General features: G+C 39.9%; 6 protein-coding genes and 1 long non-coding RNA gene across 7 annotated transcripts; all 7 read left to right on the plus strand.

Annotated features, from left to right (window-relative positions):
- Positions 1-9,052: 9,052 nt before the first annotated feature.
- On the plus strand, positions 9,053-14,809 carry LOC131318739 (uncharacterized). The gene is made up of 4 exons (XR_009197803.1): positions 9,053-9,207; positions 9,748-12,542; positions 12,631-12,690; positions 14,763-14,809. It is a non-coding gene; the product is annotated as an uncharacterized LOC131318739 (long non-coding RNA).
- Positions 14,810-16,704: 1,895 nt separating this feature from the next.
- On the plus strand, positions 16,705-23,441 carry LOC131318740 (uncharacterized). The gene is made up of 11 exons (XM_058348690.1): positions 16,705-16,791; positions 16,876-16,967; positions 17,048-17,116; positions 17,227-17,263; positions 18,890-18,940; positions 19,036-19,103; positions 19,263-19,321; positions 19,464-21,979; positions 22,110-22,610; positions 22,723-23,026; positions 23,106-23,441. Exons 8-9 carry the CDS (start codon positions 21,139-21,141, stop codon positions 22,289-22,291), a joined length of 1,023 nt encoding a protein of 340 aa, XP_058204673.1. The 5' UTR covers positions 16,705-16,791; positions 16,876-16,967; positions 17,048-17,116; positions 17,227-17,263; positions 18,890-18,940; positions 19,036-19,103; positions 19,263-19,321; positions 19,464-21,138; the 3' UTR covers positions 22,292-22,610; positions 22,723-23,026; positions 23,106-23,441.
- A 3,138-nt stretch (positions 23,442-26,579) lies between these two features.
- LOC131318741 (uncharacterized) lies at positions 26,580-29,693 on the plus strand. The gene is made up of 3 exons (XM_058348691.1): positions 26,580-26,630; positions 26,737-26,848; positions 27,010-29,693. Exon 3 carries the CDS (start codon positions 28,801-28,803, stop codon positions 29,524-29,526), a length of 726 nt encoding a protein of 241 aa, XP_058204674.1. The 5' UTR covers positions 26,580-26,630; positions 26,737-26,848; positions 27,010-28,800; the 3' UTR covers positions 29,527-29,693.
- A 74-nt stretch (positions 29,694-29,767) lies between these two features.
- On the plus strand, positions 29,768-31,549 carry LOC131318742 (uncharacterized). The gene is made up of 3 exons (XM_058348692.1): positions 29,768-30,286; positions 30,371-30,674; positions 30,764-31,549. Exons 1-2 carry the CDS (start codon positions 29,968-29,970, stop codon positions 30,592-30,594), a joined length of 543 nt encoding a protein of 180 aa, XP_058204675.1. The 5' UTR covers positions 29,768-29,967; the 3' UTR covers positions 30,595-30,674; positions 30,764-31,549.
- A 5,511-nt stretch (positions 31,550-37,060) lies between these two features.
- Positions 37,061-44,168, plus strand: LOC131318743 (DNA glycosylase/AP lyase ROS1). Its single transcript, XM_058348693.1, has 8 exons — positions 37,061-38,708; positions 38,816-38,938; positions 39,229-39,289; positions 39,530-39,662; positions 39,749-39,814; positions 40,033-40,147; positions 40,244-40,282; positions 43,873-44,168. Exons 4-8 carry the CDS (start codon positions 39,600-39,602, stop codon positions 44,034-44,036), a joined length of 447 nt encoding a protein of 148 aa, XP_058204676.1. The 5' UTR covers positions 37,061-38,708; positions 38,816-38,938; positions 39,229-39,289; positions 39,530-39,599; the 3' UTR covers positions 44,037-44,168.
- A 4,520-nt stretch (positions 44,169-48,688) lies between these two features.
- On the plus strand, positions 48,689-49,303 carry LOC131321155 (uncharacterized). Its single transcript, XM_058352163.1, has 2 exons — positions 48,689-48,939; positions 49,157-49,303. Exons 1-2 carry the CDS (start codon positions 48,754-48,756, stop codon positions 49,301-49,303), a joined length of 333 nt encoding a protein of 110 aa, XP_058208146.1. The 5' UTR covers positions 48,689-48,753.
- A 434-nt stretch (positions 49,304-49,737) lies between these two features.
- LOC131321157 (uncharacterized) lies at positions 49,738-50,382 on the plus strand. Its single transcript, XM_058352164.1, has one exon. The coding sequence runs from the start codon at positions 49,738-49,740 to the stop codon at positions 50,380-50,382; it is 645 nt and encodes a 214-aa protein (XP_058208147.1).
- Positions 50,383-70,944: the final 20,562 nt, after the last annotated feature.

Raw genomic sequence — 70,944 nt, forward strand, 5'->3', positions numbered from 1 at the left:
GATGGCGGCATATGTACAGGTGACCAGAGATCTGCTCGATACCTTCGAAAGAGTGTATATTGAACAGATAAGTTCTGGAAAGAATGCTCATGCAGATTCATTGGCATGGTTAGCTGCAGCTGTGCCATCTGAGTTTAGAAGAAAAATAGCCGTAGAATATTTGGCTGAGCCGAGCATTGGCAGAAGTGTAGAGATGGTCTTGGACGTGAGCCAAGGACCAAGTTGGATGGACCCAATAGTGGAGTTTTTACGAGATGAAGTACTTCCTTTGGACAAAAAGGAGGCACATAAAATCAGGACCAAATCTGCTCGGTTCTGGTTATCCCCAGAGGGAAAACTATATAGGAAGTCTTTTACAGGACCCTACTTGCTTTGTGTGCATCCTGAGATGGTGCAAAAGTTCCTCCACGAAATTCACGAGGGGACTTGTGGAAGCCATGCTGGTGGTCGGTCCATAGCCCACCGAGCAATCACCCAAGGGTATTGGTGGCCGTACATGCAAGAAGATGCTAAGGTGTACGTAAAAATTTGTGAGAAGTGTCAGAAATTTTCACCAATGATTCGAACACCAGCCGAGGACCTGGTGCCACTGACAAGTCCTTGGCCGTTTGCTCAATGGGGAATGGACATAGTGGGTCCACTACACAAAGCAACTGGGAATCGAAAATTCCTATTAGTTGCAACAGATTACTTCACTAAATGGATTGAGGCTGAGCCGTTGGCCAAGATTACTGAACCTATGATAGAAAGGTTTGTGTGGAAAAGCATCATAACTCGCTTTGGGGTACCCTATTCGTTGATTACAGACAATGGATCGCAATTTCAGAGGAAATTCAAAACTTTCTGTGCCCAGTATGGGATAAGAAATTATTATTCAACTCCAGCTTACCCTCAGAGCAACGGACAAGCAGAGGCTTCGAACAAAACAATCCTTGATGGGATTAAGAAACGTTTGGATAAAGCAAAGGGGAAATGGCCCGATGAATTGCCATTGGTCCTATGGGCATACCGAACAACGCCTAGGCGGTCTACGGGAGAGACCCCCTATTCATTAGCATATGGAACAGAGGCTGTTATTCCATTAGAAATAGGTCTGCCGACCAACAGGACCACTTTGGTTGAAAGTGGAGGAAATGACAAAGCCTTGGAGATTGAGCTAGACTTTGCCGAGGAACGACGAGAACGGGCCTTGGTGCACTTGGCCTCATACCAAGAGCAGCTCATCAAAGGTTATAACAAGAATGTACACCCACGAGAGTTTGGTGTTGGAGACCTTGTGCTACGAAAAGTGCTCGGCAATACTAAAGTGGCTAATGAGGGAAAGCTGGGGGCAAATTGGGAAGGCCCATATCGAGTTACAGAAATCGCAGGCATTGGGGCTTATCGATTGGCAGACTTGGATGGGAACCCAGTGCCAAGACCTTGGAATGTCCATAATCTAAGAAAGTTTTTTATATAATTTTTCTTTATGCACATCGTGATTGTGTGGGAGTTACGAATAAAACTCTCTTGTGTTCTAGTTTTGTTATTTTTACAAGGGATACGAGTAACGCCCTCTTGGGTTTTACAGTTTATAAATGAAGTTACGTTTTTTTTGTCTAGACTGCTGTTTTCTTGGTATTTGTTTTGAATACGAAATCACGACATTGGTTTCCCTCATTCGTATTGGGGAGCAGGGTATAGGATATCCTTTTAAGTACGTGATACTTGAACACAAGTTCGAAACACTTGTGTGAACTTCAAACAAGTACGAAATACTTGAGAGATTGTTCTAAGTACGTGATACTTTAAAGTACGTGACACTTGAAAGAACGCAAGTACGAACAAGTACGAAATACTTGAGAGATTGTTCTAAGTACGTGACACTTAAAAGTTGCAACACAAGTTCGAAATACTTGTGTAAATTTCAAACATATAAGTACGTGAAACTTAAACGTTTAAAGTACGTGAAACTTAAACTCTACGAGAAGTACGTAAAACTTGGAAGCATACGCATATATGCATAAAAGTACGTGAAAATTTTAAATACGTGAAACGAATTAAGTTCGAAATACTTAAAACATCTTAAAACATCCATATCAGCAACATGTGGACAAGGTATCTTGACAGGAATAATTCAAAAACAGATGTGAAGAAAGGCAGAGCTCATTCATCTTCTGTGAGATCTTGGACAGCTGCAGGAGTAATTATAGGAGCTACTGGAGCAGCCAGCTCTTCTATGGGATTTTCATCTCCAAGTTGACCATCACTGACTTCCTTTTGGCCAGGATTGGTCATATTAACTTGAGGCTCCACTTCAGACACAGGTTGCTCAGCAGACACGGTCACCTCCTGCTCATCATTTGTCTCCTCAGCAACATCCTCCTCTTGACTAGCAGCACTGGGTAGTTCAATGTTGGTCCATAGAGGAGATGATTCAGGAATCTCAGCCTTGGCAAGGCAAGCTGTCCAAGAGGCCACCCAGACTTGGTCTTGTATCCCAGGCATTTGGCTAGTATAGCTCTCCGTGGCAATCTTGATTCCTTCATTATATCCTTTCTCAAAAGCAGCTTTGGCTTCAGTCTGGGTCGTCTCAAGCTCCTTCAAAGTTTGAGCAAGACTGTCCTCCGCCCCCTTCAGTTGTCCCTTTAACCCATCTGCCACTGCCAAGGCTTGGTTCCTTTCTTTCTCGAGCCTAATGATGGTACGTTGAAGCTTGGTATTCTCACTTGCAAGCTTGACACGTTGAGGCTCAGACTGGCTAAGCTTTTGAGCCATAGCCACCATTTTTTGCATCACCTGGAACGATCAAAATAGTTAAACATGGAAACCAAATGCTATGGTATGCTATGATTTACAAAAGCGAACTTTTTACCTTGGCATTGTGAGACATGAATGAGCTTAGAAGGTTGTCAGGCGAGCTTGCCACCTCCTTCTGCATATCTCCTGGCAGCAGAAAAGCTTGAGACAAGGCAAGGGCAGTGCCTTCTGACTCAACACTGTCCCGAACAGTGATAGCTCGGCTCCCGTGTGAGAATGGAGGAGCCCAGAGGGGAGCAGGAGATGAGGAGGATGTAGGGGGTCTTTCTTGAGTTTCCTCCACTCGTTGACGTTTTTCACGGTGAAGGGTTTCAATCTCTTCAAGGGAAAATCCAGGGGGAGCATCTGTTTGAGTTTGGAGGCGACGACCACGACCTTGAACATTTTGGCCCCGACCACGACCTCTACCAGGAATGGTGAGGAGGCTGCCCAAGTCAATTGGCCGGTTCATCTCTGAAGTTGAGAAGGTACGGCCGCTGGAAGACGAGTTGGATGTGGAACTGGAAGCTTCCTCAGCAAGAGGGATAGGCTCGTCAGAGATTGGAGGAGTCTGGGAACGCCTCTCTTCTTGTTCGGGAACTGGTCTTGAAGGACCAGCTACTGCAGGATTATCAGCTGCTCGGGTTCGCCGATCAATAAACCCACCATATGAAGCTTTGTAGCTGAGAAGTACTTGGGCTGCTCTTGCTCGGCCTGCAAGGTATGTCCCTTCGCCGTTGAATGCAAGTGCTCGTCTGATATCAGCTACGTGAACTTGAGGGGTTATAATGTTATAACCACGGTTGATATTTGATGCTGAAAAAAAAAGGCACAAAGAAATTAGAAGCACGAAAAAGCTCTTCTTATGAAAAAGGACAACACATATGAAATTAGGGAAAAGCACTAACGTGGGCTCCCGAATATGTGAGGGGCATGAAAACCAATCACTTGGCCGTCCTCATCTCTGGGTTCGAAGTTGCCCGTGACAATCAGGAAGTCGTCGTCATCCCCTCGAGCAGAGTCAGGGAGTTCAAGGACTAGCTTTTTTCTAGAATCCCTACTTTTTAGATAATAAGTAAGGGCATCCCCAGTTCTGGAAATACTGTATAGATGGTGAATATCATACAGGCCTAGCGAAGTCCCTAACATTTGGTTTAAGGTATTTATGCCCATAACTACCCTGAAGAAATTAGCAGAAACCTGCATTGGCGAAAGCCTGTAATACGCTAAGACTTGGCGGAGCAGAGGGGCTAGGGGAAACCTAACTCCGCCTTCAACGACGGCTACTACTGGAATATGAAGGGTGTCAAAATCGAAGCTTTCACGAATGGCATCCTCAGGAGCCAAAACAGTAGCTACGTTGTCAGGAATCCCATATCGAGATCTGAAACTAGCCATGGCTTGAGGAGTACTACAGTGCCTACGAAATCTACCCATTACCAGATAGGATTTTGGAATTCTACGAAGTGTAAAACAATGGGGACAATGAAACCCTAAACTGCGGTTGAAAACAATCCACTAGAGAAATGGAGTTGTAAGAAGAAGAAATGATGACTTACGAGAATAGTCGATGGAATCCTTAGAAGGAGAGGTCTTGAGACGATGAACAGAGCTTCAATGGCGGGCGAACGCTTGAACAGTTTTTTCTTCTGCAGAGGGAGTCTAAGGGGAAGATTGGGGTGTTTTGAAAAATGGGACGAAAACCCAAAAATACCCCAAAAGTGGGTGGCGTACGTGAAACGTCATACCAGACGCCGTTTGAGCGTTCCGTTTTCCCATAAACACGTCAGCTCGTATTTAATGGAACGCAATACGATGATCGACGCGTGTAAAGGTTAGGGCTAAAAGCCTGTGACGGCCACAAGAAAAGATGATTTTTTCTTAAGCAAAGTGGTGAAATATTGCACCAATATGTGAAATAAGGTGCAGAAACAAAGTGAATTTGTTCGCTTAAAAGCTTTACTCGTCATCTGAGTAAAATATAAACGAGCAAAGCTGGGGAGCAATTGTAGGGAGGTATTCCCGAACAGGTGCAAAATGAGCCCGAGCATGGTCAACTGAGGGTCAACGCACTGTGGACCACTGATATGAGAAGTCAATAGTCCAGAGAGGTTGTACGATTCTCGGTACAATAACATGAGATGTTATTAGGACCAAATACAAGAAAAGTGACATGAGATGCCACTGTTCATAGAAACTTGTTCGGCAAGAGAGAGCCGAACAGGAGGAAAGCTCCTTACAAAGGATATGGTTCAAATTATTTCCTCAGGACCAGTAACACGTGAGGTAATTGGTCCAGGCCATCTGTTCGGCCATGAGATGGCCGAACAGAGAGAGAAGTACTATTTGAGGGAACATTCTGGAAGGTTCCAGAGTAGTCATATCCCATAAAGGGATAAAGATCCCAAGAATATAGGATCTGAGAAAGATACCCAACGAATATGGGATGTTCGGCTCTTAAAGGAAAAGATTCCTAAAAGGACTCTTTTCCATAAACTGATAAAGGAAACGAGACTCCTTGATATCCTGGGTTTCCTATACGAGTTAGGAATCCTATGGCAACATGGATGCTTGGACAGCAAGCATCCATAAATCTATAAATATGAGGTAAACCTAGAGGTGAAAGGTACGCAATACACTGCATTCTTATTGCTTTCCTACTGATAATTAGGGTTTGATCATTAGTACGAAATACTAACAAAGGCATCGGAGGGCCTTTGCCACGAGAGGCAAAGGTGCGCTCACTCCTTGTCTGTTTTGCAGGATAAGGGTTTCTCTGACGAATTAGGGTTACGTTCAAGAGGCACGTGGAGCCGCTGCATTCCAGTGCTGTTCAAAGCACTACTTGAATTTATCCACCTACAAGTGATAAGTTTGAGCTGTTAGATTTATGTACACAAGATTTAAATACTGAGCTATTTTTTATTATATAAATTTCAACACATACAAGGCATATTATGAATTGTCATATTCTCTATACAAGAAAAAAGCTGGAACACGATGTATAAATTGCCAAATATCAAACATAAATTCATTTCTTGTTCCAAAAAAAAATTGCATTTAACATGTTTGTATGTATTTCTTTTTTTATACTCGTCTGTATGAAATACATATATTCGTTTTTATGTATCACCATAAAAGAGACTTTTGAATATGAAGATGGAGGAAAGTATTTCTATATAGAGAGTGTAGTGGTCCGAATATTCTGGTTCGGCCACAGTCGCTACGTTTGATGGAAGGCCACGATACTACCCTCCACGATCCATCTCGGCTCGGCCCAGAGCTAGGCAACTAGGCTCGGCCATGTCTCCCACAATGCTCCCTTGAAGCTCAGGCTCGGCTCGGAGCTAGGCAACTGGGCTCGGCCATATCTCCCACGATGCTCCTTCGAAACTCAGGCTCGGCCCGGAGCTAGGCAACTGGGCTCGGCCATGTCTCCCACGATGCTCCCTCGAAGCTCGGCTCGACCCGGAGCTAGGCAACTGGGCTCGGCCATGTCTCCCACAATGCTCCCTCGAAGCTCAGGCTCGGCTCGGAGCTAGGCAACTGGGCTCGGCCATGTCTCCAATGATGGCTCACACTAACCGCCTTATCCACTACGTCACGGGTGACGTCAACCAATGCATGTCAGACACATAGACGAACTTGGAGAGCAAGCCAAGAATCCTCTATAAATACCGAGGGATAGTCGCCCTAAAAGGTACAAGGGCTTCTACCCTCGAAACCCTAGTCCTTTGCTTTCCTCTCTCTGCACTATTCTCATCCTCGCGCCGGAGGGCCATTCCGGGGCTCCTCCGGTGTGGTCTTTAGTCGTGCTTCGTGGTGCAGGTTAGGTTCAAGGGAACGAGGTTAGATCCAGACAAACAACAGTTCCAAAGGAAGCGAGCCACGTTCATCGGAGCCCCACAGAGAGTACCGTGGAGAAAGAACCACAGGATATTGGGAAACTGCAACGCTTGCGCCCTGGTTAATGCTGCAGATTTGTATTTTATAGATAATTCGTATTTGTGGGCTTTTTAATATAAGACAAAGTTCAAGCCAAATAGAGATCTTTTTTAGTATTATTATATATATACACACACATAACTCTATATATTCCTATCTAAAATACAAACTTAATCACGATCATACGATTAAGGTTGATGCAAATCGATTATAAAAATTAAATGACATACAGCAATTTATGTAACTTTGAAAGGAACCGAAAATAGATTGGATGGAACACAAGTCCAATGAAAAATTATACTCCAGTATCTTATTGGTTAAAACAGTATCATCCATTATTATATTGTGGATGCTCTACGTATTTAGGAAATGTTCACTCACTTAGCTAAGCAGCCAAAAAAAAAGAAGGAAAAAGAGATCACTCACTTTGTTAGCAAAATAAAAAATAAATCATTCCTCATAAAACCCAAATTACATTATGCCATAAGGTACGAGCTCCCCATTAGGATCAATAAACAAATCAACTAGGTCCGAGTTTGATCTCATGTTTAAACGAGCTATCAAATTGTTGCATAAAAAAGCAAAATTTAAACATTTTTTAGGCTCTTTAAACTTTCCAAACTAAGATTAAACGAACCATTAATCAGCTCGTCCACTTATGGTGATTGAATAATTCAAACTACTCAAAATCAAATTGTTAGTAACTCAATGCAATCTCATTTAAAATCGACTCATCTTCATAAACGAACTATACTTGAACATATTTTGAGAATTTGTTAAATTTTCAGACTAAACTTATACATTTAATTGCTCAGCTCATTCATCAATCTTACTACCCATATGTAGTGGTGACAAATAGTTAAGAGTTCAAACTAATCTTTCTCGAGGTTTTGCCGTGGGAATTTCACAAGAGTTTTTTCCGCCTTGAACTTATCGTTTCAAAAATCTCACAAAAATTCCACTTTAAACTTACATTAAAATTTTTGTCACATAATTTTACATTAAAAATTGGTCTCGTTGAATAAATTATTACTCCCTCCGTCCCACTTTGTTCCGCCTATTTCCTTTTTGGAACGTCCCAAAAAATTGTATATATTTCGTTGGATATCTCTCGTCAGTATGATTTTTGGTATGGTCGAAGTACTCGTCGAACTCTATTATATGAACAATTCCGATCATCAAGCGAGGCCCGAAAAGGGCACTGAAAATGCAGAACTGCACGCTGTGCAGTTTGCTCCAAAACTACAGTAAAGCCATCTCCCTAAAGAAGACCCCTTTGTCGTTTCTAATGAAACGCTTGCTATATTTCGGTTTTTGCAACTACTCTTGAGAGCATTTCCTACCCATACTTTATATCTCTATTTGAGAGTATTAAAGCATTCCAATCCAGCCTCTCAATCCTCCTCCATTTGAGAGTATTGAATTTTGATCCTTTATATTTGGAAGGTAAAAGAAAATATAAAGGATCATCTCCATAACACTATTCACCTTTTTAAAAGACATGTTTGTCCTTGTAAGCTTTTCTTACTAAATTTTTATACCAACCATATTCTTATGAGAGTATAAAAAAAGTTTTTTTTTTTTTCGTAAAGTGATTTTAGAGGGAAAAATAGAGGGTTTGTGGTTGGAGTAAATAGAAATAGTAATTTTCTCTAAAATTACTTTATGAATAAAATGAGTATTTTGATACCCTCAAATAGAGTATTGGATTGAAGATGCTATAACAGAATTTGAGGCACAGTTCGGCCTGCTAAAGCCAAATTAAAATTCCAATTTCCAAACGGAAGCTTGGGCTTTCACTTTTTGAATCCAACGTCTCTCTCTCTATCTCTAAAGTCTCGATTACGCTCCCCTCTCTCTCAATAAACCGATTACGCTCCTCTCTGATTACCGATAACGTCTCTCTCTCTCTCTCTAAAGTCTCGATTACGCTCCCCTCTCTCTCAATAAACCGATTACGCTCCTCTCTGATTACCGATAACGTCTCTCTCTCGTGCTCCTCTCACAACCCGATTCTCAATCCCTTGCATAAACCCCTCTCTCTCTCTACGTTCAAAAAAACCTCTCTCTCTCTCTAAAAAATCGCGACATTACAGATTCTTCTCGTGTAGAATCATCTGTGCTTTTTTAGGGTTTTCACTGGAACACCTGCTCACAAATCCTAGGGTTTTTGGTGCCCTAATTTTCGGAAACATTCGTTACGAAATCTGTTGCTCACTTTTTTTTTTTCCCTCTCCGCTTTGTTCTGATGAACTCGATGCTGAAGAGGACGAGAGAGAACCGTCGACGGTGACGCCATCAACGTCGACGGTGACGCCATCAACGTCGACGAAGATGAGTGATTTTAATGGTTCGTATTTATTTATTTTTAAATTTTTTGAGTGATTTCAATGTGTTGCTGTTTATTGGTCTTTGTACATGTCCAGAGAACCGGTCGACGGAGAGTCAGTGACGCCCTCAACGACGACGAAGATGAGGACGACGGTATTATGGCCTTCTCTTCTGCTTTTTGTTTTGTTTCTCCCACTTTATACTCTTGTTTGTGCCATCTCTTCATTCTAGTTGGTTTCTAGGGTTCTGACGGCTCATTTGGGTTTATTTGGTTTCACCTTTTTTGCCCGGGAAGAAGGGACTTATTTTAGTAGGTTACTAGGGTTTGTGAAGCTACGATGAATGATGCTTTTTCAAAACTGCCTTTTCTCTAGCCTTTTTCTTCTGTTGAATCTGACCAAAAGCTTCATTGGATATTAGGCCCTCCAATTGGTAACCCCAAGTTGAAGCACTTCCGTAAATGCAATAAAGGTAGAGTGGTTAATTTGGAAACCCCAAATTGGCCTTGAAAAATTTTGAGCAAAGGAAGGACACTTGATTTGGATAAACAAAATTCGAGTAAAATTAATTTTGATAGAGTTCGAGTATAGAATCGCAGAGGGATTTATGAGTTTTTTTCTTTGACTCAAGTTTCAGTCAATATTTCACTAAGCTTGGGGGATGCTTTGATTATAACTTGTATGTTGTGCAAAGGTTCTTCAAGATGGAAGTTGAAGTGAGGAAGATGCCGCTATTTTTGTGCACGGAGATGTCATTAGTACTAAAAGCGGATATATAGTTGTTGCCCTATATGAACATTGAGAGTCAAGTTGCCAAGTTTCTCTATGTATTCATGTGTTTATGAAGTGTTGCCCTATATTCGCGTTTTCTTATCTTCTTCCCGCCCTAATAGTAGCAAGAGTGTCATATGAGCACCATTTTTGAAGATAAACAGAGATGCCCAATCCATTGTCTAACCTTAATAAAATAGAAAACCCTTCCCTGAATTGAAACCAAATTTTCCAAATCAGTTATAAAGATCGGATGATTCAAAACATTATGGACTCTCTCTCTCTCCCCCCATGGGACGAGGGTTGGAGCATCATGGACTCTTAGTTTTCCTGTTTTGAGCTCCATCTCCTCGTCCTCTTTGTCTAACTTCTCCCTACAGAGCTTGCAATCACTCCCTCAGTGGTAATTTCCCTTATTACTTTTGGTTCAGTGTCATAGCTAGATTGAGTAATTTGCTTGTACTTTTTGGGTTGGTTAGGGCTAGAAGACGGTTATTTTGTTCTCTTTTGTGGTTTTCTATGTTGGAGAGGTAATTTTCCGTTGGTTTTCAGTTTCTACGATTTGTGCATTATATGGTAATATGTTGTACGTTTGCTTTAGAATTGCTGCTTTAAATGATGCATGTATTCCATTTATGGTGTCCCTAGGATCTTTAAATCACACAATGCACTGGATTTTACAACATGTCACTGAATCATGACGCTTATAAGGCAGCTACATAGGTTCAGAAAAGCTATATTTTTTTTAGTGAAATAATTTTAAGCATCAGTAATAGAAGTAGTAGAAGCCACATAAATAGCCACTGAGGTGTGAAGAAAGGAAAAAGAGCAAGGTAGAGGGAAAACGAAGGAAAAAGTAATTAAGGAAAGAAAAAGGGAAGATGAGACAGAAAATATAGTAATTGGTGGGACAAGTAATTCTATTAAAGTTATCGTGGGTAGGCACTAGGCAGTAATTATGTTTTTCCTTTTTCATGTACCCTAATAGATTTTTTTGCATTGTCTTTCTTGTTCATTTTATCTTATATATAGTAGGGGATACAGATTTGCCTATGTTGGACTTCCTTTGTCATCTTGTATGTGTGTGCACCAGAACACTTTGATTGTCCTTTGGAGTTCAATAGTTAAAATCAACTGAAGGATGATGACGACTATGCTCCTTATAGACTTGATTTTCCAATGCTCAAGATAATCAGTGAATCCTCTATCTAATTTTCTATATGTTTTCTTTCACATGATTTACATTCGATTGTTCTTTGATAAAAGCCACTACATGCAATGTACAGTTGGAGGAACTCGCTTAAAATCGATGATTACTGAACTGTTGTGAACGTATAAGGCTACGACTTAGTATAAAATGCTTTGGAATTTGTTGCTCTCATCATTGTCTTGGGGAGTGATTTTAAAGAATTGGTGTCGAAGCCGTAAAACTATTGTGTTTGTCTGTTTCCATGAATAATTGTATTGCTTGGTATGTCTGAGATGATTTTAAGGAGATACGAGATAACATGATTTCAAAGAAGCTAATATTATTTTGTTGCGTTTGGAGAGAGATGAGAACAAAGAGTTATTAGTAAAAGAAACTCCATTTTCTGCTTGATTATTGGAGAAGAAAAATATTGTAGGCAAGGCTCATTTAGTTGGCATTCACATTAAATTCCATGAAAAATTCAAGATTCAAACACATCGTAAAAGCTCAAGTATGGGGTCATATACTAATGAGTAATGAGTGATATCAAAAAGTGGTATTTATTCTCCAAGAAATACTTTTTTAGGCTGTGGGTCTTGCAAGTCTTGGATACATATATATGCTCTGCTGGTATTTGATTGGGAGCTGGAAATTTGCTTATGTCATTTATATTTCTTTGTACTCTTGTTGGCAAATATTCTATATCTTGTGATGGTATGTACATTATACACATATATACATAAATGTTGTTTTGATTGCCAGAAGATGATTCCGAATGGATGCTCCTTGGTCACTCCGAGTATTTTCCTGAAGGTATTCAACTCAAAGTCTCATTTCTCGGGTGCATATGGTAGCATCCCTCCTTTGCCTTCCCGTGTTTCCTATCCAAGCATTAGAAGTTCATGGAAACCCTTTCAAGGGCTGACATTGCAGTCTTCCATCAGTATGTTGACATGGTTGTCAAGTTGATGCTCTCTTGTTTGTTTCATTTAGGTTGCATGTTTTGAAATTAGATCCTGGATTTATGTAATTGGAGTGATTTTTGTGGTAAAAAGTCTTAGTTTCTTGTACCCAGATTATATGATGTTAGGTGAAGGAATATATAGCTTTGGTTCCCGCTAAGTGATGTTTTTTAATGTGGTCATTTTTCTTCAAAATCTTAGTTGCTCAAGGCTTGGAATTATTTTGGCACGGGCTTCTTTCAGCCTACATTATCCAGCAATCTATCTAATAAAGGAACTCAGTGTTTTTGAATCCCCATATTTTCAACAGTTAGATCTGATCATATTTCCTGACCATCCCCCGGCCGTTGGATCTTAGAAGATGCTTCCTTTGCACTCCGGTCCCCATACCAACGTCAGATCCCTCCTCTCTCTCTCTCTCTCTCTCCTGCGATCTGCTCCTCCACGCAACTTGACAGCTGTAGATCATTCTCTCTTTCTCTGATCAAGGGAAATGTGGGTGTTTCTCTCTCTTTCAAAATTCAAACGGCTCTCTCTCTCTCGGTCCCTGCAACAGTGCAACCTTCGGTGAGTTCATTCATTGTAGTTTTTATTTTGTTGCTCTTTTTTAAGTTATTGATCTTTAACCTATCTAAGTTTTGATTTTGACGTGCAGGGCTCAGATCTGATTTGGACTCATGGACGACAGCAACTTATCCAACCTATTGTATAGGAGGTTCCGACTTTTGATTTTGTTACTCTATTTTTTATTGTGTAGTTGAAGACTGATCTGATTTAGTTGTTGATCTTTTTAAATCTGATTGTGTGTTCTTCTCTCTAATGGACTCATTTCACATCTGATTGGTGTACAACATTTTTGGTAGAGTTGTGCATTTTTTTTTGTTGATTTTCCGAAATTGATGTTTTCTAGGTGTTGAGAACACAATGTAGAGTTTTTTTGCTTCTTTTGCGTTGCAGACAAGCCGTAACTGTGACTTCAAGAAAATCATGAAGCCCTTGACAAAATGAGATGGAGCAAAGTTTCTTCATTAAGTAGAGAAAATAATAAATTATGTTTTTAGTCTGTCGTCCATTTTGTGCGTACAGTTTTCTTCTCTTACCAATATGTTTATATAACTTCTCTTGGCAAGGACATTGCAGCAAAACCTAATCCAAAATTGTGCATGTGTGGGTGAACAATGGGAAATGGGATCCTCACTATTCTGTTAAAATTGTGGAATTTCTTATTTTTTGTGCCATTGTGGAAGTTGGATTGTATATGAACAAGTTTTTGATCTACAACAGGTAAGAAGTTGTTTTCGGTGAATGTGCTTATGTTGCATGTAGGTGGGTTTTCTACCTATATATCAAGCTCCCATTTTTTAGTTCTCATGACCTTTGCAACGGAACATATGGTACGGCCAAAATATCGACAAAGGCTGGTATATTTTGAATTTTAGCAAAGGCTGACGCTCTTAAAACAGATTTTTCTTTTTCCCCTTCAATCGTTTTGTCCCCTTCAATCTTTTTCCCCTTCCCGTTTTTTCTTTGTGCTGTCCGACAACGCTACACCTTTTGCAACTATTTGTTGCTTCTTATTTTTGTTTTGTCTACAATCTATTAGATGTTAGCCTGTGTAACTAATTTCTCCATTTCGCTGTTTGGTTTTTGCCAAAAATGTGAAAAGGAATTGTCAATTGCTTTCCCCTTAAGATAGGGTGGTGTTTTTGTTACTAAATTGTTGTTTTTGCCCATGTAGCTGTTTACAAATTGAAGATTTTATTGCAGTTAGTATTTTGCTTTGATGGGGATCATCAGGTGAAAGCTGTTAGGGATAGTAAGAGAGGGAAGGGGAAGCTAGGGGGATCATCTGTTAAGTTCATAATTATGCACCCACAGATAGGGCTGCAAACGAACCAAGCCGCTCGCAAGCGGCTCGCAGCTCGGCTCGTTAGTGGCTCGTTCAAGCTCGGCTCAGAAGTTAAATGAACAAGCTCGAGCCGATTTTTTCAGCTTGTTTTTTAAATGAGCCGAGCTCGAGCTAGGATAAGCTCGGCTCGAGTCGGCTCGCGAGCCGGGGTATATACACTAAGTTAAAGATTTTTATTGTTATTTCTTAATTTGTTCTTTTCGTTTTCGGTTTCCAGTCATTAAGGGAGGTGAGAGCACACGTACACCAGCACACCATCCCTCCATAAGAAAGTGAAAGATATATACCTTCACAATCAAAATATTTTTGGTTGTATTAGGCCTATGCGAGGATATATATATACATTTTTCGTTGGTCCGTTGAGGCTCGTGAACGAGCTCGAGCTCGAGTCAAGCCAAGTCCCGAGCTCGACTCGTTAAGTTTTCACTAAGCTCGAGCTTGAGCTCGAGCTCGTGTTCCTTAAAAACTTAATAAACAAGCTTGAACATAGTAAAGCTCGGCTCGGCTCGGCTAGGCTCGTTTGCAGCCCTACCCACAGAGATATGAAAAAAGATGTATTTTCATGCTAATCTATTTAATTGTTTGATTGGTTGATGTTGTAGTTGAATTTTGGTTACTCCGTTAAACCTCTTGGGATGGGGTGTCCTGAGCTCCTACTTTGTTTTCCTTCGAAAGGAACTGATTTCCACTCCTATTTCGGGCATGACACCATAATGGTAGTTGAATCTTAAAATTCAGTGTGTATTTTCATCTCCTTTTTGTGCAATCAGAACCCAAATTGTATGTCTTATGCATTTTTATGCAATAATAATAAGATTTTTTTACCTATGTGGATTCTATAGATTGATTACTTTTTTCATGTTTATTTTTTTGAAAAGGTTGTGAATAACCTGAGAAGCTTGGGGCTTGGAGTAGGAAAGCTTGGGTAAGTCGTTTTTTTCTTTTTTTGCCAGCAAATGAATTTTCGTTGTATATCTAAATTTGGTTACTATTCCCTGAAGTCATTGAATATGTATCAGTAAATAAGGTTCAAGATTTGTTACCCTTTAAAAATTAAAACACTTGATGCAAAGGAGTGCGGTGCTGCTCTTTCTTAGAAATTGTATCTTTGCTGGGATGGGTTTAGCTTTAAAGTACCTAAGAGCTGTCTTGGAGATAGAGCAAAAATTAGATTAAATCTTGGTCACATTAAGCGCTTGAATAAGAAGAAATAGACAGGAATATAGTTTCAAAACATAAAAGTAGAGGGGTAAGGACTACATATTTATTGAAGAGCGAATTTGTACTTCTAAGTTTTAAATTGAAGGTAGTCAACTTGATGCTGAAAATTAATGATCCATTTGTAAAGCTTTTTAGAAGTCAGCTTGCTAGGCAAAGGTACTTGCCAGTTGCTTTAAATTGGGGTCATTTTATAGGCACTGGTTATTCTCAATGGGGTATTCAGTTTGAGTTGGTTTAGCAATTTTTCCCTATTCCTCTGGTTGAAGCATTAACGCCAAGAGTTTCTTTTTGCAGCACATGGCTATAGCTAAGTTAGGTAGAGCACGATGATTGTAGGCTCACACCAATCAATTGGAGCATAAGGTGTTTCAATTGAGGAAAACAAATAAGTGTCTCAAAACATAAAAGGCACGTCGTTTCCTATGCCCCTCATCTTCTTTATAAAAGCTTATATATTTCTACATAGAAGTAATTTTTGTATACATCATCTTGGAATAACCCGTTTTTTCCAATGCCCGATTCACCTACCACTTTTGTAATGCATAGTTTCTCTTTCACAATGCCTGTTTGTTCCCCATGTTAATGCATGGTTGATCTTCTATGTGGTTTAGGCCTGTCATTTCCTATTGCTATTTTTCTTATAGCTGTTATCTTTGTGCTCGGTTTGGTCTCATTGCTCTGCGTTAGGATTCATGTGGGTGACCAAATCAAGTAGTAGGGTGGTATCCTTTTGTCTTTTATTTTTAGTGGTATTTCTAGTGGTATGATTCTTTAGCCATCCTTTTGTCTTTTATTTGCCTTTTCTCACCAAATCGGACTGAATATTGTTCAAGCCAATGAGTAGTTTTAAGATATGTGTATATCTTTTAGTTGTTAATTTCTATTGAGTTTTCTTAGAACGTCTCCTTCGAGCATAGTAATTCAAATCAAGATTTCTCTGGTATTCTATGTCAAATCACCAAAAGAAACCAAAGCAATATTGTATCAAACACACTCTCCTTTTTAGGAAACAAGGTCTAACTTTTTTTGCTCATATTTAGGGGTCTAATGATAACACGATATCAAAAGCTTCATTAGCTCAACGTAAAAGATGAGAACGAGAAAGAAGTGAAAAAATCACCCTTCGTCTAAATCGGGGTAATTCTATTGTGCATCCAACCGATAAAAGCCACGTACTATACTTCAAATTGTGTAGATAATACAAGGGTTTTTTTTTTTTCCAATTGTGTAGACACGTACTAACTTTTTGTGTGTTTTTACCACTGAGATTGAACTTTAATGTTGAACTAATGGCTAGGATGAAACATTTGATTTTACACTTCCCCCTCAAAAAATGCAAGTTTGGATCCTACCAAACCCCTCACTGGCTTTAGACCACTCTTTACCAAATGGACACGCAACTTCTGTTTCTCTTTCAACTCTGTTTCATCCACACAGCCAAACATCTCTCCCCTATGTTTCTCTTAGTATAAAACCCACCCACACATAGTCTCTCTCTCTCTCTCTCTCTCTCTCTTGCGTGTGTGCAACCCCCACCTGTCAATCTCTCCATCTGTTTCTCTATGTTACCCAGAGGGGACACCACCAACCGAAGTTGCCACTAATCACTAACAAACTGTTTCATTTGCTTTCCATCTGTCAACCCCCACCTGTCAATCTCGCCATCTGTTTCATCTTGCTTTCGCGGTAAGTTTCATTTGCTTCATTTGGAAACTACTGATCACTAACAAACTTGATGAAGTTTCATACTCTCCATGTATTGTTTGTTAGGTTGGCACGAATGTTGGAGGGATAGCTGTGAGACTGGGTTGGGTCCCTCTCCAACCACTTCCTGAGTTGCTTCAACTCCATCTTCTGGAATTGTAAGCAACAGGTTGCTTATTATAAGCCAAACTTTTTTTCTATAACAAAAAAGAAAAGTTCTAACCATCATTCTATGTAGATATCCAATGCTGGAGACAATTCAGAAATATCTGTGGCCCAGACTATGCAAGCTGGATCAGCAAACATTGTAAATTTAGTGTCACATTATTTTTTGTTTTTGTCTATAAATCGAAAAAGTAGGAATTAGTTTCATTTTATTCTGTGTATTTCCCTGATCGGCATGCAATGAATGTACAGGTACGAACTACATGACCAGATGATTACATTTGGAAAGGTATGTAATCATGATCTTTCCCTTACTATAAGCATCAAATGTGACTAATGATTGCATGAAGCTCGTACTCTTCATTTTAGCTGTTATTGAAGTGTTTGGCGAGTGTTAGAAAAAAGAGACAAGCCTGAATGCATATCAATAATGCCGTACAGCATACCTTATGCTTATTGCTAGAATCTTGATGAAGTGTTAGGGCGGCACCCTTGTCATGTATCCAGACACATCAACAAATGTTAGAGACCATGTTGCTTGTATATTTCCATGTTCATAATTGAGTTCTAAACTTCCAATAATCAAATTGCAATAATTTCTTGATATGGGTCTTTAAATGTAAGTTGGTCTGCTTTGTCGCATTACTTGTTTAGCTAGTTGCTCTAGTTGTCTTGAATATCTGAGGAACATAAGCACTACTAGACTGGAAAAACAAGTATATACTCATCAGAAGGGGAGGGTGGTGGGTGGTTGTCAAAGAGACGACTGCTTATGCGCATTTATTCGAAAGTCATAATGATGTAAGGAGTGCAATTTCAAGGAGGGTGAACATTACCTTCCTTCCTATTGGTTGGAATTGTGTGGATCCCACCACAAAGTGATGTCATGCTTACCATGCAATACACTTTTTGGTAAGTATGACATCACTTTGTGGTGGGATCCACACCATTTCAACCAATAGAAAGGAGGGTAATGTTTACCCTCTTAAGTGGAGGGTGAACAAAACTCAACTTTGATGTAAGCCAGTGGCTATTTGATCCAACGACAAGCATTCTACGTGAAAGTCTCTCTAACAAGTAAGGGTTTTCGTTCATTTTAATATTCTTCCCCAAACAAATCTCAACCCTCCATTTCTACAAATCCGATGGTCTAATTCTATCCCTCTCACAAACAAACCTTTTGGATGGCATGTTTCGTAAATAGTGTGTAATCCTGGGGCTTTTGAGTGGCATTTCAATAAATACCTCACATCTAATTCCATTGTGTATTTCAAAATTTCACCTCTTTTTTTTACTCCGAATACTCACCGTCAGATTGGCTCACTTTCAAAATTAATGGATGGATTTGATTACCTTCTTCCAAACCTCTTTCCTTCAGCTTCCCCCTGCCCCCCTCTCCATCTCTCTCTCCATACAGATGGCTGAATGCGTGTGCATCCACGGTCCAACACCACCAGGCCGGTCTCCTTCGCCTCAGAATCGTGCAAATCAACCCAAATCCTAGCTCCTCCGTCATGGCCTTCACTGTGATGCAACCATTATCAATGGTGGTTGACTGGTCGGTGGTTGCATCATTCATTCGTACTAAGTTTCCATGATTGGTGGAAATTTCTGTGAGTAATCAAGCATTCCTTTGTTCAGAATCAAGGTAAACGATTTTAGTTCTTTCACATGCTTTTGATTTTGACTTTTTCTGAATCATTCTTCTTTTGGTTCAATTTCATTCTTTCCATTCGTTTCTTGAATGATACTGAAATAGAGATAAATGTGAACATGCAACAGATGTACGTATTGGTATGCTTTACCTGATCACTACGTGTTTGATAGAAAGCCTTAATGAAAAATCAAATTTGACTCATCGACTTTATAGTATTTTCTCTGTTACCTTTCTGATATTATCTTTTTGCAATTTCAGGAGCAAAGAACAGGTGTTCTGCTTCTGCAATGTTATGTGCAGATTGTAAGGGTAAGTAGTTTATGGGTAATTTGAAAGTGGGGGTTGGAGCGTTAATAGAACTCTGCATTTTAGTTATTGAAACTTTTTTTTTTTTTCATTTCCAGAAGATTGCAGGCATCAAATTCCACGCATGCTGAGGACCAAAATTTAATCTGAAGGGATACAAACCTAGGTAATGGAAAAAAAAACAGCTTGAATTCTATTCTTTTTGTAATCATATCATTGCTTTTTATGTTTTCCTTTTGCTGGGTTTCAGTTTCATTCAATTTGTTTTCTCCTTTTTGTGTTAACTAGGATGGGTGGTGTTTCTCCCCTTTTTACCTGTTTTCAGCTTCATATCTGGAGGTGGTGGCTATGCTAGCAGTAGGTGGTGCAGTGCTCTTCAAGCAGGTACTCAGAGTTGACCGATTGATATTGCATGTTTTTTCTTTTTTTGCTCAACGACTGCTATTGTATGTTGTGGTTGGTTGTTTGCTTTTATGCGAAGTTGATAAATTTTGGGTGGGGAAAAAATTGAAATTTTAAACTGTAGGTGCCTCGGTGATATAGTGGCATGAAGTGTTTTAATATTTCATGGGATCATACACATCTAATTTGTAAGGTAAACCCGATTTCTTTTTCCTATTGTGTTTTTCGTCAGAGAATATCTATTTTCTAATGACTTTTGGAGGGCATGAAGTCATATTTTTATACAAACTATCAGATATCCCTTTTGTGGTTTGATTGAGTGGATGGAGACATCTTTGTTGAAATTTATACAAACTGGACATAGAAGTAGGATAAAGTATACTGGGGCTGTTTAATAACTTGGAAATTGGCTTGCACATGAGATCAAGATGTGTAGGGCTTATCCATTATCTAGGGTTCAAATAGTTTCTATGGTTGTCAACACGCTCAAAAGTAAGCAAGGTCTTCATTAACTGTGATAGTAAGACTAAAATGAAAGCAGCGGCAGTAATGACGGTTGTTCTCTCCTATTTTAATTGGTTATCTTTTCTAATGTAGGTCCTCATTAGATTGTATATGCACTTGATAGTTTACTTATCAGAAAAAAGTATTTGCACTGGGGTAGCCTTTTAGTATTTGCATCTCTGTAACTTTTTAGTGGAATATGGCAGCACATATTTGGACTACTTCAAATTTCAAATATCTCTCTCTCTCTCTCTCTCTCTCTTACCTCTTCCATCTTCATCTTTGGTGAGGGGTCCTTCGATCACCACTCGAATCTGTACACCTCCGGCATGTGCATCGGCAAAGTACAGCCCTCTATGAGAAGCGCTGCCATGTAAGTTTCTTTCTCTTTCCAATTCATGAACCTTAATTTCTGCTATACAGCCCTTGCAGCCAGCTACCTCTCTATTGTCATTATCTAATTGGGTTAAATATCTACTTGACCCTTAAGCTAACCAACTTTTGTATACTTCGCCCTATAACTACCAAATAGTTACTCCTTCCATCCAATCCCTAACACCCATCCAATTGTCTAACGGAAAACGTAACCCCTCTTCCCAAAGTGTGGTTTTGGTGCCAAAACTAGGGCACAACAAGGGTAATCTCGACATTCCAAGTGAAACCCTAAATCCTAATGCAACCAAAACACCTTCATCCCTTTTTACGGTAATAAAAACGCAGAACAATAAAAAAACAGAGAGAGAGAGAGAGAGAGAGAGAGAGAGAGAGAGAGAGAGAGAGAGAGAGAGAGAGAGAGAGAGAGAGAGAGAGAGAGAGGCAGTTTACAATGGCATGGATCTTGAGAGCTCCAAATGGAAGAAAACCTCAATGTAAGGCTTTTATTTATGGAATTTCAGTATTGCATGATTTTATAAGCCTCCTGTTTTAATATGATAATCTCACCCCTTTAGGGCTTTATGAATTATTATATGGGTACCACTGATAATGGCTGTTTTTATATGTTTGTTGTGGAATTTGTGCATTTATGGTCCCAATGTGGCCCTACAAGTTGAGGAATTTTTTTTTTTAGTATAAAGTTGTCTGGAAGTGCATAAAAGTTGCATGTTTGTTTACTTGCCCCTTTTAACAATCGAAAATTTGTTTACCTACAATCCAAACTACCAGCATTTTTGTGTTCCTTTTGTTTGGACAACAGAAACTGGTTGTTTATTGGTTTCATATATACCTTTGTAGATTCATGTGCTGAGTATTTTATTATCAAGTTAAATCATGATGGAAATATAGTTAGGGAGGATATGATAGAGTATAATGTTGGTGGTACTGTGAGCTACATTGATTACTGTGATAATGATAGAATTTCTAGAACAGAGTTGCATGCAATGTGTAAGGAAGTTGCATGTGTGGAAGAAGTAGATCTCTTCTACAAGGTTAGTGGTTTAGATGAAAAATGGTTTTTTAAGAAGATCCAAACTGATAGTGATGTCACAAGCATGGTTGAAAGCCGTAAAAATGATTTGGTGGAAGTGTATATAGGGGATAGTAATTTGGAAGGTCCTACTATTGTTGAACAAACTGCCAATGTGGATGTGGAACATGGCCTCCTAGATATTGATACTAGCAATTGGGAATGGGATGGTGGAATATTTTTACAGGACACCCTTACTGTTGTGGATTTGGCAACTCACATACCTTCCATTACACCAAACCCACCACCCGCCAATGAACCACCACCCACCTTTACAAGAAAACAAGCTAGAAGAAGAAAAGTTTATCATGATTCTGATTCTGAAACTGATAATGAGGTTTTTATAGACAGTGATTATGACCTGAGTGAAGTTGATGATGCCTTGTTTGATGAGAATGTGGATGAAGACGTAGAGTGGTGTGGTGTGAGGAAAAAAAGAAGAGATATAACTAAAATCCTCCATAGTTGTTTGTCTGAAACTGAATCTGAGGCGGGGGATTCCTCAGATGGGTTTTTGAGTTTTGACTCATCTTCTGATGAAGACAGGGAGGATAGGCCAAAGTATAGGAAATATAGGCTTATTAATGCAATAAGGGACTTGTTGCCTTTTGTGGAACATAGACACTGTGTTAGGCATCTACACAGCAATATGAAGAGAGCTGGATATACAGGTGAACACATACAGTTTTATTGTATTTTTACTCTCAGGTTTATAGTGAATGCAATCTGTCAATAAAATTGTGTTAGCCCCTCAGTGTTTGGTTTTAACAAAGATACATTCTTTTACTTATATATGTACAGGTGAAGCTGTTAAAGACAGGCTGTGGAATCTTGACAGAGCTACCTACATGGGGAGGTTTAAAACCGTTACGGAAGAGTTCGAGAAAGAGGACGGGCCAGCTTTAAGTGGCTTTCTAAGCATGAACCCAACCACTGGCCTAGATCACATTTTAGTGTGGCCCCAAAATGTGACATGCTGTTGAACAACATGTGTAAGTCATTCAATGCTGCAATACTAGATGCTAGGGACAAGCCAATAATAACCTTGCTAGAGAGGATTAGGATTTATATGATGAGGCATTTAGTGAGGAGGAGGGATTCTATTAAAAAATGGCATGGTCGGATAGGTCCAAAGATTGTGAAGTTGTTAGAGAAGAACATTGCACTATGCAAAGAATACATTGTTGTCTTAACTGGGGACAACCAGTTTGAAACTAGCGGTTTTCATGGAAACAATTTTTGTGTTGACATGACAGCCAATACGTGCTCTTGTAGAAGATGGTAGTTGACAGGTAATACATTGTATATAATACCGCCCCCCCCCCCCCCCCCCCCCCCCCGCCCCCGTCCCCTTTTTTTTTCTTTTTTCTTTTTTAAGTTGTGTAACTAATGTCAATGCCTTCTGTGTTCATAGGTATCCCTTGTGCACATGCACTTTGTGTCTTGAGGGAGTCAAACAAAAAACCTGATGATATTGTGCATAAGTACTACAAGAAGCAGACCTACGTCAATACCTACTAGCAAGTAATCTACCCCATGAATGGAAAGGATATGTCTAAAGATTGTGAAGTTCTTAGAGAAGAGCATTGCACTATGCATGGAGTACGTTGTTGTCTTAACTGGGGACAACCAGTTTGAAACTAGAGGTTTTCAGGGAAACAATTTTTGTGTTGACATGACAGCCAATACATGCTCTTGTAGAAGATGGGAGTTTACAGGTAATACATTGTAAGTTATGCCCTTTTTTTTTTTTTTTCTAAGTTATGTAACTAATGTCAATGCCTTGTTTGTTCATAGGTGTCCCTTGTGCACATGCACTTTGTGTCTTGAGGGAGTCAAACAAAAAACCTTAGGATATTGTGCATAAGTACTGCAAAGAAGCAGACCTACATCAATACCTACAAGCATGTAATCTACCCCATGAATGGAATGGATATGTTGGAGCAGACAAGCAAACCTCCCATTCAATCCGCACATTACACCTGGAAGGGAGGGAGGCCCAAGAAATGCAGGAGAAGGGATGCAAATGAGCCACCTGCTCCAAGTGATGGAACTAAGAAAATGAGAAGGAATCTGAAGAAACTGAGTACGAGAAGATGTGGGGGAAAGGGGCCCAATGTGAGGACTTGCCCATCTGGCTTTACAGCACCATGGTCCACAAAAATGCAATGCAGTCAGCCACAATCAGAACCAATGTTCACTATGCTATCACAAGCATCAGAGCCCACACCCGCAACGTCAAGAATTCTGAAGGCCCCCTCTAGAAGGGGTGGTTTAGCTACAAGGGGAGGAGCAGCTAGAAGGGGAGGTAGGTGCTGCCATTTAAATTTCTATCTTGCTACTTTTATGGTGCAGCCTTGTTTTGACACAGTTAATGGCAGAAATGCCTTCTTTTGCTACTTTTATGGCACAACCTTGTTTTGATACCGTTTTGGAAATGGCCTCTTTTGCTACTGTTCTTTCAGCCTTGTTTTGGCTGTAAAAGCCTTCTTTTGAAGGTAGTATGTTGATGCTTGCGCTACTGCTCTGGCTATTTATGCCTTGTTTTGGTACTACTTTTATGGAACCATTATGTTTGTGGTACTGTTGTTGTATATGGAAGCATGATGCATTATGTTATGCTCTTTTTTTGCTACTGTCATGGACTGTTATTGCATTTATAGATTGCATTCATAATGCTTCCTTTGGAAAGCAGCGGACTGCATTCACAATGCTAGCAAAAATTTTCATTCATTCATACTACAACCCCATTACAGATAGGTGATTGGCAATTGGAGTGCATTACATTCATGGTAATGCTAGGAATTAACAGATTGGTGTTTCATTTCATTCATGGCAATGCTAGGAATTTGCCCCTTGGAACACTAGAAAACTTAGAAAGGAGTTTAATTTTATTAACTTGTAGTTTATGCAACCTACAAATTTGGTGAGAGAGAGAGAGAGAGAGAGAGAGAGAGAGAGAGAGAGAGAGAGAGAGAGAGAGAGAGAGAGAGAGACGAACACAGTAGGAATGTGGCGTGTACTGTGATAAACAGATGAGGAAGAAAGTGATATACGTACATATACTTATAGATTGGTAGGTTAAAGACATAAATAACCTTGAATAGGTAGTTAAAGGATGGAGGGTTAAGTTTTCCGTTTGGGATTTGGACGGGAATGAGGGATTGGATGGAAGGAGTAACTATTTGGTAGTTGGAGGGGGAAGTATGTTCAATTGATAGTTGGAGGGGGAAGTAAAGAAAAGTTGATTAGTTTAAGGGGCAAGTAGATATTTAATCCTTATCTAATTCATGCTTTATGGAGGACATCGGCATGCAATTTGACTCAAATATTTTTGGAAACAGACTTTGCTAAGAAGATATGGGAGTACCATGACTTCTTGGTTAAAGATTGTTATTGTGCAGGAAATTGGTGTTGTATTGATCAAAGGGGACCTAATATTTTGAATGGTAAAGCAGGGGACATAATTGGTGTCCATTAGCTTCGTAACAGGCCATTGTGAGACCATAATTTTTATTTGATCATGGGGGTAAAGTCGGGTTCTTCATTATTTGCGTGTTAAAAGTTCAGAATTTTATGTGGGTTTTATGACTTTGATCTTCTATGAGTGCACTGCAAGCATTGGGTCAAGACAGCGGAGTTCTTTTTTCGTCTTTGTTATAGGTCAATTTTTGCATGTGTCATAGTCACCGTTGGTAATTTACATATTCATATCCCACTCCTTTTTTTCTTTCTAAAAACTGGTTTGGTTCTGTTTGTTGGAATGGATTTGCGGTGATGATCTACGACATGGCCAACGTGGTAAAACCAATGCCGTAAGAACCATAGCATGCCATTCTTCATTATAAAATCTCTTCTGAGTTGGAGTTGCCTATGGTAATTTTGCAAGAACTTTGTTTGTCTATGAACTTTGTTTGTCGTATATTGTCCTCTTTCCCCTTACCCCCTTTCTGCTCCTGTCTCTACCATAGTTATATACAATTCGTCCTCTTCATCCTCTACCCGCTTGAACTCGCTGACCGGCAACCGCAGTTACCTTCCCTCCCTTTCCGCCGCTGCATCTACAAACTGCAATGGCGATTGCATCGTCCACCAGCATAGTGCGGCTGGACTCCTCCTTTGTGTCCCTTCGTAAAGGCATTGATTTTAGCTTCTATTTGCGGTCACACCAATTAACTTTCTTTGGTAATGATCACTACGTGTTTGATAGAAAGCGTTAATGAAAAATTAAATTTGACTCATCGACTTTATCAGTGATTTAAAAAGCGCACGAAGTGCGAGGCGCAATGCAGCGGAAGGATTGCGCTTCGGAACTATGGGCTATAGTGCGAACACAAAGGCGCAAGAAAGGCGCTGAGGCGCGCGCTATAGCGCAAGGCGCCAAGGCGCTGAGGCGCGCGCTTTTTGCTGTGAGGTAAAAATCAGTCTTACGTTTGCGATGCACTGAATAATTTCTTCCTTTAAATCGATGGCAGCCCTATTCGATCGACAAACCAGATCGAGCAACAGCCTCTTCGACGATTCAGAGTCTCGGACGATCGGACCCAGCTTCTTCTTCCTCCTCCTCCCTCTTCCTCCTCCTCTCACCGTCTCACGTTTGCTTCCTCCTCCTCCTTCTCCTCTCACCTTCTTCTTCCTCATTTTCTTTCTATTTTCACCGATTGTCCAGGACCCCCCTTTTCTTTTTTCTTTTTTTTCCAGTCACAACCCCCCTTTTCTTTTTCTTTTTCTTTTTTCCAGTAGTAGGACCCCCCTTTGCTTTTTTTTTTTTTCTTTTTTTTTCACCTATTTTTTTTTTGTTTCCAGCTTTGTTTAAAGTATTTGTTCAGTTTGTTGTATTTATTTGTACTTGTTATTTGTAGATGACATCTGAAAATTCTAGTAATGCCTATGCATGCCTCTAGATTTTATTGTCTTTAATCCTTTTGTTATGTCTCTAAGGCTAAACATTATTATGTTAGCTTTTCATGGATGATATGTTATGTTTAGTGTTTGGTACTTTCGTTTAACCATTGACATGTTATGTTTTATGACATTTGAAAGTTTTACAAGTTTTTATTTGTGTTGAAAACTTGTTCTAATAAAATTTGCCTTGCTTAGATTTTTTTTTTTTTTTTTGCGCTTCGCGTCAATAAAGCGCGCCGCGCCTTGCGCTTTGCGCTAAAGCCCCAAGGGATCGTTGAGCCTTGGTGCGCCTTTCGCCATTTAAAACACTGGACTTTATGGTATTTTCTCTGTTACCTTTCTGATATTATCTTTTTGCAATTTTAGGACCAAAGAACAGGTGTTCTGCTTCTGCAATGTTATGTGCAGATTGTAAGGGTAAGTAGTTTATGGGTAATTTGAAAGTGGGGGTTGGAGCTTTGGAGTTAATAGAACTGTGCCTTTTAGTTATTGATTAGAGCTACTTTTTTTTTTTCCTTTCCAGAAGATTGCAGGCATCAAATTCCACGCATGCTGAGGACCAAAATTTAATCTGCAGGCATCAAATTCCACGCATGCTGAGGACCAAAATTTAATCTGAAGGGATACAAACCTAGGTAATGGAAAAAAAAAAGCAGCTTGAATTCTATTCTTTTTGTTATCATATCATTGCTTTTTATGTTTTCCTTTTGCTGGGTTTCAGTTTCATTCAATTTGTTTTCTCCTTTTTATGTTAACTACTATGGGTGGTGTTTCTCCCCTTTTTACCTGTTTTCAGCTTCATATCTGGAGGTGGTGGCTATGCTAGCAGTAGGTGGTGCAGTGCTCTTCAAGCAGGTCCTCAGAGTTGACCGATTCATATTGCATGTTTTTTCTTTTTTTGCTCAACGACTGCTATTATATGCTGTGCTTGGTTGTTCGCTTTTATGCGAAGTTGATAAATTTTGGGTGGGGAAAAAATTGAAAATTTAAACTGTAGGTGCCTCGGTGATATAGTGGAATGAAGAGTTTTCTTATTTCATGGGATCATACACATCTAATTTGTGAGGTAAACCCGATTTTTTTTTCCTATTGTGTTTTTCGTCAGAGAATATCTTTTTTCTAATGACTTTTGGAGGGCATGAAGTCATATTTTTATACAAACTATCAGATATCCCTTTTGTGGTTTGATTGAGTGGATGGAGACATCTTTGTTGAAATTTATACAACCTGGACATAGAAGTAGGATAAAGTATACTGGGGCTGTTTAATAACTTGGTAATTGGCTTGCACATGAGATCAAGATGTGTAGGGCTTATCCATTATCTAGGGTTCAAATAGTTTCTATGGTTGTCAACACGCTCAAAAGTAAGCAAGGTCTTCATTAACTGTGATAGTAAGACTAAAAGAAAGCAGCGACAGTAATGACGGTTGTTCTCCCCGATTTTAATTGGTTATCTTTTCTAATGTAGGTCCTCATTAGATTGTATATGCACTTGATAGTTTACTTATCAGAAAAAGTATTTGCACTGGGGTAGCCTTTTAGTATTTGCTCTCTGTAACTTTTTAGTGGAATATGGGAGCACATATTTGGGCTACTCCAAATTCAAATCTCTCTCTCCCTCTCTCTCTTACCTCTTCCATCTTCTTCTTTGGTGAGGGATCCTTCGATCACGACTCGAATCTGTACACCTCCGGCATGTGCATCGGCAAAGCACAACCCTCTATGAGAAGCGCTGCCAGGTAAGTTTCTTTCTCTTTCCAATTCATGAACCTTAATTTCTGCTATACAGCCCCTGCAGCCTGCTACCACTCTATTGTCATTATCTAATTGGGTTAAATATCTACTTGCCCCTTAAACTAGCCAACTTTTGTTTACTTCCCCCTCCAACTATCAATTGAACACACTTCCCCCTCCAACTACCAAATAGTTACTCCTTCCTTCCAATCCCAAACGCCTATCCAATTGTCTAACGGAAAACGTAACCCCTCTTCCCAAAGTGTGGTTTTGGCGCCAAAACAAGGGCACAACAAGGGTAATCTCGACATTCCAAGTGAAACCCTAAAACTTAATGCAACCAAAACACCTTCATCCCTTTTTACGGTAATAAAAACGCAGAACAATAAAAAAACAGAGAGAGAGAGAGAGAGAGAGAGAGAGAGAGAGAGAGAGAGAGAGAGAGAGAGAGGGGCTGTTTACACTGGCATGGATCTTGAGTGCTCCAAATGGAAGAAAATCTCAATGTAAGGCTTTTATTTATCGAATGTCAGTATTGGGTGATTTTATAAGTCTCCTGTTTTAATATAATAATCTTACCCCTTTAGGGCTTTATGAATTATTATATGGGTACCACTGATAATGGCTGTTTTTATAAGTTTGTTGTGGAATTTGTGCATTTGTGGTCCCAATGTGGCCCTACAAGTTGAGGAAATTTTGTTTTTTAGTATAAAGTTGTCTGGAAGTGCATAAAAGTTGCATGTTTGTACTTGCCCCTTTGACAATCTGAAATTTGTTTACCTACAATCCAAACTACCAGCATTTGTGTGTTCCTTTTGTTTGGAAAATAGAAACTGGTTGTTTATTGGTTTCATGTATACCTTTGTAGATTCCAGTGCTGAGTATTTTAGTATCAAGTTAAATCATGATGGAAATATAGTTAGGGAGGATATGATAGAGTGTAATGTTGGTGGTACTGTGAGCTACATTGATTACTGTGATAATGATAGAATTTCTAGAACAGAGTTGCATGCAATGTGTAAGGAAGTTGGATGTGGGGAAGAAGTAGATCTCTTCTACAAGGTTAGTGGTTTAGATGAAAAATGGTTTTTTAAGATGATCCAAACTGATAGTGATGTCACAAGCATGGTTGGAAGCCTTAAAAATGATTTGGTGGAAGTGTATATAGGGGATAGTAATTTGGAAGGTCCTACTATTGTTGAACAAACTGCCCATGTGGATGTGGAAGATGGCCTCCTAGATATTGATACTAGCAATTGGGAATTGGATGGTGGAGTATTTTTGCAGGACACCCATACTGTTGTGGATTTGGCAACTCACATACCTTCCACTACACCAAACCCACCACCCACCAATGAACCACCACCCTCCACTACAAGAAAACTAGCTAGAAGAAGAAAAGTTTATCATGATTCTGATTCTGAAACTGATAATGAGGTTTTTATAGACAGTGATTATGACCTGACTGAAGATGATGATGCCTTGTTTGATGAGAATGTGGATGAAGACGTAGAGTGGTGTGGTGTGAGGAAAAAAAGAAGAGATGTAACTAAAATCCTCCATAGTTGTTTGTCTTAAACTGAATCTGAGGAGGGGGATTCCTCAGATGGGTTTTTGAGTTTTGACTCATCTTCTGATGAAGACAGGGAGGATAGGCCAAAGTATAGGAAATATAGGCTTATTAATGAAATAAGGGACTTGTTGCCTTGTGTGGCACATAGACACTGTGTTAGTTAGGCATCTACACAGCAATATGAAGAGAGCTGGATATACAGGTGAACACATTCAGTTTTATTGTATTTTTACTCTCAGGCAAAGATACACTCTTTTACTTTTATATGTACATATGAAGCTTTTAAAGACAGGCTGTGGAATCTGGCCAGGGCTACCTACATGGGGAGGTTTAAAACCCTTATGGAAGAGTTCAAGAAAGAGGATGGGCCATCTTTTAAGTGGCTTGCTAAGCGTGAACCCTACCACTAGTCTTGATCACATTTTAGTTTCGCCCCAAATTGTGACATGCTGTTGAACAACATGTGTGAGTCATTCAATGCTGCAATACTAGATGCTAGGGACAAGCCTATAATAACCATGCTAGAGAGGATTAGGATTTATATGATAAGGCATTTAGTGAAGAGGAGGGATTCTGTTAAAAAATGGCATGGTCAGATAGGTCCAGAGATTGTGAAGTTGTTAGAGAAGAACATTGCACTATGGAAAGAGTACATTGTTTTCTTAACTGGGGATAGCCAGTTTGAAACTAGAGGTTTTCGTGGAAACAATTTTTGTGTTGACATGACAGCCAATACATGCTCTTGTAGAAGATGGGAGTTGGTAGGTAATACATTGTAAGTTATGCCCTTTTTTATTTCTTTCTTTTTTTAAGTTATGTAACTAATGTTAATGCCTTGTGTGTTCATAGGTATCCCTTGTGCACATGCACTTTGTGTCTTGAGGGAGTCAAACCAAAAACCTGAGGATATTGTGGATAAGTACTACAAGAAGCTGACCTACCTCAATACCTACAAGCATGTAATCTACCCCATGAATGGAAAGGATATGTCTAAAGATTGTGAAGTTGTTCGAGAAGATCATTGCACTATGCAAGGAGTACGTTGTTGTCTTAACTGGGGACAACCTGTTTGAAACTAGAGGTTTTCATGGAAACAATTTTTGTGTTGACATGACAGGCAATACATGCTCTTGTAGAAGATGGGAGTTTACAGGTAATACATTGTAAGTTATGCCCTTTTTATTTTTTATTTTTTATTTTTTTAAGTTCTGTAACTATTGTCAATGCCTTTTGTGTTCATAGGTATCCCTGTGCACATGCACTTTGTGTCTTGAGGGAGTCAAACAAAAAACCTGAGGATATTGTGCATAAATACTACTAGAAGCAGACCTACATCACTACCTACAAGCAAGTAATCTACCCCATGAATTGAATGGATATGTGGGAACAGACAAGCAAACCACCAATTCAACCCCCACATTACACTAGGAAGGGAGGGAGGCCCAAGAAATGCAGGAGAAGGGATGCAGATGAGCCACCTGCTCCAAGTGATGGAACTAAGAAAATGAGAAGGAATCTGAAGAAACTGAGTTGTAGAAGATGTGGGGGAAAGGGGCACAATGTGAGGACTTGCCCATCTGGCTTTACAGCTCCGAGTTCCACAGAAATACATTGCAGTCAGCCACAATCACGACCAATGTTCACTATGCCATCACAAGCATCACAGCCCACACCCGCAACTTCAAGAATTCCGAAGGCCGCCTCTAGAAGGGGTGGTATAGTTACAAGGGGAGGAGCAGCTAGAAGGGGACGTAGGTGCGGCTATTTAAATTTCTATCTTGCTACTTCTATGGTGCAGCCTTGTTTTGATACAGTTAATGGCTGAAATGCCTTCTTTTGCTACTTTTATGGCACAACCTTGTTTTGATACTGTTTTGGAAATGGCTTCTTTTGCTACTGTTCTTTCAGCCTTGTTTTGGCTGTAAAAGCCTTCTTTTGATGGTATTATGTTGATGCTTGTGCTACTGTTATATGGCTATTCATGCCTTGTTTTGGTACTACTTTTATGGAACCATTATTTTTGTGGTACTGTTGTGGTTTATGGAAGCATGATGCCTTATTTTATGCTCTTTTTTTGCTACTGTCATGGACTGTTACTGCATGCATAGATTGCATTCATAATGCTTGGCTATGGAAACCAGCGGACTGCATTCACAATGCTAGCAAAAAATTTCATTTATTCATACTACAACCCCATTACAGATAGGTGATTGGCAATTGGAGTGCATTACATTCATGGCAATGCAAGGAATTTACAGATTGGTGTTTCATTTCATTCATGGCAATGCTAGGAATTTGCCACTTGGAACACTAGAAAACTTAGAAAGGAGTTTAACTTTATTAACTTGTAGTCTATGCAACCTATAAATTTGGTGCGAGAGAGAGAGAGAGAGAGAGAGAGAGAGAGAGACGAACACAGTAGGAATGGGGGTGTACTTTGATAAACAGATGAGGAAGAAAGTGATATACATACATATACATATAGATTGGTAGGTTAATGGCATAAATAACCTTTAATAGGTTGTTGAAGGATGGAGGGTTAAGTTTTCCGTTTGGGATTTGGATGGGAATGAGGGATTGGATGGAAGGAGTAAACTATTTGGTAGTTGGAGGGGGAAGTATGTTCAATTGATAGTTGGAGGGGGAAGTAAAGAAAAGTTGATTAGTTTAAGGGGCAAGTAGATATTTAACCCTTATCTAATTCATGCTTTATGGAGAACATCGGCATGCAATTTGACTCAAATATTTTTGGAAACAGACTTTGGTGAGAAGAGATATGGGAGTACCTTGAGTACTTGGTTAAAGATTGTTATTGTACAGGAAATTGGTGTTGTATTGATCAAAGGGGACCTAATATTTTGAATGGTAAAGCAGGGGACATAATTGGTGTCCATTAGCTTCGTAACAGGCCATTGTGAGACCATAATTTTTATTTGATCATGGGGGTAAAGTAGGGTTCTTCATTATTTGCGTGTTAAAAGTTCAGAATTTTATGTGGGTTTGATGACTTTGATCTTCTATGAGTGCACTGCAAGCATTGGGTCAATACAGAGGAGTTCTTTTTTCGTCTTTGTTATAGGTCAATTTTTGCATGTGTCAGTCACCGCTGGTAATTTACATATTCATACCCCACTCCTTTTTTTCTTTCTAAAAACTGGTTTAGTTCTGTTTGTAGGAATGGATTTGCGGTGATGATCTATGACATGGCCAACGTGGTAAAACCAATGACGTAAGAACCATAGCATACCATTCTTCATTATAAAATCTCTTCCGAGTTGGAGTTGCCTATGGTAATTTTGCAAGAACTTTGTTTGTCTATGAACTTTGTTTGTCGTATATTGTCCTCAACCCTTGCCCCCTTTCTGCTCCTGTCTCTACCATAGTTATATACAATTCGTCCTTTTCATCCTCTACCCGGTTGAAGTCGTTGACCGGCAACCGCAGTTACCTTCCCTCCCTTGCCGCAGCTGCATCTACAAACTGCAATGGCAATTGCACCGTCCACCAGGATAGCGCGGCTGGACTCCTCCTTTTTGTCCCTTTGTAAAGGCATTGATTTTAGCTTCTATTTGCGGTCACACCAATTAACTTTCTTTGGTAATGCACAGTTTCCTATTAACTTTTTTTTCCCTTCCTGAAATGATTGGGGTTGGTCAGTGATTTTTTCTTTCGTTGAATTAGATGTAGAGGATTTGTTTCTCATTTGAAGGTAGAGAAAGGGAGTGTGCATTTTGATCCCCGTCCTATGTTCATTTATTTGGTCTTGAACCTGCTAGTGTCTATAACTTTTGTTTTTGCTATTTTTTTTTGGCCAAATTTGTGCATGTATAGAACATTTTATACCTCTAATTTTGGCTTTGTTGGTTCTCTAATGTCTTGATATTTGATGGTGGATCTTTAAAGGGACCGGGTTACTTGGTCAGCTCAAGGGTAGGGCAACAATCGGTAAGTAAAAATGAAAGGTTTTGTTCCATATGAAGTTACTAATTTATTTTTTGCCTATTGAGTTGTTTGCTTCTCTGAGATTTATTTATTAGTTAGTTACTTATTAAAAAAAAAAGGAAGTTAGTTGATTACTTGCGGCTCTTTGATGTAGCTTTGCTTCTTTTTAATTTATCTTTGACTTCAATCAATTGGATTTTTATTTTGGCTTTAGGTTGTTGCAAGGAAAATAATTATTTTGGCTACAGAAGTGATTAAGTTGGTGCTTTGAAGATGAAGGAGGAAGCTTCATTATATGGTTGGTGTTTGCTTTGATCACTGTTAGTGATCTTACTGTGTTTCCTTGCATGTACACTTTTGTTGACACGTTACGGGAAAAAATAGTGGTGGTGTTGATGTAATCTTGAATAACAGCTCCCTAATTTTTGTAACAATTTTGTATTTGCTTTGATTCCTTGGGTAATATCTTCAATTGAGATTAAGTAATTTTAGTGTTGAGGGTGCATGAAAGTTTTTCATTAGTTTATGTCAATACTTTTGATTTGTGCCTTCGGGCATGGGCACAGTTGCACTCCTCAAATTTTTCCTTTGAAGTTATTTCATTTTAGTCACGTTCAAAGCCATGTTGCGATGTGCCTGTTGGAATCAATTTTCCCAAAGATAAATCTTCAACTTCCTCCCATCATGTAATTTTTCCTTCACAAATCAACATGCTTGTCGAAAGATCCTCATCTGGACCTCCAACTAAGTACTTTCAGCCATTCGGCCTTCCAATGTACTATTTCCAGAATCTAGAAACAGGTCAAACTAATTTTGATGTTTGTGAAGCTTAAATTCCATAGTGAAAAATCTTTCACTGTTGAATTACTGCCATTTCTTTGGTGCTTTAGTGATATTGTATCAGTTCATCTGACATTTTATGTAAGAAACTATTTGCATAGTAAGTATAATTCTTTGTATTTTTGTCATATTCATATCTTTATTATTTTGAAAATAGGTGTGGCTTGTGTCCCCTAGATAGGCACTGACAGTGATGATTCATTCCTGGATATTTATACAGGTTTTCTGTACAAAGAGCAAACAAAACTGCAATGCGTGTCCAATGAGAGGAGACTGCAGACACTTTGCAAGTGCTTTTGCAAGGTATACCATTCAACCTTCGTTCAAAAACACTTTCAGTTGATAACCAGGAGCATTATCATCATCATTACCTATTGGATCAAAGCTCAGCTCAAAAGTTGGACACTCAATTTAGTAACATTTAAATATCTGAGGAACATAAGCACTACTTGACTAGAAAAACAAGCAGTATATACTCATTAGAAGGGGAGGGACGGAGGGTGGTTGTCAAAGAGATGACCGCTTATGCATTTATTCGAAAGTTATTGATGTAAGTCAATTGCTATTAGGTCCTAAAACTATGACAGAAGAAAAAAATAAGAGGAAAATTAACCACATAATGAGTGTTATTTTGTCCTCAAAATGAGTTAGTTGGAAAACCACTGGCTCAACTAGTCACGAAGGAGGTCACAATTTCCAGCACACACTTAGAGCGGGAAAGAAAATTTGAAAAAAATTTAACACACTTAGGTTTGGACCCAGGACACAAATGTTTGAACCACTCTCAACATGCGTCCTTTGGAAAAGAACATTATCATTAGTTTCTTAAAAATCCAGTTTAAGTAAAAAAAGAACCGATGCAATCCTAGAAGATACTAAGAATTTAGGACTGTGTTCCCCAATAAGTTTTCTATCCAATTATTACTCTCATTTCTCTGTCTCTCTCCAATCATTACTCCAAAAACCCCACTCAAAAAGCAAATCAAACAAAACTCTAGATGCATCAAAGGCAATGACATTTGAGGTGTTTTTGTTTCCATCATTTAGAACCATGACACAATACATGTACTCACATATTGCAAGGTCAAAAAATCGATCGTATGTCTTGGAAATAAACCTTTAAGTTTTTAACAAAATCCAAAAAGAAACTCTTAAGTACCGAATATGCATGAATGTTTTGTTTATCAGATATTTTTAGAGAAATAAAGAGGAAATATTGAACCTATATCCAAATGTGACTAATTTTGCTAGAAAAATAGGAAAGAGAAAGTGGAAGAATAGAGGCAAAATAGGTGGAGGTATATGAACAATATTTCAATTGCTTGACTAATGTAGCCATAGGAGAGGGGATCATATGGTAAGTTGGTAACATCCTTAATACTTTGGCCACTTAATTATCTGATGTAGGAAAACAAAATGAAAAGGCCTGGAACCGACTGAACATCATGTGGAACAATATTATATATGAAAACAAATAAACGTATTCCATTTTGTTCATAAATTTGGGAAGAGCAAGATCATGTGCTTTTACTTGTTGAATCCCCCCTATTTATGCCCTTTGGATGTCTACAAATAGGGGAGCTGTTCTATTAGGAAAACCATTTTGGGATGGGGATGGAAGAACCTTGTGAAAGGAACAAAACCTACCTCACTAGAAAAAAATAATACCTGAGTGAGCTACCTTTTGGAAGTCCCACTTGTTAAGGCATCCAACTCATAGCCAATTGGCAATGAGTGGAGAGGCCACCCAAGCTCATATACTAGGTTTGGAGGTTATATTCAATCAATGTGGGACAAGTTCCAACACTCTCCCGCATGTGCGACCCCTGACTTGCACGTGGTGAGGTAAACTTCAACACATACGACAACAATCAATTATTAACGACAAACAAAGGGGGAACCTGTTACATGGTCTTAGGTAGAACTCGACCCCAAAAGCTAATTATTGAAGTGAGGGTGCCCTCACGCTTATATTCATCATATTACTTTGGTACCCAAGCGATGTGGGACTTTGCTTCACACCTTCCCTCACGCCTAGTGTGCTGACTCAGCAGTACCTGTCGCGTGCAGGCCAGGGACACGCACCCTACCCATCCTTGGCATACCCGACTTTGATACCATGTTACACGGTCTTGGGTAGAACTCAACCCCAAAAGCTAACTATTGAAGTGAGGGTGCCCTCACGCATTCATCATATTACTTTGGTACCTAAGCGATGTGGGACTCCGCTTCACAAACCATCAACAACATATAGTCTTGTTCAAAAGTCTCCGAAAACCTTGCTCTGATACCATGTTAAGGCATCCAACTCAAAGCCAATTGGCAATGAGTGGAGAGGTTGCCCAGTCTCATATACTAGGTTTGGAGGTTATATTTAACCAATGTGGGACAAGCTCCAACACCACCTTCATCAAAAAATGATCAGATTAACTATCCAAAGAGAACAAGATTTTCCTATTTAAACCCCCAACAATTTCCTTAGGAGAAAACAACCAAATATAAGAAGCTAGAAATGTAGGGTGTAAAGATTAGCTAAGACAAAATCTAAAACTACAAAAAAAAATGCCCTAGTGATCCTAGAACATGTTTTATTGTTCGAAAGACATACTCTGAAATTGTCATCCACGACAGCTGATCCATAATGTGCAACAAGGTTGGGCATGCGGCGTACCACTTTCTCAAACTTCATATAGAAATGATTTTCTTTCAATGGAAAGCACATTCGTACATATCTAACAACAGGACATTATACTTTTTTTTTGTTTTTTTTGGTGTGGGTGTTGGGGATGGGGGGGACGTGGCAACCACTCATCTTCATTTTGAACAGTGGCAAAAACTAGCACCCCACTTGCAATGAATTATTTGCATTTTATACTCAATATGAATACTTGAACTTTGTTTTTGGCGTGCAAGGCTTGTAGAGGTGTCAAATGTGCCGGCACGACCCGTTTAACTTCGTGCTAACCGTGCTTCATGCCGTGCCGTGCCGGCCCGTTTACTTTATTTACTTAAATCGTGCTGTGTCGTGCCGTGCCGTGCTGTTTGTCAATCGTGTCGTGCCGTGCCGGCCCGTTTACTTAAATTGTGTTGTGCCGTGCCATGCCATTTGTCAATCGTGTCGTGTCGTGCCGGCCCATTTCTGAAATCGTGTCGTGTCATGCCGGCCCAATTTCTTAAATCGTGTCGTGTCATGTCATGCCGGTCCGTTTTCTTAAATCATGTCGTGCCATGCCGTTTTCAATCGTGTCAAGATGTGCCGGCCCATTTACTTAATCGTGTCGTGTCGTGTCGTGTCGAATCGGGCCGGGCCGGGCCGTTTTAAGTCATGTCGTTTTAGTCTGCCCTAACATTTGCTTTCATATTAAATTACTCTTGCACCATAAATATTTTGATAAGTTTTTTTAATTTTACTTGTTATCTTGTATTGTAATGTTAAATTTGCAAACCAAAGGTCCAAAGCCTATTTAATTTTACTAACAAAAACAAAACAAATATTTTTACCGAATAAAATTTGATAGTTTTTTAAAAGTAAAAAAATGATTTTTTAAAAACATGATTTTTTAATAAATTGTTTTTTAAAAAAAATTAAATATCTTAGTTGTTTACCTTTAAAAATAGGTAAACAAATATTTTTAACGGAATAGAAATTGTTTAATTTTTTAAAAATTTTAAAAAAAAACCATGTGGCTTATTTAATTTTTTTTCCCTTGCTTCGTGCCGTGCCCTTTCGTGCCCATGCTCGTGCCTATGCCCGTGCCTTGCTAGAACCGTGCCATGCCGTGCCGTTCCTGTCCACTTTTCGTGCCCGTGCCCGTGTCGTGCCGTGCTGTGCCAGGCCAACTTTCGTGCCGTGCCCGTGCCGTGCCAGGCCAATACCGTGCCTGTGACGTGCCGTGCTACCCCGTGCCCGTGTCGTATCGTGCCGGTACGGCCCATTTGACACCTCTAAAGGCTTGCCCTCCCAAGTCTAGAAGAGAAAAGTATAGTGGGTTCAACAACTCCAGCAGCCACTGACAGAAGCGCTACAATAGGAATCAGGCCCATTCCATTACTAACAGCTGATAGAAATGAACCGAAAGAGATCGGATCAGTTTTGAGGAACTGTGAACCTATTGTCGAGGAACCAGCAACACCAGAAGGTCCAGAACCAGAAACTGCAGAGTTCACGCTGAACCAACACCAGTAGTGACATCGAAGATGTGTTTTATGAGGATCCTGACGAAATTCCTACAATCAAACTCAACCTTGAAGAGTTCACGCTGAATCTACATAACTACGTGCAAGAAAAGATGGAACTGCGAGAGGGTGATACGTCCAAAGCTTTAGTTGCTTTGTATCCACAGGCTGCTTTGATCCCTACACTGAAACTGAAGAATGTGAGTCGACTACGCACATAGCACCAAGTGTAAGTACGCATCTTCCAACTACATCTTAAATGTTAGTTTATAACAGACAAATACTAGTACAGCAAAACTGAGTCTGCTTAGCGCTTACATATATTGGATTCCTAAGGGTATATATGACGAGGTCTGCATATCAGCTGCTGATAAAGGCTGACTGTACCAATACTGTCCAGAAGACAACAGCTGTGAACTCTTTCCGAAATGAAAGACGCAAAAATACAAAACCTAGCAGGTAACTTACTTGTATCAGGTTGATACTTGCCTGATTAACCAAGACATGTTGATCACAGAATGTTTTGTAAAATCAATGTATCATCAGCTACACAAAGTCATTTAGACACTTAATTCTCAGTACAAATATTTTTCCGTGTACAATTAACTCCTTCCATCCTGTTGCCGGTACAAACTTCCGGATCCACACCCTCTCCTAAATGGGGCCAGTTAGTTATTCCTCCTATGTCTTGATTTGCCTATATACAACGCAGCTTGGTTCCAACTAACTATTGCCCTCTCAATATTCAGCTGGATAAATGAGAACCTGATGATCCAAGCCCATATCTGCTTGTTGCTATATGGGCACCAGGTATGCAAAAGATACATTACAATGGAAACTATAAGCCTGTGCTACCTTAGTTGTTCTATAAACCATTAGGCATCGTATACCATCATGGAGGAGTTCAAACGTACTCTCATACGTACAAGGACATAATTTTGTGCTTACAATATGTCCCTATCATCATAAGAATCCAAGGGACAGTGCAATGCTATTATAGTTTTGGCAAGTGCTAGTTATTTTCATCTACTTTGACATTGTTTCTACCAGGTGAAACAGCAAATTCAGTCCAGAATGAAGGTGTGGGTCTCAAGAATCAGGCAAACTCTGCAATGAGAAAATGTGCTTCTCGTGCAATAGTATGAGAGAAGCAGATGCCCATACAGTTAAAGGGACAATCTTGGTGAGGAATACAAGAAATATGCAATAGTTCTAAAAGTTGCATGCAAGGCCAGATGCGCTAATTACTGATATTGATCTCATGTGCAGATTCCATGTAGAACAGTAATGAGGGTGAGCTTTCCGCTAAATGGCACATACTTCCAAGTTAATGAGGTAATCTGATTCTTGCTATATGATTTCTCTGGTTACCATTAGGAGTCGCTGTTTGTGTGACAGTGCTGTCACTTCAGATAGAACATGCTGCAGCTTGATAACCTCACAACCAACCAACAAATAGATTACGAATGTGTTGAAGCTTGTACTTTTGCAATGCTAAAGCCATGCATTATTTGATTAGAGATCATATTATGAGATAAGTCCCACTATTGCAGATGTTTGCTGATCATGAATCCAGTCTTAACCCAATTGATGTTCCAAGGGCATGGATATGGAATTTGCCAAGACGTACAGTTTACATTGGGACCTCTGTATCAACAATTTTCAAAGGTAATAGACCTTTCGGCGGTAAATGTTAAATTCCATCATTTTTAGCAAGTATGAACCTTAGAATCTGCCTCAGAAAATTAATATGTCCTTTGCCAGGCCTAACATCAGAGGGAATTCAATACTGCTTTTGGAGAGGTATGGATTTCATAGAATTTGGTCTTGCCTTTCTCCATATCCGAATCCAATACGAATTGACAAATGTTAATCTTAAAAGGTTAATTTTTCAAGGAAAAAAGTCACATATGATTCCGCCAGGATGGTTAAAACATTATTCCTTTCCCAAACACCGAAATGAAGTGCAAGTTAAATATAGTGAAACACACCAAAATTGAAAATACAATGAAATCTGATGCACACTAACTGGCCTTGCTATGAATTGTGGAACAAAAGTATTTTTCTACCTCACCAGCTATTGGACTTATTAAAATCATAGTTACTTCTATCTCAGCCTTATTCTTAACTTCAATTTATGTTTCCAACATTTCCGTTTACTATTTATTATACTTGTGTCGTTTCACAAAAGTTGTCATGTTGACAAACCTTGCCGAAATGTTGTGAAACATTTGTGATTCCGTGCTAATGAAAACCAATGAAATTTTGATCCATGGCTCTCTAATGAAGAAGCAAGCACGATGATCATGATCATCTTGCATTGTATCATCCCCCGCCCCCAATATAGGGTACTAAGTAGTTGCCATATCTCCATAGACTTTCCTCACTTGTTGCCAAGTAGCATTGCAAACAAACCAAGTCGCTTGCGAGCTACATGAGGCTTTGCTTAGTAAGGGCTCGGTTCGTTAAGTTCTAAGAAGCAAATATACGGACATGGGACATGGATAACACACAATACGGAGACCCTGATAAGTTATTTTGATAAAATGCAGGACATAGCACGGGATATGTTCAATGATATGTATATCAAAATATATTTTCATGGACGTATGACACATAAGTTTACATGCCAAACTAAATAATAGATAAGATACAATAAGTCATGAAGATTCTAGATTGACACGAGACTGGAGAAATTTTTAGAAAACATAGGGCAATGGCATAGCTATGAATCCTCAATAAATCTTTTAAAAAAAACTCAATATGAAATATTATTAGTACAAAATAATAGGAGTATGTTTTGAACTTTGAATACTGTACCGATATGATACTAAGATGTTTTTGAGTGTCATTTGAACTGTTGGTAACATATTTATTTCTTCATCCTAGATACCAAAAAGTGTCAAACATGTTGCAAAAAGAGTGTTGGACTAGCATATGAAATAAGATTTTCATTTTTCGATTATGGATACGGAAAAAGTAGTGTCAGACACGCTTTGTTGTCCGACACATGTCGCACACAAACATGCAATGATGCACGGACACAGACACGGGGACATTGGAATTCTAAAAAAATGGGGACACGGACGCAGAGGGGGACATGCCATGTGTATATTTATGTGAAAAGACCCGGTATTTTTAATAAATAATAATAATCATCATCAAAACAAAAATATTATTTTTGCTCGTTAGTTTATTTAATACGAAAAAATTATTTATGTCGTCACACTAAATTTTAATTCCATAATTGATTGTGCGCGCGCGTGTCCGACGAAATAATTCTTTATTGTATGCGTGTTTGTACACTGGATCATTTTACTCAAACCTAAACCTAACTAAATTCTAAACTAAAATCCTAACCAAACTATTACCAAACCAATACTCCATCACCCTCTCCCTCTGCCAAATTCGGTAGCCCCACTCCCCCCCCTCATGCCTCATATCCGATCCAAATCTACCCCATTATTATATCTCCCCACTCTCTTCTTCCCCTTTATTGTATACAAACAACACACTTTCCCCATTCCCCACCCCCTCTTGTGAGAGAGAGAGAGAGAGAGCCGGCCATCCCCCACCGGTCCAGTAGCCACCTCCTGCCTCCTCTTCCTCTGGTCCAGTCGCCATCACACCTCCATCATATACCACACCACCTCCATAACCACCACCTTCGGCCTCCACCTCCTCTATCCTTCCTTGGTCCCTCCTCCATCTCTCGGCACCACCTCCGCCAACCACCGTTGGTAGCCACCTCCTCCTCTTCAGCTGCGAACCACCACCTCTCTCGGCTTCTCCTTCTCCGTAGCAGCCGCCACCCACCACCGGACCCACCTCCTCCAGCCGAGCTCACCTCACTGCCGAGCTCCACCGTCATTCTGGACCCACCTCCACCAGCCGGGTACCACCAACACTACCACCTTTCGACCAAGCTCCGCCGCCGCTTCGACCCACCACCGAATCACTCCGTAAACCGTTTCGCTGGACGAGAGGTAGTCCGAACTCACCTCCCTAAATATATATTATATTCTGTATTGATTATTTCGTGTTTCGGTATGATAAGATTCGAACTTGACATCCCCGATCGAAACCAGGCCAGGCGGCCACTGTTTTACCGAACGTGCAGGCTTCTGTTTCTTTTTGAAAGTCTTTGGATAGATCACGGTTTAGCCCCTCATGATTTAAGAGCTTATAAATCTAACTTCCGAGTGGTTAAGGTTAGTATTAAGTCTCGAGGTTAATCAGTTTTCGATTCTGACGCCGCCGGCCGAGAACCACTAAAATTTTCGAATCCATGGCCACTGTTTCTTTCTAAAATATTTTGGATTATTTACAGTTTAGTCCCGCAGGTGTGTTTAGTTTATAAATCCTACCCTAGTGTATTAAAAGCGAATCGTTTAAGCCCCAAAATTAATTAGTTTCGATTTGATCCTAGCTTTGTTACAAGTGAGATCTATTCTAATATTGTCTACACTTTGAGATGATGTAGATTAAACGTAGACTTTAGTTTGAAAATGAAAAGAGAGAATAAAAGAAATAACTTAATTTATTTTAATCGCATGATTTGTGTTATCGCAAGGTTAAATATTTATAGCATGTGGTATGCTTATTCGAGCTATTGAATTGCATGATTAAAATTAACATATGATAAATTATTCGCGTGTTTAGCCTTATCGCATGATTTGTTATTATCACGAATTTAATTGTTGTTATAGCCTGTGAGCAAGTTTCGAAAAATGTTGAACTATGTGAAATGCTGTTGTACTGATAGATTGGACGAATAGGTTCCCGGGGTTGGTTGCGATGTGCGGCTTTAACATATTAGACGTGAAAGTAGGTTTAATGGAAAATGGATAATGTGAGAGGATGTGATTTTGGATTCCGGGCAATCCTGGTTTGGAATCTGTGGTGATGCATTGTTGATGAATGATTGGTAGTGATTTGTTGAAAGTATGAATTTTCGAACCCTGGGTACGGCATGGTGGTGGTCGGCTCTCGGATGTTGGGACGGGACATAAGGGTGGTATTGTGCTTGTGTCACAATCCGGGCTTGAATGTGCTCGCGTGCGCATCCGGTGAAGTTTTTTCCGAACTTATGGTCGCGGATGGGATACAAAGTATATAACTTAGGTATCTTTCATCCGGATCTGGAAAAAGGGAGTCGGACCACACAGTGTTTGTGCCAGAGGTTATGGGTAGGAACGGATCTGTGGATAAGATTTGAGATTTCACTTAGGTTAAAGAATAGTAATGAAATAATGGATTTGTTATCTTTTGATGTTATTCTTATTGCATTCCCATTATATATCTTGTTGCTTGACTTTATGGTTTCGGGTGGGTTTTGGCTACTGAGCATCATTGATCATGGTACTATGTTGCACTGGTAACTCGAACGTTAGGTACTGAAGACGGAACAGAAGTGTCGTACGATTCAAGATCGAGTTCAATCCTATTGAGGAAGAAGCTGAAAACCTTGGTTTCCGTGCGCATAGTCGCTCTGATTAATTTAAGTCGATTTTTTTTTAGAATCTTCCAAGTTTATTTGGAAATTGTAATATTTTGATTTATTTGAAACGGTTGTAATATAATGACATATGCTTTTGAAATGGTGATGTAGTAAATCTATGAAACCCTTTTGTGAAAATAATCTTTGTAATGTTTATTAATGTCTCCGAATTTCGGAGCTTTACAAATGGTATCAGAGCTTTAGGTTCAAACTCTCGGGCTTGGGTAGATTGGGTAGAATATTTTCCAAGAGTGTTGTCCGGGGTAGTTAATCTACCTATTGTCTTAGCTACTATACGATATTTCATTTTATTATAAGAGTAGCATATAAATATGTCTTGTTGCCTGAAGCAACTCCATCAAAGTACTGAAGTCAACGTCTCCAAGAAAGAGATTGAAAAGCCGATCAACGTGGTCAAAAAGTTCTCGTTCGAAGACGATGTGATAGACCTTGACAATCGTGGGAGAAGAGATTGAGGTCATCGAGGCTACTTAGGAAATTAAGTACCTGTTGAAAGATGATTTTTCCGTCCTCGTCTAAGCTACAATCAGAGATAAGTTGGAAAGGGTAGGGTCATTGTGTGAACGTACCGTGAGAAAACTTAAGTCTTGAATGTATGACTTGCAGTTAGGGCTAATTGTAGTAATCACGTGTTTGGCCATGTGCATTTTCTGCATAGGCATGTAGTACTTTCTACATAAATACTTTAATTGTTTGTTTAAAAAAAAGAAGGGAAAAGGGAATGTTTGCAAGTCATTTTGTATAGAAAATTTGTTTTATTCTTGCAATTTCAAAATGCTGCCAGCCATAATTAGAAACCCCTAACTTCGTATAAACCCCAATGCCAACTATTTTGACACCCCGAGTAACACGTCATCAACATGTTTACGCCAATCTTGAGGTCAACGCAACATGAAGCCCAATGTGATACCGAGTAACATGGAGGTTATTCAACTTCTGCAAGCGATTGTCACACTGACTATTTTGACACCCCAACCTCAAGCGTCGTAGACCCCTCGAGATAGTAGATAGATCGACGGATAAAAACATTATGCTGTTAGAGATTCGAAATCATCACCTAGCTATATACTATGCAAACTGAATTCCACAACGGCACCATCATAGTTCAAACAGACTAGGAAGAGCTCAAGGTCGTGAATATCTGAGAAAGTGGCAACCATTCTCTTGCAATGAAGTTCTATTTTTTTTTTAAGGGGGGTAAACGAGCTATTGACGATTATTCATCTAAGTCTCCATTCTCATTCAATCGATTGTATCTTAACTGCCCGCTGCCTTCAATCTCTCTTGGCTTTTCTTAAAATCACCTTCATTATGACTCTCCATTGTTAGAGCTGCAACTTCAACTAAAGCTCAAATCGTTGAACTCCTTGTCTATTCCAAGCACCTAACTTTTGTGACATTTTCTTTTGTGAGTTGGGTACTCCTAAAGATTATTTTGTTCCAACCTTTCTTAATTTGATTTGAAGTCAACAATTTACTCAATTATGAGTATAACCTTTCTGATCCATTGAATACTGCATGTTTGGAGCAATCCTCGTTTATTTTTGACTAGCACATTATCAGCTATCCACAACCTTCAATTCTTTTGATATCACAACAAGACATGTGTCCGACCTTACAAAACTCTAATTCTGTAAATGTACTTCAATTTTCAATGTTGGAGTTGTCAAATCCTTGGACGAACATATTATTGTTATGCTTCATTTTCCTTGAGCTTTGTATCATGCCTTGAGCTAGTAAGATCCAATCATCGTTCTATTAGTGACTTTTTCTATTTTTGGATTCAAAAGTCATTGTTTACTCTTCCCTTGTGCCCATTATTTTTCCTTTCTTTTAAATATCTAGGGTTAGATGCTTGTTTTGGAAACGCATTTGGCCAATATGGTGCAAAATAAATATCTAATTCGGTTTCATCGTTGGACCTTGTAATCTTTCAGAACTTATTGCGGTAGATCTATATTTCTTAAAAGAACTTGCCTTATTTATTCCATTGCAATGTTTTGAAGCCCAAGTACTTGTTTGTTTCACTCGCTTGTTAAACCTTTAATCAACACTATTATTGCAATGATGGAACTTTCAATTCCAAATCATTGAGTTACTTTGGTTAACTTAATCCTCATTGTCCTCATGTTCCAACTCCAACTCAAACCTAAATGAACCTCAATTCGTGGAAGAGGAACTATTCGTACTTTCTATTTGGTGCTATGACCTTTGGACATTTTGCTCATGTTGAGACCTTTCGAACATTTTTTGTAATCTTCTCATTCCTTTTGGGGAAAAGTATCATCCACCATCTAAGAGGCAGGGAATCTTACAGCAGACTCTACATCAATGAGATTATTCGATTGCACGGAGTGCCGGCATCTAGAGTTTCTGATCGAGACCCTAGCTTCACCTCTAACTTTTGGGGAAGCCTGCATAAAGCATTGGGAGCAGTGATCCACCTGAGCACAGCTTTTCACCCTCAAACTGATGGACAATCGGAGAGGAGGATTCAAACCATGGAGGACATACTTCGAGCTTGTGTGTTGGATTTTAAAGGAAGTTGGGAGAGACACCTACTGCTAGGCTACTGCTAGGTAGAGGTGTCAAACGGGTCGGCACGGGCACGACACGTTTGAAGGTGGCACGGCACGGCACAAACACGGTTTAATCCTGGCAGAGCACGGCACGACACGGTCTTAGTGGGCACGTGGCACGGCACAGGCACGGAAGTGAGGGAAAGACACGGGCATGGCACGGCACGGAAGTTGGCCTGGCACGACACGGTCTTAAACGGGCACGGCACGGACATGGCACGGAAGTTTGCCTGGCACGGCACGGCACGGTCTTAGACGAGCACGGCACGGACACGACATGGAAGTGGGATGGGGCACGAGTCATGACACGGTTCTAGCCAGGCACGGCACAAGCATGAGCACGGAAGTAGGACGGGCATGGCATAACACAACATGGTTCTAGTCGGGCACAGGCACGACACAACACGGTTCTCGTCGGACACGGCACGAAGCATGAAAAAACCAAAAAATATATGTTAATAAATAAACAATGGATTTTAGATTATACTTTACTTTATTTCTATGTATTTTTTGATAATCCAATAATTTATTAATCTTTTCTTTTTATTTAACTAAAATAAGCTTTTAAAATATTTTTTATGATTAAAAAAATTTGAATCAAAATTATAATATACCAATTACCACACATATACATTGCGTTTTATCTAATAAAGATTTTAAAAAAAAAGTATCAATTTTTTTGTGAAAATAAATTATTTTTTGTTTGTGTTAGTGAATTATATCAAGTTAAAACTTATCAAAATAAGGGGAGAAAAAGTTTCAAAATAAAATGATTATAAAAAATATTAATTTAAAAAGATCAATTTAAAAAAAAATGAAGTCATGAAAAAAATGAGGTGTGTGATCGTAACACAATCACGATCAAAATACTTTAATCACAACCTGCGAGGCCGAGGGGTGGGCAGTGGTGGGCTGTAGAACTAGTGATTCAAATTGGACAGAGGGTGACATCAAATGGCTTGTGATCGTAACACAATCATGATGATTATGATCGTAACACAATCACGATGATCGATATCGTTCATTTTGTCTTTCTTGGTGTTTTAATCATTCTCATTAATTTTTTGGTCTATCGGATTTTGAAAACTTTTTCAACGAGACACGAAATCATTGTTTGAATGGTTTTTTTGACGTCCGAATCAGTCCGATCAAGTATGTAACGATAAAAAATTTGCTTGATTGTTGACATGAATGGTATAATCCCTCCCACGTAAAAGGTAGACGGTTCCGATTTTAAAAAAATAGCTCAAACGGCCCTAGAGTGGTCCATTATATGACTTTAATGCCTTTAAAAGAACCGAATGTGATCTGATCGTATGGTTACCCACATCCAATTATCTCCACTTTGGGCCAAAATGATATAACTGATAATATGTTAAATCGTAACGGTTTAGATCGAACATTAGGAAAAAATGAGTCTGTAACTACCTTTCAAATCTATGCACTGAACTTACTTAGTTCTAACCCTAGATATTCTACTATAGTCTAATGTACACTAGCCACACGACCACGATATAATTGTGATCCATACCGTTCATTTTGTTGTTCTTAGTGTTTTAATCACTCTACCAAATTTTTGGGTCTATCGGGTTTTGGAAGCCTTTTCATCGGAATGTAAATTCATTAATAGGAATTTTTTTGTTATGTGCGATCAAGTATATCAATAACCAATTTACTTCATTTTTTTTGCACAAATGATATAATCACTCCCACATAAAAGGTAAACGGTTCCGATATTCAAAAAACAGCTCAGGCGGCCCTCGAGTAATGCATTATAAGACTTTACGAGAAATTTCCATTATTGAGTGCATATGGATTATGGTGCAACTAATGCACATGATCACACACTAGTATAAATAGAATGAGATGATTCAGATGAAGCCCTAGCAGTAGCAGCCCACTCTCTCTGTCTCTCACTTTCAACTCTCAAGTCGTCTCCGTCTCTCACTCTCTCAAACTCAACTATTGGACTCTCACTCACAGCCCACTCTCTCTCTCTCTCACTCCCGTGGGTGTCGAGTCTGTCAATCGTGACTCTAGCGATCTACGACTGTGATACTCTACAGTGGTGCGTCTCTCTCTCTCTCTCTCTCTCTCTCTCTCTCTCTCTCTCTCTCTCTCTCTCTCTCTCTCTCTCTCTCCCCAAGTCTATATGCACTGATTGTCGACTGTACATGGGATTTTGGAAAGTTTTTTTACTTTTTATTTTTTGCGATTTGGTGCAATTTGTGGTGTTGCCTATGAGGTCAAAGAATGCTCGTGGACAACGGGGTTCATATCCCATCAAGCTGTTCTACACCTCCAATATGCCCATCATTCTGCAGTCAGTACTTGTCCCCAATCTTTACTTCATTTCCCAGGTACTGTAACTTGTTTCTGGTTCTATGCACGAATTGAAGTCATTTTCCCTTGCCCTAGTATTAATATGAGAATCCAACACAAGGGAAAAGGTTTAAATTCACCCGTTAGCACGAATATCATACTGGTTTTAAAAGTTCATGGATTAGCATAGATAGAGAAATAGTTTGCCTGTCAAAGATGTAGATTCTGAGTTAATATGATTTTCGTCCTTTGCAGTTGCTTTACTGGAGATACAGTGGAAATTTCCTTGAGAACTTGTTGGGCAAATTGAAGGAATATGAATATTCTGGGCAATCTGTCCCTGTTGGTGGTCTTGCATACTATATAACTGCACTATGGTGTGTGTGTCTCATTTTAGTCTGAAATGAATAAGCCACAGAGACAATCCTAGTTTTTGGCTATGATGATAAATAAAACTAATGTATGACACGGCATGATAAATAAGGCACGGTATGGCACGACACACGATTAAGTAAACGGGCCGGCACGATACGATTCAAAAAAGCGCGGCACTACATGACACGACAAAAAAGGCACGGCACGACACGACAAAAAAGGCATGGCACGACACGACAAAAAAAGACACGGCACGACATGTCACAATTAATTAATTGGGCACGGCACGACACGACACGATTTTAAAAAGGCACGGCCCGACACAGCATGATAAAGTAAAATGGCCCAGCAAGGCACGCTTAAAGCACGGCACGGCACGGCACGCCATGTCACGATGAAGTAAACGGGCACGGCACGGCACGGCACGAAGCACGGTTGGCACGGAAGTTGAATGGCACGACATGACACGACAGACACCTTTGACACCTCTACCGCTAGGGGAGTTTGCCTATAACAACCGTTACCAAGCTAGCATCGGGATGGCCCTTTATGAAGCAGTGTACGGACAACCATGTCGATCACCCATCTATTGGACCGAGGTTAGAGAAGATGCTCTGTTTGGATCTGAGCTAGTCCGAGAAACTACTGAGAAGGTAAAGGTGATCAGGGAGCGACTTTTGACTTCGCAGAATAGACAAAAGAGTTATGCTGACAAGAGAGTAAGGCCTTTGACATTTAGCATGGGAGATCACGTATTCTTAAAAATCAAGCTGCGAAGGGGAATCATCCGAGTTGGCAAGAAAGGGAAGTTATCGCCTCGCTACATTGGTCCTTTCGAAATTTTGGAGCAAATTGGAGAGATAAGCCTACTTTACCGCCGCAGATCGCCAAGTTCACGTCTTTTCCATGTTTCTATGCTACGGAAATATATGGCTCATCCCACTCACGTGCTCAATTGGGAGGAAGTCACACTGGATGAGGATACGACTTTTGAGGATCAGCTAATGGAAATCCAGTATCATGGAGAAAAGGTTACCAGAGGGCGAACAATCAAACTAGTCAGGGTTTTATGGCGACACTGCGGACTAGAGGAGTCAACTTGGTAACGCGAGGACACAAGGAAAGCCAACTATCCACAACTGTTTCAAATCGAAGCTACGTCTTAATTTTGAGGACGAAATTGTTTTAAGGGGGATAGATTGTAAAGACCCGGTATTTTTAATAAATAATAATAATCATCAAAACAAAAATATAATTTTTGCTCGTTAGTTTATTTAATACGGAAAAATTATTATGTCGTCACACTAAATTTTAATTCCATAATTGATTGTACACGCGTGTGTCCGACGAAATAATTCTTTATTGTATGCGTGTTTGTACACTGGATCATTTTACTCAAGCTTAAACCTAACTAAATCCTAAACTAAAATCTTAACTAAACTATTACCAAATCTACCCCATTATTATATCTCCCCATTCTCTTCTTCCCCTTTTTATATACACATATATATATATACACATAACACACTTTCCCCATTCCCCATTCCCTCATGTCCGAGAGAGGGAGAGAGCCGGCCATCCCCCACCGGTCCAGCAGCCACCTCCTGCCTCCTCCTGCTCCTCCTCCGGTCCAATCGCCATCACACCTCCACCATATTCCACCACCTTTGGCATCCACCTCCCCCGCACTTCCTCCGTCCCTCCTCCATCTCTCGGCACCACCTCCGTCCACCACCGCTAGTAGCCACCTCCTCCTCTTCAGCCGCGAACCACCACTTCCCTTGGCTCTTCCTTCTCTGTAGCAGCCACCACCTGCCACCGGACCCACCTCTTCCAGCCGAGCTCACTTCACCGCTGAGCTCTGCCATCATTCCGGACCCACCTCCACCAGCCGGGTACCACCAACACTACCACCTTTCAACCGAGCTCCGCCGCCGCTCCAACCCGCCACCGAATCACTCCGTAAACCGTTTCACCAGACGAGAGGTAGTTCGAACCGAATATCTGAACGGATATTTGGTTGGAAGGACAAGGGTTTTTTAGAAAAAGAGTTATACTGCTAATCAAAGTATGGTGGACCGATCAATGTGGGGAAGAACCGACATGGAAAATCGAGGAGGATATGCGGAAGAGGTATCTGTATCTCCTTCCAATACAAGGTAAGTTACGTTTGAGGACAAACTTCTATAAGTGGGCGAGGGTGTAATACCCCTGATTCTTTAATTATATTTAGAGTTTGATTATGTGTTATGTTTGGGGTTAATTATGTGAGCTAGGAACATGTTTTACTTGTTAAATGAATTAGGAGCACAGGATAGGCCATGCACCCATACACACATGATAACTTTTCCTTATAAAACAAAATAAAGAAGTTCTATGTAATTCCCTTCTTGTTCTTATCACCACCGTTTAGAGAGAGAGAGAGAGAGAGAGAGAGAGAGACGACGGGAAGAAGAAGAAGAAGAGGAAAAAAAAAAGAGAATTAGGGATTTGGCTTGCTTAGCTTGAATTGGAGTTCTTAACTTGGTAATTAATGTCTCTTCTACTTGAATATCATGTTTCTTGACTTAAATACCATGCTTTGACTGTAGAATTCATGCTCTAGATGCTGATCTAGGTTGAACTTGGGTTTTGGGTTGAAATCTTAAAGAAGCTCAAGAACCCTAATTGAACCTCTTGAATTTCATGTTTAGAACTTGTTTTGATGCATGGATTTGATGTTCTTGAAGTAGCTCTTTAATAAATCTAAGTTTGAGCATGATTAGTGAAGTTTTGGTGTGAGTTTGAAGTGTATTGAAAGGTTTTGGAGTCGGAAATTGCAAGAGGAACAAGCTGTGTTTTTTTCTGGAAAATCTGCAGAATTGAAAACTCTTAAGTCTGACCTGGTTTTGGGGAATTTTGTTAAGGTAGTTCAAAAGCTCCAAAAATTATGAGATTTTTATTGAGAGTTCCTCTATGAGTCCTTTGTCTATGGTAAAAATTTCGGAATCAGATTTGAAGTATTGAATTCTGTAAAAATTCGTGACCTTGCAGCGTGTAGTTTCGGACTGTGCTGACACGTGTTAGGGAAACGGCCATAATTTTTAGCTTGAGCGATGAAATTGCGATCCGATTTCTGATTTTGAAAGTAGACTCATAGACCATAAAAAATGCATAAAGATTGTGTCTTAGTTATTCTTATGCAAAATCAGTTTTTGGCGTTAAAGTGGGTGAAGCTGCAGATTCTGTGATTGTCTTCTTGGGCTAGCTATCTAACTTCATATGTTTACCTTAGGACCTTATGTTCATAAAGATAGGCTTGTTTAGCATCTTCTAATCATGTTTTTATTGCCTAATTGTTTTAGGAAGTTCGGGTGGTTTGTAGAGCCGAGTTGAGTGATTTAATACTTAAACTGGTTTTGAACTTGTTTTCCTTAACGAGCTTATTTGAACAAGTTTTATAAATTGTGTACTCCATGGAATAACAATGGAAGGTGGACCTATTTGTGAAATATTTACCAATTTATTTAATGGCATTCCTAATGTCCGGTCTTGCTAGGGGATGGCTTAATGGCTAGCAAGGGTGTTTGAGGTTGGTATGTGTTTTGGGATAATGCGTAGACGTTTGGCTTATCCACTACCAGGGACGCCTGGTAGCTTTTGAATTTTGAATAGCGGAATGTGCATTATATTTGGCTTATGGATTTGAGTTCTTTGTTTTGAGATACTATCAAATTATTTTGCATTGTCCATGGAAGGCATGTGAGTTAAGTATTAATCATTCACACGAGCTTTGGCTTATGTATTTTCTTTTCCACCTTTCAGGAAGCGACGCGTAGTGTGGTGGCGTGTTTACTTTTGAGATGTGTTGTATATTTGGAAGCTTGTAGAAAGGAAGTTATGTTTCATGGTCACTTAGCTTTGTATATGGTTTGTTTAGCTTTTGAGTTTGTAAGTAAGCACAGCTCTGAGAGGTTTAGCTTTTGGTTTGTAAAATCTATGTAAGACTTTAGTTTGTTATCAATAAAAGTTGACTTTTGCTTCCACTGTTATGTTTTAGTCCATTTTGATTATCACTTGTTTAGGTGATATTTGATTTGTGATTTGGCCTTAGTGAAAAATCATTGGCATTTGTCATGATTAAGACCTCAAGGGGCGGGTTAGGGTCGTGACAAAGTTTTTGGTATCAGAGCAATACGTATGGACAATGAGATGCACGTCTAGCAATGACTCACACACGTACCCTCAGAGCTATAGGACAAGTGAAATCTATGTGCTAAGTAAGTTATATCAAATGTCTTGCTATGTGATTTCTGACGTGTTGATGCTTGATTAGACATGCATAACCTACATGATTTTTATATTATTTGTACAATGTGAATTTCCTCTCTTTTGAATTAGCAAATGGAGAATAATGATGTGTCAGAGGGAGCACAGCCTTCATTGGATAGAATGGAAAGGATCGAACGGGTACTTGAGGGGTTACTTCGTGTGGTGAATCGACAGGCTCAGAATAATCCTTTTAGGAGGCAGTATGTGAGAATATCTGAATGGAGTCAGGGTGGAAGTAGTAGCAAGAATAGTGGGTTCTGGCTATGTCCAAATGTGAAAGGATGCATAGGGCTTAGTGTTATAAGGATACAGGAGCATGCTTTAAATGTGGTAAAATGGGGCACTTAATGAGGGATTGTCCAAAGGTGTCAAGGGCAGGGTTTGTGAAAAGGTCGATGATGAAGCGGTTTTTGGTCACCTCCGTAGGAAGGGTTCCTCAACCGTCCATCTGATCCTCCAACGGATGAAACAGCTTTCGGTGGGCTCGGTTTACGACCTGCAATACAGAACAGAAAAGCTATGGGCACCGGCGTGGCTGTCGCCATCACCCCTCCGATGCCTAAGTCAGTCGATTTGCTTTTAGAAGAGAGTATGGACTGAGTATGAGTTCTGTAGTATTTGCATTGCGTACCTTTGTGATATAGAGGTGTGATCTTTATATAGGCATCTTTGAGAGGAATCCCTTGGGACCGGGACTCTTAAATCTCATCCGTTCATGGCGGGAATAGATAGGTGTCGGAGTGTCCTCCTCATCTTAGGACTCCCCTGACCCTTATTAGGCTTGAGGAGTCCCTTCACCTTTGGACTCTGCGATTATTATCAAGGTTAAGAGTCCTTATGGTGCTGGAACCTCTTGGGCTTATCCGTACTTGACGGAAATAGGATGTAGTGTCCTCCTTACCTTGGACTTCTTTGGTCCTTATCAGTTTTAGGAGTTCTCCATGGTGGATGAATATTTGTGGTTATCCTCTAAGACTTGTGGTCTAATCTCTTCTGATGAGATAAGGTTCTGGTTGTTCTATGAGTCCCATAGACTGTATGAACTTCTGCTGTGGAGTGTTTTATAAGTCTCTGGCTGCAGGTTTGTCATATTTGCCGAGCTCACCTGGTGAGCTGAGCTCGGTATCTTTCTATGAGCTGTGCTCGTGAGCTAGCTTCCATCATTGGACTGGTTTAATAGAGGCTAGCTAGTATAGGCTAGATTCCATGTTCTTGGGACTCTAGCTCGAGCCCTTTGGGCTGTGCTCGTGAGCTCTTTGGTTTGAGCTGACCTTTGCCCTTGGGCTGGTCCACTGAGCTCTGTTCTTCAAACTAAGCTCCATGTTGCTAGGACCCCTACATGGCCCTTCGTGTTGAGCTAGGCATCCTGGTCTGGGCTGACCTTGGGAGGTTATTTTATACTTATCAGTCGACAACTACAATTAGTTCAAGATTTATACCAAAATCAACAATTACTACCAAATTCAGGGCAGAGCTCAGGAATGAAACCGGATCCAGGGAAAAGGCAGGACAATGTGCTTGCTTTGGCGCAAGAGGGACCTCAAAATGTGGACTTGGTGGTGTTACGTACCATTCAGATTTGTGGTAACTTAGTTTAAATATTTATTGATTCGCGATCTGCGTATTTGTTTGTTTCTGCACTGCTTGCTGATGAATTGACTAGCTCACTTGACTATTTGAACCTGAATTGCATATGTTACAGCATAGAAGTGGTAGTAATGTGTTTTATTGTTTACAAGGCATATAACATATTAGTTGGAAATGTACACCTGCTCGTTAATTTATTTGCTGAAAACATGGGTTATTTTGGTGCCATACTGGGGATGGATTGGTTACTCTCCTATCATGCTATCATTGATTACTTCCGTAAGTAGATAGTAATTTGCTGTCAAGATCAACACTCAGTTTGGAGCAATCATGACGTCACTTTGGGCAATCTTATATTTTATTTTTGGGGCAAGGAAAAATTATCGGGGAAAGGATGTTTGGGTTATTTGGCATATGTCATTTAAGGATTTGGGGTGCACAATCAGCCGACTATCGGGGATTTGAGAATTTCTGATCTGTTATTAGATGAGTTACCAGTTTGCTATATGACAAGGAAAATGGAGTTCAATACTAAATTACTATCGGGGTCCATTTGGCAGAGGATTCTTCAATTTAGTGTTTTCCTTGGGGAAACATCAGAGTCATTTATTGGAAAAGAAGAATGGTACACTGTGATTTGATGATGATATATATCTCTATGATTGTCTTTGCATCAACTGTTTGTTGATCTCTCTGCTACAATTTCTATCGATGATACATTGGTCCTTTTACGAGGCAATGGAAAATATAGGGAATGTTTATATACCGATTGTATACATATTGAGAAGGGAAAAGTCATGGGGAAATTGGGCACGTTTGAGTTTTGATTAGACTGGAAGATATTTTTGGGCTATGTCGTTGGGGAAATGGTCTTTGGTAGATCGTAATAGAGTTGGGGCTATTGTAAACTGGGAAAGGGTTAATCATCGTTATTGGAGCTCAAAGTTTCTTGAATTCAGTTGGATAATATTATCACTTTGGATGGAATTTTCTTCTGATATGTCTAGGTATTATCGTTCATTTTGAGCAGGATTCTCTTTTGATATAACTGAATGTTATTGTTGTCGTCTGAAGAGTTTTCTTTCGATTATTTCTATGTTATTGACTAAATTGACTAAGAGGAGGGCGAATTTCAAGTGAACAGATTATTGTGAAAAGAATTTATGAGATTCGAGGAATAGATTAATAATGACGTCTGATGATGCGGTTTTTGGTCACCTTCGGAAGAGGGGTACCTCAACCGTCCATCTAGTTCTTCAGCGGATGAAACGGCTTCCTGCATGCTCGATTAACGACCTGCAATACAAAACAGAAAAGCTATGGGCACCGGCGTGGCTGTTGCCATCACCCCTCCGATGCCTAAGTCAGTCGATCTGCTTTAGAAGAGAGTATGGACTGAGTGAGTTCTGTAGTTTTTGCATTGCATACCTTTGTGAGGTGGAGATGTGATCTTTATGTAGGCATTTTGGGAGGAATCCCTTGGGACCGGGACTCTTAAGTCTCATCCGCTCATGGCGGGTATAGATAGGTGTTTAAGTGTCCTTTACCTTAGGAATCCCCTGATTCTTATCAGGTTTCAGGAATGCCTTCACCTTTGGACTCTTGTGTCTGCTTATCAGGTTAAGAGTCCTTACGGTGCTGGGACCTCTTGGGCTTATCCGCACATGACGGAAATAGGTTGGAGTATCCTCCTTACCTTGGACTTCTTTGGTCCTTATCAGGTTTGAGGAGTCCCTTCACCTTTGGACTCTTATACCTGCTTATCAGGTTAAGAGTCCTTACGGTGCAGGGACCTCTTTGGCTTATCCGCACATGACAGAAATAGGTTGGAGTGTCCTCCTTACCTTGGACTTCTTTGGTCCTTATCAGTTTTAGGAGTTCTCCATGGTGGATGAATCTTTGTGGTTATCCTCTAAGACTCGCGGCCTAATCTCTTCTGATGAGATAAGGTTCTGGTTGTTCTATGAGTCCCATAGACTGTATGAACGTCTGCTGTGGATTGTTTTGTAAGTCTCTGGCTGCAGGTTTGTCATATTTGCCGAGCTCACCTAGTGAGCTGAGCTCGATATCTTTCTATGAGCTGTGCTCGTGAGCTAGCCTCCATCCTTGGACTGGTTTAATATAGGCTAGCTATTATAGGCTAGATTTCATGTTCTTGGGACTCTAGCTCGAGCCCTTTGGGCTGTGCTCGTGAGCTCTTTGGTTTGAGCTGACCTTTGCCCTTGGGCTGGTCCACTGAGCTCAGTTTTTCAAACTAAGCTCCATGTCGCTAGGACCCCTACATGGCCCTTCGTGTTGAGCTAGGCATCCTGGTCTGGGCTGACCTTGGGAGGTTATTTTATACTTATCAGTAACTCCCCTGTTTTCGAGGAAGAACATAAGTGAAAACAAGGATACAATATTTGCTTTAGAATCGACGACTATGCCTGCATATCCTGTGTATCAAGCGTGATGTTCATCAAGTTACAGTGTACATAGCCATTGCTTGTTTTAGGGGAATTTTGTGGACCCTTAGTCCTTTGATCTCGTTGTTGTGTTTGACCTCATTGAATAGCTTTACAGGCCGGCCTTGCTGAATAGCAAACCGATGAGAATTTTCAGGGGAATGAACAGAGCGTACCCTTTTACTTTGATCTACACCCATCTATAGTAGTTGTTTTAACCTTGGGGGTGTCTGCCTTTAGCATTGCTGAGCAGCAATGCTGGTGGCAAAGCAAAGAAATATATATATTTTTGATGTTCGAGGGAGATAAACTTTAGTAAAGCCTGCTCTTGCTCTAGAGCTTTACATTAGCTCTGTCCTTTGCTAGTTCCCTTACGAATATCTTGGAATAGCTCAGATGTGAGGGTACTAATTTATTTCAGGTACTCCCCCAATCCTTTGAGTGTGGAGTTGTTGAAAAACAACTTGGTACTTGTGAGCTTGTGTTCTCTTAGTACTGATCTTGTGTTGACATTTCGCCTTAGATTTTGGTTCATCAATAGCTTTTCGGCCGAGTGGGCTTGAAGGCCACTTCCCTCAAACTTGCGTTTCAGAGTTCACCGAGCTCTGGCCGAGTGGGCTTATAAGCCACGTCCCTCGGACTTTTAACCCCTTGGGACTCTTTAATGCTTATTTAATAAGCCATGGTGCGAGCGGCTCACTGGCAACTTTTTGAAAATTACAGTCTAGAGGAGACTTTAGAATAACATCGCATGCCTTAGCATGAGGTTTGCTCATGCCTTAGCATGAGACTTAGAATAACATCTCATGCCTTAGCACGAGACTTTAAACAACATCTCATGCCTTAGTATAAGGTTTGCTCATGTCTTAGATGAGACTTTAGAATAACATCGCATGCCTTAGCATGAGATTTGCTCATGCCTTAGCATGAGACTTAGAATAATATCTCATGCCTTAGCATGAGACTTTAAACAACATCTCATGCCTTAGCATGAGGTTTGCTCATACCTTAGCATGAGACTTAACATCTCATGCCTTAGCATGAGACTTTAAACAACATCTCATGCCTTAGCATGAGGTTTGCTCATGCCTTAGCATGAGACTTTAGAATATCATCGCATGCCTTAGCATGAGATTTGCTCATGCCTTATGCCTTCAGCATAAGGTTTGCTCACGCCTTAACATGAGACTTGGAATAGCACCCTATGTCTTTAGCACAAGGTTTGCTCACGCCTTATGTCTTTAGCATAAGGTTTGCTCACGCCTTAGCATGAGACTTGGAATAGCACCTTATGCCTTTAGCATGAGGTTTGCTCACGCCTTAGCATGATACTTGAAACAACACCTCATGCCTTTAGCATGAGGTTTGCTCATGCCTTATGCCTTTAGCATAAGGTCTGCTCACGCCTTATGCCTTTAGCATAAGATTTGCTCACGCCTTAGCATGAGACTTGGAATAGCACCCTATGCCTTTAGCACGAGGTTTGCTCAGGTCTTATGCCTTTAGCATAAGGTTTGCTCATGCCTTAGCATGAGACTTGGAATAGCACCTTATGCCTTTAGCATGAGGTTTGCTCACGCCTTAGCATGAGACTTGGAATAACACCTCATGCCTTTAGCATGAGGTTTGCTCATGCCTTAGCATGAGGTTTATTTCGAAGCTCATCTCATGCCTTTATCTTGAGACCTGGAACAACATCTCATGCCTTTAGCATGAGGCTTCCCATAGTCTTCATTTTTCAGGGTGTCCTTAGCTGGCCCATGATCTTTTAGATTTATCGGGTCAATGGCTGAGTCCAGGTCTACACGTACTGAGCAGCTGTGCGCTTTAGCTGACTCAGCACCTTTTTGGGATTTTATTTCAACTTGGGTTTGTTAATCCACTAGGCGTCCTTAGCTGGCCTTAGAGGTAACTCGGGTTTATTAGTCCAGAGCTCTTTTGGTCTAGGCTGAGGAGGCTTGTAGGCTACACTCTCAGGTTTTTAGCCTAAGCTCCGTAAGCTCAGGCCCTTCAGCGCCTACGTTGGGGCTGGATCAAGCGGACGTGTTAACACTTTTGAAATTATATGTCAATCTGAGCTCTGCGAGCTTTGACTCTTTGATAATCAATATGTTGCATAGCCTTAGCTACGTTCTTAAGCTTGGAAATATTTCTTGAGCTCCTTTTATTGCATAGTCTTAGCTACGTCTTTTGAGCTTGAAAATTTTTCCTGAGCTCCTTTCATTGCATAGTTGTGCTACGCAAAGCTGATACATCAACCCTTGAGTTGAGCTTAGCTCTTGTCAGAGCTATTAGGTTCAAGCTATGTGAGGTTTTCTAAGTTGGCTAGCTTTTTAAGAGGTTAGGTTTTCCGTATCTGTTCCTTCATAGGGTCAACTTTTCTGGGAAGGAGATCCTCTGCTCAGAGGTTTCTCAATATGACCAAGGTACTATGATACTTGGCCATTATCATACCCTCTTGCTTTAGGACTTTTAATTCTGTTAGAATTAGGTCCTTACTTAGCATCTGGGTTATCCTGCTTATCCCATAGGACTCTTTAAGCATATCCCGTGGGATCTTTTCTTTGAATTGACTTGTTAAGTCCTTAGATACGTATATCGAGCTGGCTTTCTTGTGATCGAGCTGGTTTTAATGTGCTGAGCTGCACCGTGGTGCTTGCTATGCTTGTCCCTTGGGATGAGCTGGTCTGGTTTGTACTCAGCTTCAGGTATTCTCCTATTTCTTTAGACCTGGTTAGGTCAGGAAAAGGGAAACACTTGAGAGGGTGATTACTTTTCGTGCTTTTATCTGGCACATCGAATGCGAGCAACATGGGTCATTTTTTGGGCATGTAGCCTCATTGCAACTATTGGTTGTAACCTTGGGCAACCCTGTCCCTTTGGATTGTCTTTACTTGAACTTTTTGTGTTGAGTTGAACATGATGATCTGCTTGGCCTAACTAAGCTGTGCTCAAGGAGACCATGTCCCTTAGGACTTTTAGTTGAGCTTTTCTGTCATGTGTTATTGTGTTGGCTGAGCTTATCTTTTAAGATCAGCTAGTCTTAAATCTTTATCCCTTGGGATTTTTGACGGGCTAGGTTCTGTTGTCCAATTGGGGTACTCGTATTGAGGTACTCTCCTGGGTTATCCCTTAGGATATTTTATGTTTGTCACCTCCCGTAGGAGGTGTTTCAGTCACCTTAGACGATTAAGATCCTTTGTTGGAGTAACTTGGTGGTCCACATAGCTGGGCTGATGATGGCGCCATGTCAATCCTCGAAGATGATTAGACGATGTTGCCTTTCATGCTCAGCTCTCTGAATGAGTCTGAGCTCTTATCTGTGTATTTCCTTAGAAATTTTCTTGTTTCCGTAGAAGTGAGTTACTCATTCACTGCTATTGTCGTGACAATTTTGCACTTGCTTTATTGAGAATAAGATATGCTTTATCAACTATGTTCTTCTGAGCAGACCTTGGTTGCTCAATGCTGAACTTTTTGCTTTGGCTAATTTTGGGGCCTTGAGCTGTGACCGAGCAGGCTTGCTGGTCATGCTTAAATTTCTAACACTTATGTTGCTTTTGACTTTTGGTTGAGGTACGTGGGCCACGCCCAATTTTTTTTCAAGATTTAATTCCCTTGGAACTGGGCTTTACCCATTGGTTGTTCAAGCTCCGTAAGCTTTTTATGGCTGGGTAAGCTTTGTCAGTTGAGCTCAGGCTTGCTTCCAAAGCTTTTTAAGTTTTTTTTTGTGCTAGCCATGCTTCCTACTCCCCCAAGTGTTAAGGTGTTGGAAAAAGAGCTTAACACTTGTAGATTGTGTAATTGTTTCATGTGGGCCATTGGCCCTATGACTGGTTGCCCCTTTTACCATCGCCTCTTAAGGACTGTCGTCTTCAGTACGCGTTTGGATTTGCTGTGGCGTTAGAGCGAGGAGCTGTCGAGAGCCGTGGCCCGGTTTTGCTTTGTCGAGCATGGGGAGTGCTATGTATTAAGCTTTGAAGGCTATGCTATGTCTGTGAGTTTGGAAATTTCGTGTGCATGCTTCCCCTTGGTGTAACAAAGGAAGCTTGGCACACGATCTCATTTGGTATTGCCTGAAGAGGTATTAGAAATTTGTACATCTCTTAATGATCAACTGGGTTTGTGGAACCATTGAACATCGCCATCTGCAGCATCTCGAACTCCCTTAGGAGCGGAGGCCTTATTATTTTGGCTGTGAAGAGAGAGTCAGTGACTCGAATTAACTTTTCCACGGTAGTGGTGGCTTTCCCTTTAACTTGTTTAATCAGCCCCTCGATTTGGGTTTACCTCCATAGAAGGGCTTCTTGGGAGAGATTTTTGATCTCTCTCGATGCAACTCGATCGCCTCTTTTCGGGATCGGTATTACCGTTCCTTTTTTGTTCTTCAAGTGGACTGATGAATCAGCTTTGTCTTCAGCTCCGACCTAATCCTCTTTAAGGCATATTGAGTCCTTGTAGGACTGTATCTTGTAGATTTCGGATTACCTCTTTGTGGAATATTGAGTCCTTGTAGGACTGTATCTTGTAGATTCTGGATTTCCTCTTTGAGGAATGAGGGGTCCTGCCTTAGCTAGGAATCCTTATGCGTCCCTGATTACGTATATCAGGGATGTTTCGTGCTTATCTTGTTTGATGGCATATCCTTTATCCCTTAGGATTTGGGTCTTTCCTTATCCCGTTGGGATATCTTTACTGAAATAAGTATATTCTTTGGATAATATTAAGAATATTATCCTTCCCTTTATAACTATGGAACAGAGCTGGTCCTTGGACCTTATGACAGCTTCGTCTGATGAGCAAAGCTGGCATACTCTAACTTTTGCTTCAGATGAGATGACACAGAGAAGTCCAGGTAAGGTTGGTTTCTACTCCTCAGGTCTGTAATTCTTGTAGTGCTGACCTCCTTAGGTTTACCATACTTATCATGAACTTTTGTCCAAATTGGTGAGTTATTTGTTTAACTCCCCATTCATTCGTGTCGCGTCCGTTAACCCTTGGGTTAAAACTTCCACTCGATCTTGCAAGGGTTCGATTACTCCTTGCATAATATCAGCTTATTTCAGGTGGCGAATGACGCTAGATCGAGTCACCGTGGTGAGGTATCCTTCATTTGAACTTCTGAAGGAGATGGATTGCGACTCTTTGAAAGTGACTGAGTATCACTTTCTAAAGCCGTTAATCGAGTATCCAGTGTGGAAACCGTTCACCGTGAAGGGTTGAGAATGATTTTCGTTTCCCACAGACGGTGCCAGTTGATGATGTGGTTTTTGGTCACCTCCGGAAGAGGGGTACCTCAACTGTCCATCTAGTCCTTCAGCGGATGAAACGGCTTCCTGCATGCTCGATTAACGACCTGCAATAAAAAATAGAAAAGCTATGGACACCGGCGTGGCTGTCGTCATCACCCCTCCGATGCCTAAGTCAGTCGATTTGCTTTAGAAGAGAGTATGGACTGAGTATGAGTTCTGTAGTTTTTGCATTGCGTACCTTTGTGAGGTGGATATGTGATCTTTATATAGGCATTTTGGGAGGAATCCCTTGGGACTGGGACTCTTAAGTCTCATCCGCTCGTGGCGGGTATAGATAGGTGTTGAAGTGTCCTCCTTACCTTAGGAATCCCCTGATTCTTATCAGGTTTGAGGAGTCCCTTCACCTTTGGACTTTTGTGTCTGCTTATCAGGTTAAGGTCCTTACGGTGCTGGGACCTCTTGGGCTTATCTGCACATGACGGAAATAGGTTGGAGTGTCCTCCTTACCTTGGACTTCTTTGGTCCTTATCAGGTTTGAGGAGTCCCTTTACCTTTGGACTCTTATACCTGCTTATTAGGTTAAGAGTCCTTACGGTGCTGGGACCTCTTTGGCTTATCCGCACATGACGGAAATAGGTTGGAGTGTCCTCCTTACCTTGGACTTCTTTGGTCCTTATCAGTTTTAGGAGTTCTCCATGGTGGATGAATCTTTGTGGTTATCCTCTAAGACTCGCGGCCTAATCTCTTCTGATGAGATAAGGTTTTGGTTGTTCTATGAGTCCCATAGACTGTATGAACTTCTGCTGTGGAGTGTTTTATAAGTCTCTGGCTGCAGGTTTGTCATATTTGCCGAGCTCACCTGGTGAGCTGAGCTCGGTATCTTTCTATGAGCTGTGCTCGTGAGCTAGCCTCCATCTTTGGACTGGTTTAATAGAGGCTAGCTATTATAGGCTAGATTCCATGTTCTTGGGACTCTAGCTCGAGCCCTTTGGGCTGTGCTCGTGAGCTCTTTGGTTTGAGCTGACCTTTGCCCTTGGGCTGGTCCACTGAGCTCAGTTCTTCAAACTAAGCTCCATGTCGCTAGGACCCCTACATGGCCCTTCGTGTTGAGCTAGGCATCCTGGTCTGGGCTGACCTTGGGAGGTTATTTTATACTTATCAACGTCTGTGTTGACTATTTCTTTTGAAAAATGTTATTTTGTGTTTCGGTATGATAAGATTTGAACTCGACGTCCCCGATCGAAATTTGGCCGAAACCCGGCCAGGCGGTCACTGTTTTACCAAACGTGCAGGCTTCTGTTTCATTTTGAAAGTCTTTGGATAAATCACGGTTTAGCCCCTCATGATTTCAGAGCTTATAAATCTAACTTTCGAGTGGTAAAGGTTAGTATTAAGTCCCGAGGTTAATCAATTTTCGATTCTGACGCCGCCGGCCGAGAACCACTAAAATTTCCGAATCCATGGCCACTGTTTCTTTCTAAAATATTTTGGATTATTTACAGTTTCATACCGCATGTGTGTTTAGTTTGTAAATCCTACCCCAGTGTATTAAAAGCTAATCGTATAAGCCCCAAAATTAATTAGTTTCGATTTGATCCTAGCTTTGTTGCAAATACGATCAATTCTAATATTGTCTACACTTTGAGGTGATGTAGATTAAATGTAGACTTTAGTTTGAAAATGAAAAGAGAGAATAAAAGAAATAACTTAATTTATTTTAATCGCATGATTTGTGTTATCGCAAGGTTAAATATTTATAGCATGTTTGTATGCTTATTCAAGTTGTTGAATCGCATGATTAAAATTAACATATGATAAATTATTTGTGTGTTTAGCCTTATCGCATGATTTGTTATTATCACGAATTTAATTGTTGTTATAGCCTGTGAGCATGTTCCGAAAAATGTTGACTATGTGAAATGCTGTTGTACTGATAGATTGGACAAATAGGTTCCCGGGGTTGGTTGTGATGTACGGATTTAACATATTAGACATGAAAGTAGGTTTAATGGAAAATGGATAATGTGAGAGGACGTGATTTTGGATTCCGGGCAATCCTGGTTTGGAACCCGTGGTGATGCATTGTCGATGAATGATTGGTTGTGATCTGTTGAAAGTACGAATTTTCGAACCCTGGGTACAGCATGGTGGTGGTTGGCTCTCGGATGTTGGGACGGGACATAAGGGTAGTATTGTGCTTGTGTCACAACCCGGGCTCGAATGTGCTTGCGTGCGCTTCCGGTGAAGTTTTATTCGAGGTCGCAGATGAGATACTGGGTATATAACTTACATATCTTTTATTTGGATTTGGAAAGAGGAGTCGGACCACACCAACTTTTGTGCCAAAGGTTATGGGTAGGAACGGATCTGTGGATAAGATTCGAGATTTCACTTAGGTTAAAGAATAGTAATGAAATAATGGATTTGTTCTCTTTTGATGTTATTCTTATTGCATTCCCATTATATATCTTGTTGCTTGTAAGTTATGGGTTCGGGTGGGTTTTGGCTACTGAGCATCATTGCTCATGGTACTATGTTGCCCTGGTAACTCAAACGCCATGTACCGAAGACGGAACAAAAGTGTTGTACGATTCAATCGAGTTCAACCCTATTGAGGAAGAAGCTGAAAACCTTGGTTTCCGTGTGCATAGTCGCTCCGATTAATTTAAGTCGACTTTATTTTAGAACCTTCTAAGTTTATTTGGAAATTGTAATATTTTGACTTATTTGAAACTGTTGTAATATAAGAACATATGCTTTTAAAATGATGATGTAGTAAATCTATGAAACCCTTTTGTGAAAATAATCTTTGAGATATTTATTAATGTCTCCGAATTTTCGGGGCGTTACATTATGTATGATATTTTTTTCAACATTTTTCCAAGTTTAAATGGAATCCGAAAATTTTAAAATTTGTTAAAAAAATTACAGTTTGATCCCCAATTTTTTTAAAAGTTATAGTTTGACCCCTATCGTGTCTCCATCAGTGTCCCCAGTCATGTTCCCCTAAAGAATTTAAATTAAATTATTGGACGCCACGTGGCGTGTCAGACATGTGTCCCACTTGTGTCCTCGTATTCGAGGCCTCTAGAGGTGTCGGTGTTTCATAGCAGACACGTCACCTTTACATGTGTCGGCTATTAGGTTAAGCTAATAATGAAACTCGAGCTATTTGCATTCGTCTGGTCAGCGACCAAGGCTTAGCTTGAGTCGGGGTATGAACACCAACATTTCTTTAACGGTATCTTTAATTTAGGTATATAAGCAATGCTTTACACCATTTAAATTCATTTTCTTCAAGAGCTCTAGCTTGAGCTTAACTCACTTGGAGTATATTAGTTCGTGTCATGCCCTCGATTTTTAACATAATAATAACTTTTAAAAGGAAAACCACTGTGGTATACTTATAATAACCCAAAAGACTTTCTCATATTCATTTATTGAGTACGATCCAGTTCGAAAGATTACAACAATGGCACTCTGGCCCCAAAGTTTCAAAGTTTAGACAAAGATAAGGTAAATAATTACAATACTTTTAAACCAAGGATTTAAATGAAAATTACAATTTATGTCTTCTCAAAAGAGTTTACAAAGATATCTGAGTTGTTTCCTTGATGTTCACTTTCAAAAGGATGAGATGATGTGCACGCCAAGTACTCCATGCTAATGCTCTTGAATTGTACCTGAAAGAATGATAGGTTTGAGCAAAACACATGCCCAGTAGGAAAATCTCTACAAACGTTATATGCAAATGAGGAGATTTGAACATAAAAAAAATGAAGTCGGAGACAATGATAGAGAATGCAACCATCGTAACTTCATGAAGGAACTTAAGGCTCAAGGGCACTTCACTTGTCATTAATCGATCTATTTGCCATCCTTCTTTTTTTTATTGTCCCTATTGATCAATTCCATTTTGTACACTTCTACGGTTACTGGCTTACATTCCGGGTCTTAAGGACCCTATACATCTCTCATTTACTTCCAATATGAGCTCAGATAGCTCTTCCTCCATTAACGTACCGAATAATGAACTTAAGAGATTTTTCGGGTCTTAGGCCCCATATACCCACAATACATTTCCGGGTGCTCATGACCCCATACATCCAATTTACATTCCGGGTGCTCATGACCCCGTACATCCGATTCAAGTTCTGGGTACTCATGACCCTGTACATCCGACCACAATTCATTTCATTGTTTTTCGACATATGTAGTTCTAAGGCTCTGATTGTACGATTATAAATAAAGAGAGAGATTGATATCGAGTAAACGGTCCACATACCAATTCATATTTCCATTTTATTTCCAAACTTGTTATCTTCGTACTATATGGCATCAAGTGTCAAATTCTCGCATTGTGTCTCATGATCTATCCATCCTCCTATCTAACATTCAATCTTATCAACACCCACATTTAGCTCAAGCATGATCACTCCGTCTATCTTAGCATCTCACATTACCACTAATAGTTAAACGAACGCATCAACAAAGCATTAGGACGATAATTTATTTCATTTGATATTTGTGTTCAACACGACGAGAACCAACGAATGAGGATGACCAAGGGATCATTAGAGTGCGAAAGACTATGTTTGGAAGTGGTTTAGAATAGTTAAAAGTGATCGAAAACCAAAACGGTGAAAAAAATGAAGCAAAACAGCAAATGCTGGAGATAATCAACAGGTATCGATACCTAACACAAAGGTATCGATACCATTTGGTCAAAAATGGTTCCAAACGCAAGGGTATCGATAACAATGGCAAATGTTATCGTGTTATCGATAACAAGTGATTTTCTGGTTTTGAAACACAACGGTATCGATAACAAAGGCTAAGGTATCGATAAAAAAGGTTGTTCGAGCAGATTTTCTGCAGATTTTCATGGGTTTCTCAACATCAACAACAATAACCACGGTCAATGGCATGATTTCATACACAAAACCAACTCAAGAACATATAAAGAGTGAGAGAAATCCCTACCTCGAGTGTTAAAGCCGAAACCCAAGGATTCCCCAAGCCCTAGAACTTCAAACTCCTTAACCACGCCGAATACGAACCACCGAATTCGAACCACCGAGCTCCTACGGACGCGATTCGAGCTCCAATATACACAAGGATGAATGATTGGAAGGTGTATTGTATGGGTTTTGTGTTGGTTTGGAGGAATTTGAGGGAGAGTGAGAGATATATAGAGAGAGCCGAGAGGGAGAAGAGAGGTCGGGAGAGAGGGTATGGGATTTGGAAAAAAAATGATTTTCCCTTCCCCCAATACACGACACACACATACATATATAGCATATATCACACACACACACCCTCAAGTTTACAATTCCAACACTTTAGCCCCAAAATCAAAATCCTCCACCAATTCCTTCATTTTATTCCACATAACACATTTTAAATTTTTTAAAAGAAATTGCGGGTCTCTACAATTTGACTCGAGCGAGCTCCAGTTTCGAGCTAGACTAATTTTGAACTAGCCGAACTTGAAAATTTCAAAGCTTAGTTGGGCGCTAATGCCAAGTGGCTGGAAGTAAAGGACCAATGAACCATATATTGCCTTTTGCTTCATTAGCAAAAACATTGCGTTTTGCTTTTTGTAGTACTGTATACGCAATAGTGAATATGAAGTGCTTTACTTTGATGCAGATGGTATGAACATGGTCTTTTCTATTGTCATGTTCAAAATATAACCAATAATTTCATTAAAAAATCCTTTAAAAACTTAGTTAGATTAGGTCAGTACTGAAACTCGAAGGATGAGTAAACAAGAGACAAAATTTCCTGCAAAGAGGTTACGTACTCTTGCAACTTCTAAGACTTCTACAAAAAGCCTTCACCCTCCTCCTCAACAGCCTATCAGAAGCCGCTTCATGCCTCGACTTCTTTGCTCATTCAAGCTTACTTGCCCTTTTGTATAATCTTAGTCCCATAGTATGAGGAGGGGAAAACAGTAGGATTAATCCATGATAGTAGAAAAGAATTTTTAAATTATCTTAAACACACTGACTTTGAGCAAAGTTTCATGAAATGAAGTGAAGCCACAGGTTCAGGATGAGCATAGGAAGTGATTAAGTTACATGTCAGTAACTAGTGCATATGGACAAAGTATGTTGACACACACAAAAATCTTAACCTGAATGCATGTGTTAGGAAAATGAACAGTTGCACCACCAGTTAACTAGATTTACTAGAATCAAGTTTAAGGTGTTAGAATACCAAGGCGTAGGGCAAAAAGAAAGTAGAACTATATAGTAAATATGGTGACATCTCATTAAACAACATAACCCCTTAAAATAGTTATATAAAAACTAAGTTTACACGTTTATAATTATAGTACATACTAACAAATATAAACCAAACTAGTGCCATAGTCAAAATTCCAAGGAATACCTCCAACAACTACTTACGGACGCCAAATGAAACTCATTCATTTTCATACTTGCATACCTCTTCCCTTTCTCCAATTGCTTTCTTGAACTTGAAAGGGATGGTAACACATTTTGGAAACCCCTTGACTCGTACAAAGTATAAACGTCTTAGGTCAGTTAGAAACAACATAGGTTGAAAGAACAAAGTATTACTTCTATCCATGTTTGAAGAATATTGGGGTGAGGGGAAGGTTGGTCAAATTCTTACTTTGACAATTGACGAATGGCCAAATAATTTTTCCACCCTTCAATGTTATGGTCAAGCAAATTAGCATTCATTGAAAGCATAAAACCACCCTGAAAAAAATATGATCGCAACCCCCACCCGTTAATCTCACCATTTGTTTAGTCTTGCTTAGCTCTACATCAATTTAGATCTGCTTAGCTCTACATCAATTTAGTATTGATACATTATAACTGTTTGTCCTAGAACATCTTGACTGCAGAAACCTCTTAAGCAGCTAATAAGTCTCCACTCAATTCACAAGCTATGGACGATATCTTCAGAAACGTAGGTGTTATGCTTTGAGAGGAATGTGTTTTTTTAGGGTAAGCACATTCTATTTTCCTTTTGTGGGACAAAAATATCTTCTTACACATATATATTTTTTAACACTAGGACAAAGAAACGGAGAAGGCAAAGTTTGATGGAAAAGAGAGAGTCATCTATGCAAATAAGGGAAAAGATAATGCATGTGCAGTGGTATGACTCTTTAGCCATTCTTTTGCCTTTATTTTTGTCCTTTCTTAACAAATCGAAATGAATATTGTTCAAGCCAATGAGTAGTTTTAAGACATGTGTACAACTTTTAGTAGTTAATTTCTATTGAGTTTTCTTAGAACGCCTCCTTCACGCATGTGGAAACAACTTGATTACACACTCTCCTTTTCAGGGAATAAGTCTCCACCCCTTGCTTGTCCTGCACTCGGGGTCCTAAATGAGTACACCTAAATTATGTACTTGGCGTGAATTCATTTAAGACCATAACAAGGGGAACGATTACCCGTTGGAACTTTAGGGTGGTCACCATACTTAAAACACTAACTATGTCCGTGTCATGGTTGCTTGTTCTGCAAGGGCACGATTACCCTTTGGAACTTCCCATGGCGTACCATAAGTTAGAGTTGCCCCAATAACCATCACCGGCCCTGTCACGTCCACGATTTTCAATATAATATTAATAATATTTCCAAAGAACCATCGCAATTTACATATCAATACCCCAAATGATTTCCCTTAGATCATTCACAAGAGTATTGGTAAGCTCATAAGTTTACAATAATGGTACTCCGGCCTCGAATCATCAAAAGTTAGTCAAAGATAACTTTGGAAGTTACATATTCCAAGGTAAACAATTATATATCAAAAATTACAATTACATCTCCAAAAGGTTTAATAAAAGATGTCAATGTAATTTCCCCAAGCTAGCTTTCAAAACAAGTGATCAATATGCTCTCCATGCATTCCATGTCAACATCCCCGAGGTGTACCTGAAATAATGATAGGGTTGAGCAAACACGTGCCCAGTAAAGATTACTATGCTCAAGATATATGCAAATGAATGATTAATGCACCAGAAAAAGTATAGCAACATCAAAGTTTCCACATGAATAAGAGTAAGAATATGCGACTAGTTAAC

The sequence above is a fragment of the Rhododendron vialii genome, chromosome 3a (genome assembly GCF_030253575.1).
Source record: "Rhododendron vialii isolate Sample 1 chromosome 3a, ASM3025357v1".
Lineage (NCBI taxonomy): Eukaryota > Viridiplantae > Streptophyta > Magnoliopsida > Ericales > Ericaceae > Rhododendron > Rhododendron vialii.

Bases quoted from the DNA above. Each gene is read 5' to 3' on its own strand.
- LOC131321155 (XM_058352163.1), top strand. From the start codon at position 48,754: ATGGGATTTTGGAAAGTTTTTTTACTTTTTATTTTTTGCGATTTGGTG. The intron at 48,940-49,156 runs GTACTGTAACTT...CGTCCTTTGCAG, and splicing joins ATCTTTACTTCATTTCCCAG to TTGCTTTACTGGAGATACAG.
- LOC131318741 (XM_058348691.1), top strand. From the start codon at position 28,801: ATGTATACCTTTGTAGATTCCAGTGCTGAGTATTTTAGTATCAAGTTA.
- LOC131321157 (XM_058352164.1), top strand. From the start codon at position 49,738: ATGACACGACAGACACCTTTGACACCTCTACCGCTAGGGGAGTTTGCC.
- LOC131318742 (XM_058348692.1), top strand. From the start codon at position 29,968: ATGCTGTTGAACAACATGTGTGAGTCATTCAATGCTGCAATACTAGAT. The intron at 30,287-30,370 runs GTAATACATTGT...GTGTGTTCATAG, and splicing joins TAGAAGATGGGAGTTGGTAG to GTATCCCTTGTGCACATGCA.
- LOC131318740 (XM_058348690.1), top strand. From the start codon at position 21,139: ATGATAGAGTATAATGTTGGTGGTACTGTGAGCTACATTGATTACTGT. The intron at 21,980-22,109 runs GTGAACACATAC...ATATATGTACAG, and splicing joins GAAGAGAGCTGGATATACAG to GTGAAGCTGTTAAAGACAGG.
- LOC131318743 (XM_058348693.1), top strand. From the start codon at position 39,600: ATGTGCTTCTCGTGCAATAGTATGAGAGAAGCAGATGCCCATACAGTT. The intron at 39,663-39,748 runs GTGAGGAATACA...TCTCATGTGCAG, and splicing joins CAGTTAAAGGGACAATCTTG to ATTCCATGTAGAACAGTAAT. The intron at 40,283-43,872 runs GTATGGATTTCA...CTCGAACGTTAG, and splicing joins TCAATACTGCTTTTGGAGAG to GTACTGAAGACGGAACAGAA.